Below are 72,089 nucleotides of genomic sequence, written 5' to 3'. Positions count from 1 at the left end.
TACTTAATAATTTTAAAAACATATAAATTTAAAAAATACATAATATAAAATAATTCTGTCTATTTTTAAAATTTTAATTAATTTATTATGATGTTTTACATTTATCATGTGAAACAAAAAATATGTGATTATATATACAAAAAATCCTTTAATTAATTGATAGTTATTTTTTATGATAATGGTAGTGTTCTTATGGTACCTATTAATTATTTTTTAAAATTCTCACAATATAAATATGCTTGTAAATATATGCTCTCACCCAAAACACTTGAAAACAATGAATATAATAAAACTTACAAGTGTTTGAACAACAAAAATTATGAAATAAAACTCATATAATTCTTTCCAAGTAGATGGATGTTTTCTTTTTGAACTCTTGTTGTAAAATATTTATAATCCTTCGTTGATTTCTAGTTGTTGGAGTGACAGTGAAAGTTAATCGAGTTAAATATTAGAGCCTGTTAAAACGATTTAAAGTTTGATCAATATCGATACTTAAGAGATAATATTAACACTATTAAATGAGTATCAATACTTATAAGTATAATATCGATACTATTCATATGAATTATGATATTAATATTGAAGTGTATTTTTGATTAATTTTTAGCTTGAGATAGCTTAAATTTATTTTATTTTTTATTCAAATTTATTTTGCTAATATATGAAGTGAAAGACTTATCGATTTTGAGTATAGAAACTCATTTTATTAATGTCTATATTTGAGAGTATTTGATTTAACTTGTTATATACAAAACTATTTTCTAATAGTATTATTTAATATTTTATTAGTTTATGAATAATCTATTATTTGATAAAAAGGTGAATTTTTAAATGTTCACCACTGCAATGAGTTTTTTTTTCCTAATACAAAGCATCAAATTATGCCATTAGTTTTCATTTATTTATATGTAGTCGATAAGAACTAGAAATGTTTCCACAAATGGCATCCTTTGAAGTCAATTAGGCCTAAAAAGTAAGAGAAAAGGTGGTTTAGAAATTTATGCATCAATTTTGATTGACTACACATTCAAGAATCTTCCATCTCTTCCTCCCTTTTTTATTCTCTTCTTTCATTATTTGTTAATCTCTTCTTTTCTTTTAGGTGGTGTTTGGATCGTTGGAATCTTTTAGAATTGGTGGAAATTCGAATCCAATTCCACCACTTTCTCATGTTTGGTTCAAGTTTTTCAAGGGAATTTGAATCTCTCATGGCTTCAAATTTCCATCAAATGAGGGAAAGTGAATTTAATCCAATAATAGATGGAATTCAATTCCCTTGTTGGAGGGAATTGAAGTTTGACCATACTACACTCATCAATCTTTTGGTAACTTATTCATATATTGAATAAAAGTATTTTTTTATCTTTTGGTAACTTATTCATATATTGAATAAAAGTATTTTTTTATTATTTCGGGTCGAGTTTCTAATTCATATATTTGGGTCGGGTCGGGTGAAACTTTATTTTGGTTGGGTCGGGTCGGTTTTTTTAAGTGTGATATTCGGGTCGGGTCGAGTTCATGTTTAGGGTGAAAATACCCGACCCGAAAATATATATAATTTTACCTTATATATTTAGGAATAATTACAATAATACCCCTCTATATATAATTTTTTTTCAATTAAGTCACTGTTTTTATTGAATAAAAATATTTTTTTATTATTTCAGGTCGGGTCGGATTTCTAATTTATATATTCGGGTCGGGTCGGGTGAAACTTTATTTTGTTCGGGTCGGGTCGGGTTTTTTAAGTGTGATATTCGGGTCGAGTTTTTTTAAGTGTGATATTCGGGTCGGGTTCGGGTTTAGGGTGAAAAAACCAGACCCGACCCGGAAAAAAAATATAATTTTACCTTATATATTTAGGAATAATTACAATAATATCCCTCTATATATAATTTTTTTTCAATTAAGTCAATGTTTTTATTGAATAAAAATAATTTTATTATTATTTCGTGTCGTATCGGGTCGGGTCGGGTTTCTAATTCATATATTAAATAAAAATAGTTTTTGGTATATTTTTTGGTAACTAATTAACATACTCCGATTGAAATGTATCGAAATATTGCTCTATCTTTTGGTAACTTATTAACATATGTTGATTGCGATGATTTTAACTTATGATGTTTATTAGCATGATTTTTATAATTTATTGAAATGAATAATCATTCAATAAAATAAAATTTTAATATTTTTTAATTTTTTATAATATATTACTATATGTAAGTTGTAAAACAAACTAAAATAAAGCAAAAAAGAAGAAGAAGGGCAATTCTGTCATTTTACATTATTGAAATCAAATTCATCTGACATGTATGCGAACCAAACATAATATGAAATTGGATTCCAATTCCATTTCCTGCCAACCAAACAAAATATGGAATTGGATTCTAATTCCTGACATATTCTAATTCCCTCAGAAACATTCCAGCGAACCAAACGCTACCTTAGTGTTGAATTAATTCTCGTGGAATTATCTAAATTAATAACTTTCATATAACCCATCAAATCACCTAAGCGGTGAAAGAGAATATTATTTTCTTTAGAGGCATTGAGATTAGAATTTAGAGGGTATAGTTTAAGGGTTTAAAAAAATTATGAACATATAAGGTATGTACAGGGACAGAGCCAAAACTTAATCCTAACAAAGGCCGAATCTTTTTAACGACTTCAATTTTTTTGTTACCTTTAAAAATTGACACTCTATTAAATTTGGGTCACTTCAGTAAATCTCTAATGATCTTACTAAATAGTTTACTTTTGTTGTAGAGCTGATGGTTCTATCGCAATATTTTATGCTGGAAGAATGAAGACTTTACATCTTATTATATTATATTATATATATATAAAGGTGGGTCTCGTTAAAATCCCCTTCTACCAACACATGGTTAGGGTCATATAAGGGGAAAAATAGTACCCATAAATCCATTATCCATAAAAATTCATATTGTTTGTTACATCTGTAGTGATAAAATTCAGATAAACCGAATCAAAGAAAAAACTGAATGATGTGAGAGGGCACACCTAGCTAAAACATGAACCACCATATTGGCCTCCCAACGAAAAAAACCACCCTACAACTAACAAATTGATTACATCTGCCACTAATAAAACGCAAAAACAAGCCTATAGTAGACTCATCTACTTCTACAACATTAAACTTATTCACAACCATAAAAGAGTCCAGCTCAAAAAGAACATGTTCTCAACCCTGTTCCAGGTCCAAGTTCACCGTCGCTCCAAGACTATGCAATTCAACCAACATCGGATCAAAACACCTAGGTGACGTGGTAGCAATACCCCCTCGAACCATTCCCTGTGCATCATGTACAACAACTCCCACAGTAACAGTTCTAGAAATTTGATCATACGCACCATCAATATTCACCTTAAAGACACATCTGGGCGGTGGCGTCCACTACTCCATGTTGGAGCTTCTCTTCGGAAGGTTGGTGAAGGCTTCGGTGGCAATAAAATCTTGGTGAAGAAGCTGAGTGTTTGTTATTAATAACCAAGACGACTGCATACGCCCATCATGGAACAAAACTTTTCTTGCATAGCTGACTCCAACCACAATAAAGGGGTTAAACATGGAGAATAACATATCTTCATGGGGATACTGCGGCTTGGAGAACTTCTATCGCAAAATAGCAATCCCGCATTACATGAATGATTGTTTCAATCTCAAATTAGAAAAATGGGCATAAACCCTCACCAAGGTGTGCATCTCTATCTTGAGAACCCACACGCAGGGGCCTAATTAGCCAAACTCCATGGAAATACTCTTACTTTCGGAAGTATCTTGAGTTTTGTCAGGAAATTCTAGAATTTAGAGACCATCTCAGAAGAATGCGTAGGCCGTTGAAGCCACCAATAAGCAGACCATATCGAATATATGTCGAATCATGATTACTCCAATATTATCTTAATTCTATAACATGATACAATAAGAATATGTAATATCCCCTCAGTATTATAGACTGTAAAAGTTGCCAAAACTTCTCTCTGTCCCATTGAGCTGTATTTCATTTCATGAAATGTAACACCCCGAATCCCGAGTCAAAAGTATTGGGCTAACCCAAGATGGGTCTTGGTTTAATTCCTTAGCTTGTAGAAAGCCTTGACCCAAATTAAAGAAGATTTGGGCTTAAGGTATGCCCAATAGAGATTAAAAAGGGTGTTTTTAGTTTGCAACCAAAATCAGGAGGGCTAAAAGAGCAATTGCACCATTGAGGATTTCGAAAGCTGAAAACCATTTATGAACAGTGATCTCACGTCTGCTTTCATTGCTTCCATCTTTTCTTCACCTTTGTCTTCTCTCCCAAACCCCATATGTCTTCTTCATCTTTTTCATAAACTCTCTATGTAAATGTGAGAGCTTTAGTTCCCTTCAGGCATTTTCTAGTAACATCAAGGTAAGAAACGAATTCAACACTCCTCGATCTTTCTTTTAAGCTATCAAACCATTCATTTCACTATAGTTCTCAAAACAGGTTTTAGAAGGGTTTAAGAAATTAGATGGTTCCAATCCATTTTTTAGATATTTATAGCCTTAGGAAGTGTTTTAAAACCCTCCTTAACCCAACAACATTTAGTAATCCTTGCAATTGGTTTTGTTTAGTGCAAGAGATTGAAGAAGGCTTCAAAGCTAGGGGAAGGAAAAACTTACTCTGGGCTGAGTCTTTGACGTTTCCAGCAGCTTAACATCAAAGGTAACTCACTTTTGTCTCAACTTGTAACACCCCCAACTCGTACCCGACCCGGATACGAGTCAGAGATACTACATTGACTTTAAAATACAACTCTTGACCAATAATATCAAAATATTTGAACTTATATTAAGAAAATACAATAATATACATATTGTAATATAAGTTTATCAAAATGTTCAGAGCATACACAACTTAACCCTTTAATTACATGCCAACTGCCATTTACATAACAAAATGACCTACTGATTAAGTTGCTTCTGATCTGGTGGTTGCAGGAGTAATGCTGTCAAGCTGCTTCACCTGTCTCGTCTATTTTCTCGGATCCTACGTGTGAAACACTCACACGCTAAGTCATCGACTTAGTGAGGCAATAATAATAACAAGGCAATGTAATGAAAATGTCATGATCATATGAGATGAGATGTAAACATGTACTTAATCAATGTAGTATACATCATCAATATCCATACCTGTAAGCGTATGACTGTAACATTCATGAATCTGTATTAATAAGTTTATTGGCCCATGATAGCATATTGAGAAACTAAGGTATCTGAGTAATGTGAGGTTGTGCACTATGCTGTCACCACAGCTCGTATAATTGCACCGAAGTGCCGCGTAGAATTGCACCGTAGTGCCATATAATGATGTCCATAAGGACCACATATAATTCCTTAAGAATCATATACATATACTAGGGATCAAGTATGTGTCTTTCCAAGACTTCACACATGTTCCACAGAATATATATATATCCCGAAGGACCGCGTAGAATTGCACCGTAGTGCCATATAATGATGTCCATAAGGACCACATAGAATTCCTTAAGAATCATATACATATACTAAGGATCAAGTATGTGTCTTTCAAGACCTCACACATGTTCCAAAGAATATACATATATCCCGAAGGACCGCGTAGACCCTATACCATTGGCATGCCAACTATACCTATAGTTCTCATCTACATAACATGGGCTTTTACATTTCACGTAGTCTATATCGCGTAGACATGTAATTTCTTACCTTTTCACATAGCTCATAACTTTTCCCACATATTCATGTCATATAATGCATTTTATATGAACTCATGTCATGTCTCATAATACAGAATATGCTCATGTATCAAGATATAAAATCTAGACTTATCACAAGTCTAGAATGGAGTATATTTCTATAATCATGCTATGCATATGCACTCACCTATACTTCTTTGCCTTTTCCTCGATCGATCCTACTTGTAGATTGTTCCCGAACTCGTGTAGGCTCGGTATCTACATAAACATAATTTTCAAGATGATCATCAGATGTCTATGTCTTGAAATTAAGCTTTAATAGCTTACTAATTTAAGAAATTAATAGCTTAGTCTTTCTTTCTTTCTTCTCTTTTTTTTTCTCATGGGGGAATCGGTTCCCCCCCTGGGGGTATCGATTCCCCTCTAGCATTCTGGAAATTTATATTCGTTGAGGGGGTATCGGTTCCCCTTGAATGGGTACCGATTCCCCTAGCACGAAAATCCTATTTTGAGCTCGAAAATCCTTTCCTTTCAGCTCAAATATACATATTTCACTCCTTTTAATACTCTTAGCTTTCATACACTTACTTAAACTAATTATTATCCATTCCATACCTCTAAAGCTAAAGAAACTAATCATCCATATAGAATTGAAGAATCTTACTCAAATTCCAACTTGTTCTAATTTCAATTCTATTACCTCATACTTCTTAATTAACTTATTGACAAGTCAAAAATCTTATTCAAACTTCAAAAACTCATCCATATCAAAATTTCATCTAAAAACTCATTTTCCAAATCTATCTCTAAAACACTTATCTTGTTGTTTTAATGTCATATAAGCTTTCCTTTAGCTTATATAACATCCAAACTTTCATTTCCAATCTTAAAAATCAAAGAAACTACCAAGGTTCAGATTCTTACCTTTACTTGCAAGCTCCACGTTTGGAGAAGGAAAAGAAGAAGATAAGAAAGAAGGAAGAAGAAATGAGAGAATTCTGGAAACCTAATGCCCCACGTGGGTTCTAATATAACCCCATAACATTTTTTTTATAATTTTTCCTACAAATGACCCTTTTGTCCTTACATACATTTCATATTTACTAACCATTATTTTATCTATTATTCTACTTTAATCACCAATTGTTGAAACTTTGCAAATTAATCACTAACTCGGCATGGAGGATGTTACACAACTATACCATGTGTAAGTCATTTATATGAAATGTAGTAGGTTGCATGAGCTTGAAGTACTCCCATGGCATATTTTATGTTTTAGAGTTATAAATATGTTTAAAGCCCTATTTATGCTCCTTTGCATCTACATAAAACATTAATAATGTTTGGGGACCTCGCTAAGGTCTTTGGGATAGAAGAATATGAGTTTTTACACCTATTTTATACTCTAGGCAGGTTGAGTTTCGATACTAGAGGGATAGTATCGAAACTTGTTCTTCTTCTTGGGCAAACTCGTGAGTTTCTGGGTAAGAGCTCTTGGGCTACTATCAATACTTTCAGTCTGATTTGGACAAAAAAACCTAGTTTTTAAGGGAATTAGACTCGAGGTACCCCAACACTTCATTATATCATTAAATAAGACTTCAAGCGAGAACAATAATTAACATCAGAATAGTAAAAACATAATATAGCTCTGTTTACATAAAACTAGCCTTATTTGATGCTCGGGAAATAATCAGGAGACCCGAGTTCCCTTTAGAAAAAATACGTCAGTCAGTGGATCCACGTCAGTGCCACGATACTTCAACAGCCGATTGGGCTCTAGATCCCCAAGACTCAACAAAGTAAGTCAGTGGGTGCACCTTTCCGATGTAGAATTTCGGATCTCACACAGGAGTACACGATGGTGCTTCGGTAGTTCTAGAGGGGTGCGTGAGCTCCGAGATGCATAATCCCTCAGCCGCACCATGATGCAAACCACAAATTAACAACCCAATAGTTGTATACTCAGACATGTGCCACTTTCTATTTCATTTAGTGAATGCATATAGTATAATACAATTTTTCGTGACGCACTGAGCTCATAAGCTCGACGTTCAGAATGTGTTTCTGTGCGCAAGCTCTTAGGGCATTTTGTGGGGAGCTATCATCATCAGATATTCCAATGCAGTAGGTCAGATTTCTAAAGACCTTTTAGAGTATGTCTTAAGTCATCTTTAGAGGAAATGTACTATTATGGACCCGTATTATGTTTTCAGTCATAACTCTTTTTGGAACTCAATATTTTGTATTATTTTTGTGGATATATTTTGGGAGCTCCCCATTATTTGTAAACCCACTTTATTACTATGTTTTATATTACATTATAAATGTCTAAATTTTAGAGGTTTACAAGCAGTTTTAAAAAAAAAATTGGGTCATTATTTCGGTAGTCCCATGTAACATTGTAATCCATAGATCTTCGGGTCTAACTGGACTAGGGTGTTACATGAAATCTTCACATGTCACCTCTAGGAGATTACTATCTGTATAGGTCGTTGTGAACATGTATAACTTTATGCCACCCCATTTATCCTTGAACAACTTTGTAGGGCTGTTACAACTAACATTCCAAAAGAAACAAGGTGATAGCTCCTGTATCACCTTATGAAGACCTTTCTATGCAAAGGAACTTTGAGTGTCAATTGTCGCGTTCAAAAGATACCAATCCGAATAATACTTAGCGCGGAAAACACGGGCAAACAAAGAGTGTGGAGCGTCAATCAACTGCCAGACCTGTTTTCCCAACATAACAATATTAAAAGAACGAATATCACGAAATCCCATACCTCTAACACGCTTTGGCCGGAATACATATTTCCAATCAACCATAGGCCAACCACGTGCCATCGTTTTCCCTAACCACCAAAATCTATGCATAATCCTTGTAATCTCATTCAGTAAATTAACCGGAAGAAGATAGCAGGACATCACATGCTGAGGTAGAGCTTATGCCACTGCCTTCAAGAAAACTTTGTGACCCCCATATGACAATAACCTCTTAGTCCAACCCATCACTCTTTCCTATACTTTATCGCGTATCTACCCAATCTTTTTCGTCTTGTTTTGCCCAATGTGTAACGGTAGTCCAAGATAATGCCCTAGCGTATCTACTGCCTGTATACCAAGAATGGTTGTCATCCTTTCCCGATGTGCAAACATGGCAGCCGGACGAAAATAAATAATAGATTTACTTAAATTAATTCGTTGCTGGAAGAGGTTGCATACAAAGCCAACATATCCTTGATATAATATTCCTCCACAGTGGAATTCTTAAGAAAAACCACGTTGTCATCAGCAAACAACAAATGGGATATCCTTGGACCATTTTGAGAGGCTTGAAGACCTTTAATAGCTCCCATAGCTCGAGCTTTATAAAAAAGAGTTAATAAGCCTTGCGTAACAAATAGAAATAAGAAAGACGAGAACAATTAGCCTTGCCGAAGGCCTCTGTTAGGCGCGAACTCCCTAGTCAAGCAACCATTCACACGAACAACAAACGAGATCGTAGTCACACATGACATAATTATATTTTAAGAAAGGCAAAATCTCTGCAAAAATTTTAACACCTCTGATCAGAGCTGACTAATAGAGGGAGTACCCTGAACTATTGCTCAGAGCTCCTATTTTTCTATCTTTATTATTGATCCCTAATTTTTTCAGTCTTTTTTTTTTGGATAAATCAGGATTTTATTATCCAATAGCAATGAAATTACAACCAATCACCAATCAAGACACAGTAGCATTACAAACATACAAAGAACAGAAGATTGGCTAGACTATGTTACAAGCATTACAAAGATGGAAGTTAGTGCAATCAAGTCTATTAATAGTTTTTCCTCTAAGCCTTATACTAACTATTTCAATGATTTCCTTAAGCAAGTTGTCAACTGTTCGGGATCTTCCTTAAAATAATCTGTGATTACGTTTTTGCCACAAAAAATAGATATAAGCATTCCATGAAAGCTTTAAAATAGTGGTGAGTAGGGACTTCCCTTTCCACTTAGAGCTGGCATGAGAAACCATTTCTTCCCAAGTCAGTGCAGTGTAGTTCATACCATTCAATTGAAGTACAGATTTCCAGAGGTCAATAGCCAAGGGGCATTGAGAAAACAAGTGATCCCTGTTTTCGTTGGATGCCCTGCAGTTCACGCAAATTCCAACAGTAGGTAATCCCATGCGCTGCAAGCGATCGCAAGTGGGTAACCTGTTCAAGATGGTCATCCAAGTAATCAAGCTGTGTTTTGGAACGTGCATAGGGTACCATACAAGGCGGTGCCAGTGCACTTTCGGGCCTTGCATTCGAATTTCCCCCCAGATTTCCTTTGTTAGCAGAATACCAGAAGAATAAAGAGGATAAGCAATATTTCTCAACTTGAGAATTCTTCTAATATTCCAGCTGATATTAGACCGATTCTCAAACTGCCAGAAATTTTGACAGTCTTATATATTAAGGTTTCTATTTTTTTTCAATCTCATTTTCTATCGTTATAATTCATGCCTCTTATTTTTTTTAACTTTACTTTCTATCTTTATAATTGAGACCTTTATTTTTTTTCAATCACACTTATTTTTCAATCTCGCTTTTTATCTTTATAATTGAGGCCTAAAATTTTTTAATTCCATGAAATTTCCAATTTCTCAATCTCTCTAATTAATTTGTTTATTTTTTTAATTGAATTTAATCATTTTTTAATCTTTTTTTTCAAATCTTATTCTTCAACTGATCAAATATTCTTTAACTTTTAGTTTTCTTCAATCTCAATCTAATGATAAAATAATACACATTTTTATTTATTGTTCAAAATCATGCTCCATATCATAACCACATTCCACCTTCTTAAATTTATTCTCTCGGTTGTATTTAAGGTGTTTTTATTAATAAAATAATAAAAATAATGTTTGACAAAATTTAATTATTATTATTTATTTATTAGTGTAATATTAAATTAATTGTTAAGAGTAATAGAATATATTTTTATTTTATAAAGATCTATTTTTGAATTTTCAGTTAGGACTCTGAAAATATTTGAGATGACTCTGATTCTTTTACTAAGGTAAAAGTTAACTTTATGACATGGGCAGGGGACGGGGGCCCTTTGGGCTCCAACGACGCTCTGTCTATAGGTGTGTATTATCAATAGTTAAGAAAAATTATAAACATATGTTACCTTATAATTACTCTGTACTATCCAAAATAATATCTTTGATACAATGTAAAGCTAGTGCAAGGCAAGTGATAATGCATGCATTTTGACATCAATTTCCTTTTATATATATCATAAATTTAAGACAAATTAGGGGCTGCAATGAAATTGCAGATCAACATCTTGTTGTGCAGCCTAAGCATAACTACCATAGAACCGAATATTTACCTGTCTCGTTTTGCTTTTATTTTTCAATTATATGTAGTGGAGTATCATCAAGCCCTTTGCCTTACAAGTGCGTCAATGATGATAATGAAAACCTTTAAAAAAAATGGTAAATTATTACATGGATCTAACACCCCTGGCGCATAAACTACTTTAATATAGCCAAGATATTATGAATCCGAAAGTGGCTTACAAAAGGGAAAAAAATAATTTCTCATCACAACTGTTGCCACTTAATCTACGTCATATAATGGGGGAAATGGATGCAATATTTTAAGTTTAGGAGTTGAATTTAAATTTATAAAATTTTAAAAGAAAAAAATAATTTTTTAATAAAAATTATATAAAAGAATTTAAAATATATAATAATTTTAAATTTTTAAGGAGGGTATTGCCTCCGCCCGCTGCAATGGTACATCCCTTAATATAAACAAGTTTCATTGTCAATTACCATGCTTTTCAGCTCTCACATAGATTCCGCTAATAATCATTAGAAAGAGAATAGAAAAGATTATCTATGGTACCAACTTGTGAAATTGTTTATACTAAAACATCATTTGCGAACAAGTATTATGAAGGCTAAATCACTTGTTAGTAGCTTAATTATCACTTTAATTACGTTTTGATCATTTATAGTTGAAAAATAAACAAAAATATTGACATGACATTATCAGCCTATGATTCCCCTGACAATGGATCTCTCAGTTGGATCAAGAAGGCTGAAAACTAGGCCCCGAAGGTGCATTGTGGCCTCTCTGTTCTGATAAGCAATTCTAGAGAAATAAATGAAATGGATCTAATCTAAGTTTGAGTATGATTCTGAAAACAATAGTAGTTAGGTGATTAAAACGGAACTAGAATGATAGTTAGATGATTAAAAATATATTTGATCCCATTATTATATGTCAAAACATTCATGAAAATTGAAGTCAAACAGGCATTAAGATTGCAGGGTACGGATATTATATAGGCCATTTTCTATCGCTTTTGGCAATGAAATGATGGGTTGGGCGTGCGATTTGCATATAAGGGGTGAAGTCACTTCAAATATCAAATTGAAATGTTAGTGTGGCACTCAATTTAGGTTCTTTTTATATAAATTAGGGAGAGATGGTCTTCCATTTCATTGAATATTCAAACACATTTGGATGGAGCCCCCCCAATTATTTTATTTGGAGGCCTGAATTATATACTTTCCATTTGCTTTTTATTATTCATTTGGTTAGAAACGGACGTATGATTTTATATTAGAGAATAAATTTAAATTTATAAAATTTTAAGGGACGAAAATAGATTTTCAATAAAAATACATAGAAAAAAATTAAATATATAACAATTTTAAATTTTCAAAAGAACGACCGTCTATATCCATCTCTGTCCCCTCCGCCTAAGCCCATCCCTGAATTCGACGCTTCTATTACTTATACTCATCATCACCATCACCATCACTATCACCACTATCATCATCATCAAACCTTGCCTTATGTTTTACGGAAAAAAGAAAGCTTGTTGAGGAGCCTATATCGCAAAAAGATATTGCACCTTGGTCTCCGTATCCACCCACTCACTTGATAAAAATATAAAATGATAAGATCAATAAAATTGGTAGAGGATAATAATGCAATTTAAATTTTGGGCAAATTAAACGTTTAATATTTAAACTATTACTTTTGTTCTGTTTCAATACTTAATTTTTTTTTAAAATTATATATAACGTTTAATTTATGTTTCGATTTGATACGTCGTCATTAAAAATTAACAGAGCTACTTATGTGAAACTTTTTTCCTAATGATGACAAGGTATTATCTTATTGTGATACGTCAATATCATCGTTAAGTTTTTAATAACGGAGTGCTAAATTAAACGTTAAGTATGATTTAAAAAAATAAAGTTTAGGTATCAAAATAAAACAAAAATGATAGCTAAGGTGTAAATTATGCGTATAATTTACCCTTGAATTTTTTATATAAGTTTTTTACAATATTTATCAAACATCAAAAGTGAAAGATGTAAATATTCTTTAAAAAAATTGATGTGAACAGTAGTCGTTAGTGTATAAAAAAGAAAATATTTAAAATTACAATCAAAGTTTGCAACCATAAACGTAACTAAATAATGATTATGGCATATTCCTATAACAATTAACTTAAGAAACTAGTCACTTAAGATCATATAAGTATCATGTGAGGAAAAGTTAAAAACTCATCCAAAAATTTCGAATAAAAGATAGATATGAACATATCTGATTGTATCGATAAACATATCATAACATATGATCAAACTATTGAAAGACCTTCAACAGTCGCAAATTAGAGTTGAGTTTCATGAAAAAACTATCTCCGAAGGTAAACTACACATCCAAATCCAATATGAGAGTCTAAAACAGAAAAATTAAATAAAATAATAAATAAACGTCATCTTAATCGGTCGAACCAATATCAAATCTAACTTTAAAAAATTAAATGAAAAAGAGTCAAACGATAAATAAAAAATACAAAGAAAAACATTATTGATACAGTGATTGTGGGGAATTCTTCCTCTCCACGAACGACTTTGAATCATTATCATCATATCCTTAATTAACGATTAAATGAACAATTAAATCATTTTGTATTCACCTCAAAATTATAAAAAATGAATAATTAAGAATAAATGCGATAGACTAAATTTAATTACGATGGAAGAGAAATCTAACCATCAATGTATCAATTAGAGGTGGCAAATGAGTCATTCAGATCGAGTAATTTCGGATCGGATAATTTCGGGTCTAAATTAAATTTGGTTTAATTTTTCGGTTCAGATCGAATCTGGTTTGAATCTAGTTTAGGTGTACGGTTAATCAGATTGGGTCGGGTATCGGGTTGGGTCAATTTTTTGGGTCGGGTGATTATTGGATCATTTGTTTTTCAGTTCAGATCAATATTAGATCGGTTGATTTTTGGATCGGGTCAATATCGAGTCAGGTCAATATAAGATCGATAGATTTTTGGGTCGGGTTAATACCAGATCAGTTAGATTTTGGGTCAAGTCAATATCGGATCAATTGATTTTCAGTTTAGGTTAACCTTTAGATCATGTCAATTTGGGTTGAATTAGTTTTGAGTCTAATCAAAATTAAATATATATAAAAATAATTGATATATACTTGTAAAACATGTCTTCTTATTTGTTAATTTTATCATTTAGGTTTAATTTCAATTTTCAATAGTTTAATATTTTGAATTAAACCATCATTTAGAGATGATAAATCGATAATTTGACACAAATACAATCCTATAATACATGTTAGAATTTGTTATCAAAATTTTATATTGATATAGTATGAAAAGTTTATAATGAGAATTATTTGATAAAGAGATAATTTTTTATTATTTTTTTATTTTCAATTATAAATTTAATATTTTTATTAACTTTTTTTAAAATAATACATAACTTTATTTGTTAAATTTTAGTCATAACATAAGTAAGTTTTATATTATTTTTAGTATACATCTAATATTATTTCTTTTGTTTTAGTTGTTTTCTATTATTTTTATTATAAATCTAAAATTTTTATAACAATTAAGATAAATAAACTTTATTTATTACTGTTTTCAATCTTACAATTAAATTTCTACTTTTATATTCCTCTTAAACTTTCTATTATTTTATTATAAATCTAATATCTTTAATAAATTATCAATTTTATTTTCAAATTAAAATTTGGTTTGGGTTTCTTTCGGTTCAAGTTGCTTTTGGTTCGGGTTAATTTCAGTTTCGATTCGGGTTAATTTTGGTTTTGGTTGATTTCAGTTTTACTAAATTTTGGATCGAGTATCGAATTAAATTTGATTATCATGTTCAGGTTAATATCGGGTATTGGGTCGGATAAAGTGGTTCGAATAAACGAGATCGGGTCAAGTTTGCCAGGTCTAGTATCAATTAATTACTCATATGTTATAAAATAAAGGAAATTTAACTAGAAATATAATAAATAAAGGGAAGAAGAGATGAATATAGAAGGATTGAGTTACTGTTGTATTTCTCATGTACTTTGATAACTCTGTAAAAAGACTACTTTTAAGGCCTTTTTGACTTAAGTTATTGTTTGTTTAAGGGTACATATAAGTCATTTTAGATGTATGTAGCTGCATGTAATTGCATTTGTGGTGGTTGTGCTATTTTATTTTATTAAGGTGTTATATGAGGAGGAAGGTGCAGTTTTTTTAGTGATGTGCAGGAAATAACAAACAAAATAGGCGAGTTGTGAAGTAATGCCGCGGCATCACACGTTGCTGAAGCAGATTGAAATGCCTTGGCATTTCTGGCGCATAAAACGACAAAAATATACAGCTGTACGTGGATAGCTGGCTCTGCACGTGAAATGATAGTTGTAACAGCTTGCTAGGGGACCACTGACACCTGGAGGATAAGGTTCACATGCAAGGTGTGATTCTAGGGGTATGAGGGGTATTTTTCACCCAACAACCTCATCATTACCCCTAGATATTTTTATTATTTAAGGACACCTCACAAGAGAGAGGGTGTGGAAGAAAGGAAACGCATACTGTAGCAGAAAAATCATATTTTTATTTTCCCATTTCCTTTCTTCTTCTTTGGGTTTTCCTCAATTGATAAAGCTTCAAGGAGTGGTGAGCTAGGCGCCGAGAGGAGCTAGCGAGCTAAGGTGGTTCGTGGTGGCCGAGGAGACCTCCGGTGGCGCGCGTCGAAGGCTCTTTCTCACTTCCCTTTGCTCCTATTTTATTTATTTTATTTGTGGGTTGTTGGAACGAATATTTTATGGATTTTTCTATGAATATTTCGAACCCCACCATGAACTAACTTATTTGGTGGTGGTTGGTTTAATGGATGTTTAAACTTTATTTTTAATGGTATGTTTAAGTTTATTTTGGTTCTTTATTTGCTTTGCTTATGAATGCTTCACCATCTAGGCTTGTAAGAGGCATGGAAATGTCCATTTCTTCGATAAAGGTTAGGTGTTCGGAAGAATCCTAAGCTAAAAATACTTGTAAGTATTCGGAAGAAACGCAAGACAAGATCCTCATAAGCAATGGGTTATAGTATTTTCAAGGGGCTTTGAACCGGCCTAGGAGTATTATAACCTAATCCCTTAGATCTCGGAAGAGACTAGGATAGGATTTCAACGACTAAAAAGGGTGTCTTTATCAATAGGGTAGGCTGTCCAACATCGTTGAGTGAGAGCAGATGCCTTGGCATCCTATTCTGTTAGGTTCCTGTGAGAATATTTTAGGAAAGCCCTGTCGACTAAGTAACGACCAGATAGCTTAAATCTGCCTAAGAGATAAGTTTAACATCCTTAGATCAATCCCTACCATTCATTCCATTGAAAGCTTGTCACGTGAGGATTATCTTCTTTTTATTTTATTTTCTATTTATTTACTATTTTTTTACCATTTTCCTTTGCCATGACATTTCTTTTTGTTACTCATACACATTTCATTTGCCTCGGCATAATCATTTGTGAATACCATTAGCTATACTTAATTAATTTAGAATAGTGCATAAATTTTACTCAATATCCTTCCAATCCCTGTGGAGACGATACTCACTCATCACTGTATTACTTTTACGATTGTGTATACTTGCACATTATTTGCGTTTAATTTTATAGAACTCGCAATACGCAACAAGTTTTTGGCGCCGTTGCCGGGGATTGGCAATTGATGATGTTGAGTTTAGTTGTTGCACCGTTTTATTTATTTTCTTTGTACATAATTACTTGTTTTTGTGTTTACCTTTTTCAGGTGTTACGTTGTCGCATGAGACGTAAAAGACCAAAAGAACCATTATTTCATATAGAACCTGAGGCTCATGTTGTTCAAAATCAAGTGAAGGATCCTGCAGTTCTAAATGCCACGACAATTCCAAATGCTAGGAATGCTGCTCGACCACAAACTATTAGAGATTACTTAGCTCCTACCTTGGATGACCTAAAACCTGCTATTATACCTCCCAAGATTCAGGCAACCCAATTCGAGCTTAAACCGGTTATGTTCGACATGTTGGACTTGATTGGAAAGTTTGGTGGTGCTCCTCATGAGGATGCAAGGCAACATGTTCGAGAATTTTTGGAGGTTTGTGACTCTTTTCGACAACAAGGTGTGCATGAAGATGTGCTGAAATTGAAGTTATTTCCATATTCTTTGAAAGATGATGCCAGGGCATGGCTCAAGGGATTACCTTCCGGCTCGATAAGGTCTTGGGCTGAATTGTGCAAAACAATTTTGCTACAGCATAATCCACCGAATATGAACAACCATCTTAGGAATGCCATAACATCTTTTCACCAAGCTGATGACGAGTCAATGCATGAGTGTTGGGACCTCTACAAAGAATTGCTTCGCAAATGTACCAACCATGGATTCCACGACTGAACTCAAGTCGTGATGTTCTACAATAGAGCCAATGCACCCACGAGGATGATGATAGATGCCTGGACAAATGGCACTTTGCTTGACAAATCACCGGACGAGGCTTTTGGCATTCTTGATCGAATTGCTAACCATTATTACCAATTTCCCTCTTCAAGGTTTGAAACTCGAAGAAAGGCATATGGGACATTCAAGTTGGAAGCTGAAGATTCAGTGTCGGCCCAACTCTCTACCATCACCAATATGTTGAAGAATTTGCAACATTCTAATGAGGTGAAAGAAGTGAAGGTTGATAGTTTGGCATGTCTGTTATGCCAAGGCAATCACCATGAATGTGAATGCCCGAACAATCAAAATTCCATCAACTATGTGGGAAGCTTCAATGGATGGAGTCAGCATCCCAATTTCTCATGGGAAAATCAAGGAGCTTTTAATGTCAGTCATCTCGCTCAGCAGCAGTATATGGATGAGCCCCCAGCCTTGAGAACGAATATGCCATGGCATAATAAGGGGACAACATCTTCTCTTAATACAAGTTCTCTAGAGGCCACTATGCAAGACTTTATGGCAACTACAAAGGCTCTATTACAAGATCACGATGCATTTATTAAGAGTCAAGAAGAATTATTACAAAACCAAGGGGCAATGTTGCAAAGTCATAATTTGTCTTTGAGAGCTTTGGAAATGCAAGTGGGTCATATTGCCACGGCATTACAAGAATACCAACCAGACAGATTGCCTAGTGATACTGAAGTCACTAAGGCTAAAGGCAGTGAGCAATTTAGTACATTCACCTTAGGGAGTGGCACCCAGATCTACAAAGATGCTAAGTTTGGGGGGGAAACACTTGAAGAACCTAGATATGAGATTGTGCATGAAGAATCTCATTTACAAGAGGACTTACATTCGCTGGAGAACAAAGCTGGAGGTTCAATAAGTAAACCCAATGATGACAGGCAAAATAATGCCATGGCAAAAGAAAAACCCCCACTAGCAGGAGTTAATGACCAAAGGGAATCTGCAGAATCATGTCACGACAATTTTGCATGCACTGGTGATTACTTGAAGCTTGATGAAGAAGACAAAGATGAGCATAAGGATATTTCAAAGGAGACGGGTCAGTCTAGCTTACTTATAGCTAGACCAGGTACAGAATCTGAACCTGAGGATTTCATTGAATTTACTCAACCCCAATTAGTTGCCCATTTTTCTAGGCTAGAAATTGTGAAAGAACTAAGGAATAAAATGGAGAAACAATTCCCTGATGAGAAATTATTATTTTCCACGGCATTGTCGTGGTACGCTGACATTGTCAATTTTCTCGTTAGTGGTGTTTTGCTTCCCTACTTGAATAGCCAGGGCAAGAACAGATTGATGCAGGATGATGACCCCTACTTCTTGAACGAATTTGCTGCCCAAGCAATTAAAAGATGTCACAGCAACGGGGAGAAAAAAGAGAGGACTATTGCAAAGGTCCTACAAATCGGGTTCTATCGACTTACACTGAAGGTGGCGCTGTTATATATATGGAGCATTTTAGTCTATACTGGTGCTCCAATCGAACGCGACAAAAATGCCATAGCAATTCATGATGTTTTGGAGTTTGCATCCCTTCAACTCTCTTTAATTTATGTTTTAGAAGTTTTGTTTTGTTTTGTTTTTCATGAGTGTTTGTTTGTTTTTCTTTGTTTTATTTCTTTATTTTTATTTTTAATATTAGTTCTTTTTAGGACGAATGGTGTTTTGGAGGAGGAATATGATGAAATCTCACGAGGGAACTTCACAAACCAATATGCCACGGCAAATCTAGATGTAATTGAGGCTCTAACAAGACTTAGTCGTGGCACCTGTTCACAAGGAGATGCTCCCACGTTTGGCTTATAATCTTCTCGTCATCATGGACGTGATCTTGCCATCATTTGAGGATGCCACGACATTTGCAAATATCACACAGCAAGACAGTACACCCAAGCCAGAGGATGCTAACCCAGGTAACATGGACTAGATGACATCTGAAGTCATCTGTTGGGCGTATGGAGACCTCAACATCTAAGAACACTGAAGGCCCTAACACACCAGCTGCTGAACCCAGTTCTGATCCTGACAAAAGCCCCACATCACTGAGGAAGTGCACCAGACGCAATACTACTAGCACTGCCAGCGCGACTCCACCACCATCTTAGGAAGACAATGTACCTTGCATGGAATTGCATCGCATCACATAGCATGTAGTCTAGTTTAACTTAGTTTTATTCAGCATTGAGGACAATGCTTCTCTCAAGTTTGGGGGAGGTAGTGTTCTTTGTAGAACATGTGCATGATAATATTAGCATAATGTTATGCCATGGCATCAGTAAATGGTAGGACAGTTAGATGGAAATGTTTTGATGATACCTGATGAAGATGAACTTTTTAGGCTAGAAATTGAATGTAAATGACTATTGAGAATGATAGAACCGACTCTAGGGCTTGATGCTTTGTGAATTATTATTACATGATTTGTATGTTCTCTATACTTAATGAACTTACGAAATTTTTATGAAAGAACTCTGGTTAGCCTTGGCATTAAAATATGGTATTATGCTTAAATGATAAATCAATTAAAAAAAACTCCCTTATCTCTGAATTTTGTTTAATCGTGAATAAATGCTTCGGCATAGCTGTAGAGGGACACTTCTCTTTGCCGTGGCATTGCCTGGAACTCTCTTTAATAAATGGCAGCCACGCGCATACGAGTGAATGAAAGTAGTCACGGGATGACTCTGTCTGACTAGCTTGGGGGTGGAAGGTATGCTCCCTTTCACCTAGAGTGTGGGATGGTAGGTATGATGAGCTGACTCCCTTCGTAGCAGTGTAAAAAAAAGTGAAAAAAATAAGAAAAAAATGTGTAGTAAGTGAAAAGGGAGTATAAATGTGCTTAATGAATGAGTTAATGCCGTGGCAAAACTAGGGAACTCAATTAGAAATTGCCTAAATTCGTTAAGTATAGATTAGATACAATAAATCACACACGCAACACCATAAAGAATCTTGACCTAGGGAAAAGTACTTGAATTCTTGATATGTCTAGCATGTAGAAGCCGATTTTTCTGAGGGTTGAAATTCAATTTTTGTCTTGTTGTCCTACTGTTGAAATTGCCATGACATTTTGATTGTGTTAATTGTTATCCATTGCTTAAGGACAAGCAATAACTCAAGTTTGGGGGGGTGATAACTCTGTAAAAAGACTACTTTTAAGGCCTTTTTGACTTAAGTTATTGTTTGTTTAAGGGTACATATAAGTCATTTTAGATGTATGTAGCTGCATGTAATTGCATTTGTGGTGGTTGTGCTATTTTATTTTATTAAGGTGCTATATGAGGAGGAAGGTGCAGTTTTTTTAGTGATGTGCAGGAAATAACAAACAAAATAGGCGAGTTGTGAAGTAATGCCGCGGCATCACACGTTGCTGAAGCAGATTGAAATGCCTTGGCATTTCTGGCGCAGAAAACGACAAAAATATACAGCTGTACATGGACAGCTGGCTCTGCACGTGAAATGATGGCTGTAACAGCCTGCTAGGGGACCACTGACACCTGGAGGATAAGGTTCACATGCAAGGTGTGATTCTAGGGGTATGAGGGGTATTTTTCACCCAACAATCACCCAACAACCTCATCATTACCCCTAGATATTTTTATTATTTAAGGACACCTCACAAGAGAGAGGGTGTGGAAGAAAGGAAACGCATACTGTAGCAGAAAAATCATATTTTTATTTTCCATTTTCCTTTCTTCTTCCTTGGGTTTTCCTCCATTGATAAAGCTTCAAGGAGTGGTGAGCTAGGCGCCGAGAGGAGCTAGCGAGCTAAGGTGGTTCGTGGTGGCCGAGGAGACCTCCGGTGGCGCGCGTCGAAGGCTCTTTCTCACTTCCCTTTGCTCCTATTTTATTTATTTTATTTGTGGGCTGTTGGAACGAATATTTTATGGATTTTTCTATGAATATTTCGAACCCCACCATGAACTAACTTATTTGGTGGTGGTTGGTTTAATGGATGTTTAAACTTTATTTTTAATGGTATGTTTAAGTTTATTTTGGTTCTTTATTTGCTTTGCTTATGAATGCTTCACCATCTAGGCTTGTAAGAGGCATGGAAATGTCCATTTCTTAGATGAAGGTTAGGTGTTCGGAAGAATCCTAAGCTAAAAATACTTGTAAGTATTCGGAAGAAACGCAAGACAAGATCCTCATAAGCAATGGGTTATAGTATTTTCAAGGGGCTTTGAACCGGCCTAGGAGTATTATAACCTAATCCCTTAGATCTCGGAAGAGACTAGGATAGGATTTCAACGACTAAAAAGGGTGTCTTTATCAATAGGGTAGGCTGTCCAACATCGTTGAGTGAGAGCAGATGCCTTGGCATCCTATTCTGTTAGGTTCCTGTGAGAATATTTTAGGAAAGCCCTGTCGAGTAAGTAACGACCAGATAGCTTAAATCTGCCTGAGAGATAAGTTTAACATCCTTAGATCAATCCCTACCATTCATTCCATTGAAAGCTTGTCACGTGAGGATTATCTTCTTTTTATTTTATTTTCTATTTATTTACTGTTTTTTTTACCATTTTCCTTTGCCATGACATTTCTTTTTGTTACTCATACACATTTCATTTGCCTCGGCATAATCATTTGTGAATATCATTAGCTATACTTAATTAATTTAGAATAGTGCATAAATTTTACTCAATATCCTTCCAATCCCTGTGGATACGATACTCACTCATCACTGTATTACTTTTGCGATTGTATATACTTGCACATTATTTACGTATAATTTTATAGTACTCGCAATACGCAACATACTTGACTCATATATTTTTATAGTATAGTTGTGGGGGTAAAGAATTATAATAAAGCTTATAAAATCAAAGATAAATACAAGACATAAATAAATAAAAATGATAAATAAGTAATAAGTAATAGTATAAATTATAGGAGAGTAATGATTTATCTCATTTTAATATTATGAATATCTATAATAATTTATATTATTAACAATTTTTTATGATAATAATCAAATTACGTGTATCGTTAAAAATTTCATTAAAAAAATCACTAAATACAAACTCAGAGAAAGAAAAGAATATATAATATAATATTATTGACTCGATAAAAAAAACTTTACAAAAAAATAGTCAAGCGAAAAAAAACCTTGGTTAAATAAAAAAGTGAGTACATCATATTTTTTTTAAACATCATTTAATATAGTCGAGTCATGTATTTTAATATTATATTTATACATTAAATTAAACCCATCAAGTGATTTGTATATTATTTTTAAAAAATAAGATAAATTATACGTTTAGTACCTAAATTATCAATTTTGGTATATTTAGTATATAAATTTTTGATTTTTTCAAAACTATATCTAAAGTTTACTTTTTAATTTTTTTAGCACATCTCCATTAAAATTTTAATTTTTGTATCATTTTAGTACTTTCGTTCAAAATTTGTTGGTAAGTTTTAAAGAAATTGAACGTTAGGTACTAAAACGAACTAAAATTTATAGTTTAGGTATTAAATATGTTAAGTACTAAAATGAAATGAAAATTAAATGTTCGGTATGTTTTTGAAAAAAATAAAAGTTTAAGTACTAAAATAGACCAAAGCTGATAGTTTAGGTACTAAATATTATACATTGATTTTTAAAGAAAGAAATGATTTGGTGAAAGGATTAATGAAATTATCACTTGAAAGAAGCAAATGCAATTGCTGGGATTAGCCAAATTATCACTTGAGAGAACCAAAAGAAATTTTAACCGAAGAAAATGAAGGGAATTGGATTAAAGGAAGCCTAATTAGAAACGATGAAAAATTGGGAAGAGATCGGGTTAGAAGAACCAAAAGAAATTGCTGGACTTGGGTTGAAAAGAGATGGGGTTTAGCAAGAGTTGGGCGTTAATCCCATTTTGGTATTTAACCCTCGAAATTAGCATAATCATTAGAATACGGTGAATGTATAAAACTACCTAATAAATACTTGTCCTAAATCCTACGGCTCTAGAAGGATTAAAATTTAAAGTAAGATAGCCCCCTTGCTAGTATTAAAGCAATTACTTTCTCATGAATCTGAAAACCCACCGAGTCACAAACATAACACTATATGCCCACATAAATGGTATATATCACTCACCAACTCCACCTCTCTTTAATCACTCTATACGTGCATTTTCGGTTGAGGAAATCATAAGATGCAATAGCGGATCTAAGTAGGTTTTATTTTACTAATGGTATACTCAAACGAAAAAAAATGTGCTTATATTCATCATTAAAAATATTTCTGAATCTGTTACTAATAAGATGAATATTTTTTCTTTCGATAAGAGAGTTAAATAATTGCATCATCGGATAAAAAAAAGTTCAACCAACAACACCCAAGTTGAAGATTTATCACTTCTTGGGAACCTATAATTTACCCTTTTTTTTAATTTCCTCAATGACCTTCCAACAATTTAATCGGAACAATAATGTACCCTTTTCCTTTGATTGTATTTCATTTTAGGAATCAAGGGGATTAGAGTAGTATGAGCCGAAAACAAGTATATCCCAAGTTTAAATGGAACATCTTTAGGATTTGAGAATTAAGATAACGTGTTAGCATACTAACTTCAAGTGCAATGCAATCCAAGCACACAAAATAAATACGATGTGACACAGAAGTTACAATACTAATGTAAAATATGACACAAAATTAAATGATCAATTATGTTATATATGTCATAGATGACATGAAATTAATACTTACAATCTATATAAAGAGATAATAGTCCCAACTTGTCTGGAGGTTGACCAAAGACCGTTTTAGCACCAATTCGGCTTATTCAAATCTCACTGAAACAACGTGGAACGCTGCTGATAGTCAGTGGAAGCTCGTCTGAAGCCTCCGTGTTCCCCAACGTATCCGGTTTTTCATTTGGATACTTTTGAAACTACTCTCCATGTTCTTCGGGATTGTATTAATGCTCCAAGGATCTGGGACATGACCCTACACCCTTATCTGGAGCGATCCTTTTAGACCTCTGATCTTTCGCAGTGGGTTATTCACAACAGTCGAGTCACCAAGTCCTTACATGATAATGGACCCACCTGGTCATAGTTGCTCCTCTCAACCCTTTGGCAGCTTTGGAAACCTAGAAATGAGCTGGTTTTCTCCAATATGATTCAATCGCCAATATCGATTCTCCAACGTAGCATCTTGTGGGATAAATGCATTGATAATACTGGACAAATCTCTTTTACAAGCAGGACGCCTCTCCTACATGAACAAACCTAGAATAATCCCCCCACAGGATGGTCCTGTTTAAACTCTGATGGTTGGGTTTCCCCCCGTTTCTGGAAGTAGCTCGATAGGAGGCGTAATCCGGGACTCTGATGGTGGTTGGATTGCTGGCTTCAACAAAAGAATTAGATCAAGCTCGCCCCTCCACGCTGAACTTTGACTTTTGAACTCGGAGATATACCCTGAGCAATACCAAGGGATATGCGGGGGCATGTCTGCCACAGTGAATTGGATTTCAAATTTGATTGTGGCCCAGACTTTTCTTACAATCACCGAAGCTGTAGGAACTGGTTTTACTTTCTTGATCCTCGCTGGCATAGCTTTGCTCACAGTCGTTTTCGTTACTATTTATGTGCCGGAGATCAAGGGATTGACATTCGTCGAAGTGGAACAAATTTGGAAAGAAAGGGCTCGTGGAAGCGGTAATAACACACAAAGCCTTCTTGAACAAGGAAACGAATCCTAAACCGACCTGGTTTGCATTTCCACGAAGCTGGTATCTTGTCCAGAAGGCATTTGAAGGTGTGTGCTTCATCTTTGTACACATAAATATTGAAAGGTAGGCATCTTAAAACATTTAGATTGTTTACTGCATTTTGTCTTGTATAGAAGTTGTATCATTGCCGAAGTCTTGAACTTTTGAGGAATGATACATGTTTATTATGGATATTATTTATTGATGATCTTTATGTCTTCGAGCTTTGTTGGAAGGAAAAATGGCAGCTTTAGAGTCATGAAAGATGCAAGCTGTAATAAACATTATAGATTGTTTTTTATTAAAGAAATGGAATGGTCTGTGCTTCCTTTGTTGAAGTAAGAACAAACGGTCTGGATAGAGATATCCTAAAATTCGACTTAGTGGAATCCCATATTTTGTATATCAGAAAAAGAAATGATCCGTCAGGTTCAGGATTGATTTCAGATAGTAGGTGTTAGAATGTAATTAGATATAATAATAATAATTAGTTAAGAGGTTGTTGATATTAGTTAAAAGTCTGTTGGTATTTGATGTTAATTTGGGTTATATAAACACTGTATTTTAAAGCATTAAAGATTACTCGAGTGTTGTAGTCATTTGTTAGGAGTTACTAATAATAAACTTGTCTTCCTCTCCTTTGTTATCAAAATCCCTAACTTTGTCATAGCCGGTCGCCTCTTCTCCTTCACACACTCCGGCCACCGGCCGTTCTTCCTTCCATGCCATCAATACCTGTATAGAAGCAGGCATCTTTCTGAAAGTTTGCATGCAGTTGAAACTCTCTCTAATTGGCACATACTTGCATAAGAGTGTTATATGGCTCAATGCCTTTCTTTCTCATTGTGACAATTATATCTTGTCTCAAAAGCCATCCCCTTCTTGCAAAAAGTGCATATTCCTGAGTCACATCTGCATAAATGCGTTTATATGCAAACTATAAATTTTAAAATTATAAACTTTTATTATCTAAAATTTCAAATTCCTTGTAAGATTGCAAGTTACCATAAAAGTTTTCATAAACTCTTTCTACACAAGTTCATACAAAATCAGCATAAATACACATGAAGCAAAACTTCAGGTTTCTGACTGACCAAAATATCTTCCTGAAACTGTCGCCAAAATGTTGAGCATGATAACTTCATCATCAACCTCAGACTTCCCAGCTCTCAAATTAGCACATTTCCGAAGCAGACTACGAAGGGAGGCGCAAGTGTCGGCGTCCAGAGGCGTGTCAATTGCTGCACATAAAGCAAATAGCCACACACAGTTGCTCCTCGACAATGAGCTCATGTTCTCAACCGAGCTTATCTGTTTCCTAAGCATCGAAACTCGAGCTACTGAGTCCATCTTTCGGATTGCAGACAAAGTTGGGAAGTCACCACAAGTATCACTGATACAGGTTTTAGGACATGGATTGTTCTGAGCCAGTGAAATCTCATCTGCAGATTTTGACAAAAAAACCTGGTCAGAGTGGACTTCACCAGTTGCATGGTTAAAATTCTCAACAGCACCCCCCTCCGGGAGCCGACACAGGTCGTCTGCTTGAACAGTTAACCTTGGTAGTTTACAAGAAACCTCGGCACTGGGATCCTCCATATGTGACAGAGTCTGAGATCAAAAGAAAAAAATATTATTTGTCTTACATGTTTCCAAATCTTAAAATATATCTAGAATTAAAAGAAACAAAAGCCTTTCTCCTATGCTTGTCCTGCTCCACCTTTGTCGAAATACCCATATCTGACATCCGTGTCGAACACATATTTGGACATAGGTGGCGATATGACCCTCCAAATATATGCAAAAACTTCTAAAAAAAATGAACTTGCCCATATTGGTCGTACCGCATAGGTCTGTGTTCAACTATAAAATTTGATTCCATGTAACATAGCAGTTCTCGTTAATGCTCAATGGTACTAGAAAATTCAGTTTTAAGCACTTTAAAAACAGGAAGGAAAAGATTGGAAATAGCATTATTCGGATTATAACATCTTTGGTTCACTTCATGTATTTATATATCCAATATTCCAACGTCAAAATTACATGTTTCACTTCAAGATTATTCAATCAGCAAACGGAGTCAAGAGATGACAGCTAAAATAAAACGAGAGGACACCCAAAATGTTGATGAACTTAAAACCTGAAGAGCTCTTCTTATTGTAAACAGAACACAATCAAATGGGACCGAAAGTACATACCATACGTAGCTCCAAAAAATCTGCAAGAAATGCTTCCTCCCACTGTTTCAGTGGCAGCAAATGTTCGGGACAGTCGGCAATTTCTGGAATCTGAGGCATATAAACACTTTGTTCCTTGTTTGATGTAAACTTGTGAGGCTTCGCAATCTTTATTTTGGGAATTTGAGCAGCTTCCCACCTAAGGGAAATTAAAGGACTATATTAGTTTGATATGATTAAAACATAGACGTGTTAATCTTGGAAAAACTCAATTTCGCAATAGATCTACCACATGCCACCATAAATAAAAAGGAAGCTGTAACGAAAAAATAGAGTTGCAGCTCCATAAAACACACCATAAGCAGAGAAATCACAACAAAATTTCAAACCATTCTAATGCGGGTCATAGCACCTTTTGCGTAAAACATACAAGTAATATATGGCAACAGGCCAAAATGATGCAGGAGCATAAATTAAATTAAATTATTTAAAATTTGCTTTTTTATGTTAGTATTTAAGTGCATGTTTTGGGTTCTTTTTTATTCTTATCATTTAATGAATTATGTGATTAAGATACAACTTGGTCAGAGTTATAGTATACCTAGTCTACTAGGGAGTAAATATGATTGTTAGTAAGAGTTTATTATAAATACTTTATTAGAGGGTTATCAGGATCGATTTTTATTAGGATCGATTGTTAGCCAGAAGGGGGGTCCTATCTGATGGAGGAGAGGCTGATAACCCCTTTCATAACGATGGACCGGAAAATTTTGCAGCAAAAGGTGTTCTGGAAGAGCAGTTGTTGCATGCCCTAGAAGTGACTGGTGGAGGAGTGAAGAAGAGGATGATTTCCATGGAAAGTTACAAGTTGAAGACTATTTGGATTAGGAAGCCAGGATAGAAAATTATTTTGAGTGGAAATCCATCATTGAACCTAGAAAAGTTCAATTTGTGAAACTGAATTTAAAAGGAGTTGCAATTAAATGGTTGGAGAGAGTCAGTCGAGGAACATAGATCACATCAAGGATAGTAAAAAAATTGTTGTTTGGAACAAATGAAAGGTACGATGTGGACACTAATTTCTTCGAACGGATTATGCTATGAAAATTTTACCTGCTCATAGAGAGTGGTAAGTCAATTGACCACTACATTGCAGAATTTAATAATTTATAATTTAGAACATGATCAACAGTATGCCTTACAAGTTGAGAATAGGGTTTTGCATTATGGTGAAACCTTTATCTAGTAGAGATGATGGCATTACCTATGGCAGTTACAAGACTCAAAATAAGATGATATTACAGAGTACCACTCCTACTCCAACAACTTATATTAAACTTAGACCTATGTTCAGGTTTCCCAAAGTTCTACTTTGAATTGTTGCAAGGCTACAGGGGAAGACAGCTTATTATACCAATTGAAACTCTATAAATAAGCATGTTCTTTCAATTCCTCAAAAAATAATAGTGATTTGTGAAAGCAGTTGCACTTTCTATGATATGGTTTGAACTGTGAAGCTACCCTACGAATAGGTGTGAAAACAGATAAACCATGGAAGAAAAAACAGTATTGCTGACATAGAAATTATATTAATAAATCAACTGACAATTTAAAGATAATGGTCGATTACCTGACACGCCTGAGATATTCTAGTCCGTCCTCGGGAGGACCAGAATCGAAGTCAGGTTCCCCTTCCACCATGAAAGCGGGCCTAAGAATGGTGGTGTAATCTTCGTCGCTGTCATCATCTTCAATACATTCTTCTTCTACACCAAAAACGGCATCTTCAACTTCAACATCATGAGAAGTAAAACCGAAAGGAAAAATATTTTCCATCTCATTGTCCTCCATGTACTCTAGTTCATTACCCACATTTTCAGAATAATTTTCCCCTGAAAGCGATCAAAAACTTTAAGGAATGCTTGCGCATATGAGAATATTAAAACGACAAAACATGAAAAATATGCACGTAACAGCAAACAGAAAAACATTATAAACAAGCAAGTAACAGAAAGCGGAAAACACAAAAAAAATGCAACACTTGCATTGCAAGGCATTCAAAAGTTGAATCATTAAAGAATATCATCGCTTTATCAGTTTCTAGTTACAAAGAATAGCATATCTATACTTCTAGCACACACATTTGAATCACAGCAGGACTCCTACATACAATAGCCTATAGGAACTAGACACGGGTATAATGCACCTAAGTATACACAAGAAAATCCTATTATTTGAATTGTTGCACATAAGGTCTTTTGCAGAATGCTTCAGGCAATTCTTCAATGTACAAAGATATTGAGACCATTCCTTGTTCCCCTTCCAGCAACCACACCTGTGACAACAGAAAATGAACCCATCAAGTTGACACCAAATGAGCTAGATTTTAGTCGATGGAAGAACAAACTGCTCAAAATGTCCAAGACATTCCATATCAATTAAAAGATATCAGTTTTTTTATATTAAAAAAAGAACTGATGAATAAGAGAAAAAGCTTTAGTTATTTAACTTTTGAAAGATAAAACTACAATTTTTTGTAGGAATGGTCTCCAGGAAGGAATAAAAAAGAAGTAAAGAAAATGAAATCAGAAAATTTAGAGGACCTGAAGCAAAAGTAAATTTTTCACTATCAAAACTGGCCGAAATTCCATTAAAGAAACATGCTTGCGGTAACCAAGACAACCAGAAAGCCACACCAGGTATTAGAAAATGCATCTAAATCTTAGTTTTCATAATACCAACAAAGTTTGACTTAGAGAAGAACAATATCCATTATTCATAACGGTCATGAAAATTCTTCTTTAGGTGAATGAATTTTAGAAACAGCTTGGAGAATAATCTACGACACTACATTAGAGAAGCAAAAAATCCCCATTTTTCAGTTGTCACAGGTATGATGCCAGATTGTAAAGTAAAAGCTATTTGGCAGATAAAGACAGGTATACCTCTAAATATAAACTAAAAACTAACAGGCCTGTTCTCACACCAAATTAGGTTCATTAAAAATTAATACTCTAGATAAAGACAATGTATCAAAATCTCACTCATTCATTGCTCGAAAGTTAAATACATAAATAACGAGCTCTTCTTTCGAGTTCCGACCACACCCTTGAGAATAAGCCTATACATCACAGCCACATTCTAAGATAATGCCATCTTAAAAGAAGAAGAGAACACAAAGCACTACCATGGAGCTTACCACTACATATCACACCATACAATTCAAAAGATTGATAAAGTTGTATCACCATAAGAACATGAGAACATCCATACCATGTATTAAGCTAATGCTTTAGACTAAGAAATTCAACACGATAGTAAATAGTGATAACAACAACCAAATGCATACTTAAATCATTAAACTACATATCTTAATAAAAGACAAAATAACATACTTATAATTGCAGGAGACCCTGTCTTCTTTGCAAAGTCATGACGTGTATCCGAGCTCGAACCTGAGCTGATTTTCTTCTGATGTTTCCACCTTCCCAAGTCCTCATACTCTCTGATCACATCTTTACCAAGACTTTTATATACATCCCTCCAAAAATTCCTCTGTTCCACACCATTAGCAAACCTCAAAGACTCTAACTCTTTTCTTGAGTACATTATCTTATTCTGATTTCCGCTTTCTGTCTTCCCATTTTGAACTTCAAATATTTCAGTTGACTCAACGTGTCTCACAGTTCCAGATTCCCCCAAAACCTTTTTTACATTCTTTCTCTTTCTTCTTGATCTTTTAGTTTTGGTACAATCAATTTCATGTTCCCCCTTCTTTTTCTCACCATTTCCAGTTCTGGAGAGAGGAAATGATCCAATCAAAGCCGTATCATCGATAACTTCAATCATTAAAGACCCTTTAACAGGCAAGTCAAGTCCTTTGGTACCTCCAAAGATGTTTTCAACTTCAAGCTCATCCAAAAGTCGTTTCTTTTCAGCTTCCAAGACAGTTTCAGATTCCAAATCTTTTCCTTTGATAACCCTTTTCTCCTCAAATCCCAAACAAGTCTCCAGATGTTCCTTGTTATCAGCTTCAATGGAATTGACTTGGCTACCAACTTCTTGAACTCCAAAGGAACCCTCTTTGGTTTCCACATCATATACCTTTTCTTTCTCGAAAAGCCCAGAAAGAGAGACTTTCTTTTGAGTGAAAGAATGGAGACCCATTTCTTGGTTGCCCTCAGAAAGAAGGGGGAAGCACTTGGCTTTCTTTGGACTGCTATGATCCATAGCTGTTTCTTCTTGGCGGTCAGGTGGGGTTGAATCCCGGCGGTCGGCGGTGGTCTCAGAGAGAGAGGAGGGAAGTTGAAGAAGAGTTTCTTCTTTTTGGTCAGTGTCAGCAGAGGTTCTGCGCTTGGAACCAACTTGTGAATCGGAATCCACGGCATAATCAGCCATTCTTGAGAAAGAGAGAATGAATAAACTGTTTGAGAAGAAGAGAGAAACGCCTGGGGTTCTTGGATGGGGTTCTGTGGGCATATATCGGATTATATATATAGGTCAGCTTCCTTGCTATATTTATTGAGTATATACCCCTTTCATCACTTAACTATATTTTCATTCTAATTTAGTTACTAAATTTAAATTTTTTTAATTTAATCATTAATTTTTTTAAATTTTTCATGTTTTGATTACTCTACAATAACGTGGATTATTTTATTATTACTTTTAATACGGCATGACATGTTTATTACTAATATTTAATATCATATAATTAACGTGAATTATATTAATATGAACGAACCAAATAATTTTAGTATTTAGATACATTCTTCGATATTTAAGTTAATGAAGATGTTAGAATTCTATAAATCATAAATATAAAAATATCATAAAAATTATATTTGTTTAAAAGATTATTAAAATAAATATTCAAACATTCTTATAGATAACATTCTCAAACTCAAAACCTTAAGGCATAATAATAATCCCTTAACTAAATTACTAAGTTCGCTTAATTTGTCCGTTTAAATACTAATTTAATAAAGTACAATGATTGAGCAAAAATATATGTCAGGTTTAATCATATTGGTATACTCTTTTCGTAAATACTTATAAACAATAAACCTATTTTTTCAGGGTAAATTACGTATATAATATTTAAACTACTAGTTTTGATATATTTTAGTATCTAAACTTTTAATTTTTCAAAATTAGACCTAACATTTAGTTTCTGTTTACTTTTAATACCCGATGTTAAAAACTTAACATGTCTAACACCTAAACTACCAATTTTAATCTGTTTTAGTGCCTAAATTTTATTTTATTTTATTCAAAATTTAATATTAAATTTTGAACGGGATACTAAAATAAAACAAAAACTAGACTTTTAAGTGTAGTTTTGGAGAAAATTAAAAGTTTAAGTATTAAAACGGATCAAAACTGATAGTTTAGGTACTAAAGGTGTAATTTACCCTTTTTTACCGATTCATCAATCCTTGTGTAACAGCCAAACCAGATTGGACCAAAATTGAATAACGTCGACCAGATACTGTAGGTACTCGGTTTTTACTTCTTATTACAGCAAATAGCAAAAACCAACAGTGTCTTTTCTTACACTTATCAACATTTCTGTACAATAATACCACCTTTCATAGCATTGCTTCTAACAGAAGAGCAACTGGACTCACCAAACCTGACATCAAGTATGCACCTAAGCAGAAACTGAAGTTTGTTCTACAGACCCTTTTGGCTGATTTTGTTCCCAACATCTTATTTAATGCGCCAATATAAGCCTTGACACTCGAGACAACGATATCCATTCCTGCCCCGGTTCCACTGCCACGAAACATCGATTTTATGCACTCAATTTCAGATGTGGAAGTAGTGAAAATGCAGGATGGAAACAAGAGTGAAAGAAACCATACGTAAATGTTCGATGAATGGCTTCACCCGTCAAAGCGTGAGTTGAAACGCGACTATTCTCGGCACGGATTAGAACACGAGTGGTGGCGATTGCATCGGTGCCTACTGTAGCAGCATTCATGGAATACTCGAGAAGTGTAATTGGTTCCTGCAAAATGAAGTATTGGACACAAACCTTAGCAAAAAATGTAGAGACAGTATTCAAACACGAAGTGCAGAACTATTAACTGCTGTCACCAATTCGAATCCCTCCTTATATATTATGAACACAGGATACCGTTGCATACATGTCATCCCTTACTAGTGGCTGTATGAACCAATTAAACTAAAAGCTTCGGGTTCAGAAAATATTTTCCACACAAGGGAGAGGGATATGGTACAAAGAGAAGAACAGAAGATATTCAATTTGGAAGAATTCTAAATCAAAGCTATTAAAATATTTTAAAGAAGATTTATGGTCTTTATTTCATTTCTACGTTGTAACGATATTAGAAAATGTCAACGTGCTTGATTCGTGGTTCAAAACCTTTATAGACGGTACAACATATAAGATCATCTGTGTTTCCAGACTTATCCAAGTTATTTGCTTAATTCAAGGTCATTGGAGTACTTAAATCAATTAGTATTCAAGTTTATCTTTGTCACTTCAGAGTTTCCAGAGTAACTCTTTCGTTTTAACAATTCAAATATGTACAATACTTCCATTCAGTTCAACTTTGTCATTTCGAGAAATTCATACGTGTAAGGTACTTTCGGTAATTTAGTCTGTGGGTGTTCGTTCAGGAATTAGAAATTTTAAGTCTTTTACCATATTAAAAATCATGATCGATTAACATTATTATTTTCACTTTTCGAGAAAATACTTATCTTTTATATCATACCAGTATTTTCGTTGTTTCTTATCCAAGCATTTCCGACATTTAACCTTTAACGAGGTTAATCAGAATTTACACGTCCTGAGATTGATTGATTTACTGATTAAATCACTGAACTTAGATTTGTTTCCGATAGATCTGCCAAATTCTTTTACGAGTCGTCTGAGTCTTATACAATGTTCTGTCTTTATTCCAAATTCCGTTTGAGTCCAATGATAATTAAATACACCTCATGGACTAATTATTTCCATTCATGCATTTATCAATTATCAATGTGTTCCAGAAAATATACAAAAGGTAGTAGAGTGTTACCACGATTTCTGTGCTCCATCGATCGAACATTTAAACTCCATTCAATCACTCTCGAACTTGAATTTAACGTCCAATAATTCATCAGATACATATCAAACAAATTTACGTCAGAAATTGAACTAAATTGAGAAACCAACTTGAATCCGAAGATAATACACTGAAAAACGTCTTACTGAGTGCGAATTTGGCAAAACAAACTTTGGATTCGAACTCAGGATGTCAAAAAACATAAAATAGGATTTTTCAAAAAATTTGACTTTTTTGTCAATGTCAAAGTCAACAGTCAGATCGATCAAAGTCAACAATCAGACCGATCAACGGGTCGGGTCAAAGTCAATAGGTCATATTGGTTCGGTTTGACTTGATTCAGTTTGGGTTGGCTCAGTTCGATTCGGGTTGACTCAGTTCGGTTCGAGTTGACTTGGACTGGTTCGAGCCAATCCAACTGGTTCTAGAAGAAACCAGAGTGTGGAACGAGCCCCACGCGCACCACCGGCGCGTGCGGTGGCGACGGGGAATGGGGACAACAATCGAGCATTCCATGAGCAACCAATCATCAAATACAACCCAAAACAATCCAAAAATCAACCAAAATCCACGATAAAACAACTGGAAACATTCGAACTTACCCTTAACGTCGAATGATGAAATCAACAGCAATGAACGATAGCTTTGGTTGGGTAAGGAGCGGATGACGATGGGGAACTCAGTGGCGGCGGCGGTGAGGTGAACTGAAGACCGAGGTGGCCGAAATTTGTAAAAAAAAATAGCGGGTCACTGGCGATTTACCCTCGATTCAGGCCAAACGGTGGCTGATTCGGGTTGTGGGAGGTTGAGTCACCGAAGGATGCTGGTTCTGATGATGGCGGCGGGGCACGGCAACGACGGTCAGAACGGAGCGAATCACAGAGGGTTATAATATCTAAGGTTGGGAAATTGATGATTTTTGGGGTTGAATCATGGGATTTTGATATTTTATTTTTCACTTACCAGGAAAAATGGTAAAATTCAAGGTTAAGTCTCTTAATTTCCCATAAGGTCCAAAATCGAGTTGCAACTTTTACAAATTTATAATTTAGTCCTCAAAATTTCCCTTGTTAAGACTTTAATTCGATACTTTAAAACTAGCCCCTAAATTGGGGTGTGAATTACCCTTTTTATCTATTAATTTTACCATACATCCCAACTAGGTTGAGTTTTTTATTGTAATTCATTTTTGGTTACCTCTTTTGTAACAATCGAAAAATCAGTATAGAAATTTTCTAACGTTTGGTGATAAGAAAATTATTTTTTGACATATTATATTTTGAGAATCGATTAATTTTATTTATATTACGGGTTAAAGAAAAAATTGATTTTGGGATGAGTATTTAGTGACTGCAATGGAAAAATGAAAAAATTGGAAACTTTAGTAAAAAGGTTAAAGTTAAGTGTCAAAGTTAAAATAAGTGAAAAGCTAAATGGCTAAGGACTAATTGAACCATGATTATTTTCAAGAGGTTGAAAGATGGATGATTAAATGTATAATTTTATCATTTTAAAGTAAATTTTTTCTTATTTATGCTAAATCTTCCATCATTTTTTTTGTCGTTGACATCCTGATAAATCAAGATCGACTAGGATTGTACATCTAGTTTTGGTAAGTGAGTCTCCTAGCAAAGACTTTTTGCATAAACAAATACTCAAAATCTACTTAAACGATATGAAATTTTTCTTTATCCACTTAAATATTTGAATTTGATTTAAATATTCAATTACTAACTAAACTTTTTTGTCCAGTTGTGTATTTAAATTTGGTGGTTTTTTGCTCAAATTGATATTCGAACTTGGCTTTTTTATTCAAATTAGTTAAAATTCACAAGTACTTAAAAATATATCAAATTTAAATACCAATTTGAATCAAGAATTACAAAAAAAGCTTAGATATCAAAGTAAAATTTAAGTACTAAAATATATATTTACCCTAATAATAATAGTGCTTTGAATTTTGAGAGAGAGAAAATGTTCAACTAGTTTTTAGGTAAAATACATATTTAGTACTTAAACTATCAATTTTAATCTATTTTAGTAATTAAACAATCAATTTTGGTCCATTTTAGTATTTAAACTTTTATTTTTTTCAAAATCATAACTAAAGTTTAGTTTTTGTTATATTTTAGTACCCCGCTGTTAAAAAGGGATCAAAACTTATAGTTTAGATATTAAACGCATAATTTAACTTATCTTAAGGTGATTACAAAGTAGTATTTGTTCTAAGTACTCTCAACCATTTGACGATGAACGCTCGGTCACCTCTACTACAATTGTTTGAGCTCAAACTCGGGACCTCTAAGAATAACAATCATTCTTTTAACCACTGAGATAATCTAGTTCATACGACTAATTAGTTTAAGAGTAAATTACATCATTCTTCATTGAAATGTACTCTCTCTCCTATTTTCATCACCCAACTTTCAATTTTTCTATTTTGCTCATTATACTTTACAGATTGAATCATTTTGCTTACTCTACCGTTAACTTTTTAACGGCGCTATGACGTGACACAGGAATTAAAACGACGTTGTTTTGAAAAACTCAAATATATTCTAAAATGACGTCGTTTTGGTGAGTAAAATATGAGAAAGAGAGAGAGTAAAGTTTTAATGAGTCATTGTGTAATATACCCTTTTCCATTCTCTTCTCTATTTTCTCTCCGCCGACAACCGAGTCATTTTTATTTCGACCACCATTGATTGTCGTAAAATGGTGGACGTTCGTTCCCAAAATGGGATGAGTCGGTTCGTCTCGACCATCTAAGTCTGAATTTGGTGGTTGTTTCACAAAAAATATTCCAAAACCCGTGAATTTGGACCGACACATTTCGGTTTCTTCACTTTCAATCTTAAATCCGTGGACTTCGGGACAACTTTTGGCAAAATGGAGGTTAGATTCGAACTCACGACGTTGAGGCAAAGCATCCCATCCCATTTTGGGACAAAACGACACCTTCTATGGCAGTCGACGGTGGCATCCGACCATCTTCTATTTTTATTTTATTTTTTTAATTATTTTATATTAAATAATGAAAAGATACCAAGTCATCAGCCGTTAGAGAGAAAACTAAGGTGTAAGCAAAATGATTCAATTTGTAAAGTTCAGTGAGGAAAATAGAAAAAATTAAAAGTTGAGTGAGGAAAATAGGAGAGAGAGTAATTCACCCTTAATTTAATTATTATAAGGAAGTTCCATTGTGATTGGGTAATAGTTGTCAAAATAAAAGACCTTTCATTTTCAAACTGAAAAAATAGTGTGACTTAAAATGATTAAATATAATAATTTAAGGATTAGTTTGGCCAAAAAATAATTTAGGCACTTAAAACAAAAATAGCTTATAATTTGAGTACTTGTTTCTACCTTAAGCCTCAAACTTTTATTGAAAGATTAAAGGTTAGATTTAATTAAAATGAAAAACAAAAACCAAATGGATGAAAATATAAATATCAACTACTAAATTGATCATTATAAATAAATTAATAATATCATTTTTAAAATATTATGTTAACATAAATACATAGAATAGTATTGTTTTGAGTGTTTTATAATTTGAAGTGAAAAATTAAAAAAAAAACGTAGTATCGAATTTTAGATGATAGTACATTTTTTCAATAAACAATTCACTTTACTTTGACTATAAAAATAGATTATATTGACTAAGTCAATTTACGTAAATTAAACATAAAAAATTAAAAAAAAAAATCATAACATGAAGTGTGTTAAGAATGAACCTACACTTGGCATGCTAGAAAGTTGAGTAAAGTTATAGTACATTCGTGTATAATAATATGGTTCTGTTGGTGCATATGATATGATTTGTACTTAGAGTGCATCCTATGATGATGACTGACACCGTGAAGTGTCTAGTGCTCACATTATATATGACTCGCGACATTGCATTATCTTACATATACATTGGGCTATGAAAGTAAATATGAAAGTTATGACAAGTATCTGAAAGGAAAAAATATGGAAATGAAATAAAAGATATGAATTATGGACAAATATAAAAAATATGAAATAATGATTTTGATAAAATCATGAGATGATGATTTTCAGGTTTCTAAAGAGAAAATCGGCTTGAATAGCTCGATTTAAAAGTTTCCATATTTTTATTAAATTGCAGTGTTATGATTTAAAGTATTTATGATATTTTATGTTTTATCTCACTTTAACTGTGTTATTGCCTCACTAAGTTTTATTTGGCGTGATGATTTTCATGCATAGGTTTGGATAGAGAAAATAAGGTAAAGTGAGGAGCCTCTCAAGCATATTTTCAGAAAATCGTATATATTACCAATATCATTAAGACATCTTAACTTTGACTTGTTAGTGACATATATATTATAAATGTTTTGATTGCTCTGATAGAATTTCTTTAACAGTAATGGTTGATTTATTTTAATTTAAGTAGTAATTTGACAGTTTCATATGTGTTGGGAAACAACATCGAACTGTCTAATTGCTACCTAAAACCGGATTAAAACTTTGATGATAATATTATAAATTTAAGTTTTCACGCAAATTATTAAATGTGTTTTAATTGATAATTTGAAATTTTAAAATGAAACAAAATTTTACGAGTTTTCAAATATGAAACATATAAAAAGTTAGTGTGACATGTTTAACTCGTATTTCGAGACATATACGAGTTATGGGTGGTACAACACTGACTAAACATTTATGTTCCAGAAACATGTCTATCTGATGTTAAGAGAATGGAACCTATTGATGGGCTAAATAGAATCAGCAAGGTACCTCTCTTACTGTCATTTTGTTGTTCAGAGGACTTATTTAGTGCTTTTTGATATTATCTATCGAGGATCTGGGACCCTGTTCAAAGCTAAATTCCATATACCCTTGATTTCCATGCAAATCAGACTTGTAAATATTGTAAGATTTCTTTTCGTTCTGTTTATTTTGTTCCATATTACAGGATCGGTGGAAGCTGCTATGTAGCATCTGTGGTGTATCTTATGGAGCTTGTATTCAAGTAAGTTTACAGTAACACATTGTCGTTTAATGTTTTCTCTGTTGTAGTTTCTTGTTGAAACTTATCCTACAAAGGCTGTTTCTTCTCTCTGTAGATGAAGATGATGAAGATCAATGTATCCGTCTACTTTCCTTTTGCAAGAAGCATAAGCAACCATCTAATGATCGAGTAGAAGCGTCCGATGAAGGAGTTAGCAGAATAGTACGCCAATGTTCTGATTAAACTCCACCTCTTAATCCATCTGGTTGTGCTCGGACCGGTATGCTATTGCTTGTTTCATTATCTTCATTAGTTGTACTTTTGATATTCTCGTTACCCTGCAATTTGTTCCCTTTGATGTCTCTTGCTTTCAGCATGTTAGGTGTTTTTCTTAAGTTTCGGTGGACTATTTTTGTCTCAATCAATTTTAGTCATTGGTTTTAAATATCGCTTTTGACATTTATAGTTTTATTATTTCAAAATGTGTACATATAAATTTGGCTCATGACTTGTTTATATGATAGCTCTAGGGGTGGCTAAATAACTTTCTCCTTTTTTAAAGCCACTTGGCACTATGTCTTGGATCTACAAAAAATGAAGCCGTGTAACTGGATAAGCTAGCTAGCAGTTTTTAGATTGCTTATAGATATGTCTGAAGCAGGTTGGTGAGTAAATTGCCTTTCCGGTTCATGTATGATTGAGATGTTTTTGGCTTATCCACAATCGCATCAATGTATTGGCCAACTCTTCTTGATTGCATAATTCCTTGCATATAGGAGTTTTAGTCCTATGAAGTTTACTATCCTTCTCTCAAAAGACTAAAATAAATGACAAATAACATTCAATAAAAGGTTATCATATCAATCCTATCTCGAGAAGCAATTTTGGCTTCAGGGTATTGCTATATTTTCGGTTGTCTAGTTTGTTGAAACTGTTGGATCAAAACTGGACACTAAGCCAAATTTTTATTTGATGCAGAGTCTTACAGCCATTTTGGAAGAAGAGGCCGAAAAGAACCTGAAGCCCTTGCTGCTGCATCCCTGAAGCTTTTGTTTGTAGAAAATCAGCCCTACATGGTTGGTGGCTTCTGCCAACATGCAATATCAGGCACTACAGTGCCTAACAATAGTGTCAATTGTATCAAATTCTCTTTTAGTCTTAACAAGCTTAAAGGCGCCCAGCTCGATGCTCCTAACAACATTCTCTCTGTGGCTGAGAAGTATGATTACATGAGGCAGACCATTCGAAAGAGACTGGCATTTAGTAAGTGATTACTATTTTTTCCTTTCTTTTTTTGTGTGCATGTGTGTGAGGGAGTGGACTTGGAACTTCCTCGGTATTAAGGAAGCAGGTCTGACTAAACTCTGTTGTTATTTATTGTGTTCTGACAAATTGCTGATAGTAATAGGAAAATGGTGGTAAACATTCTTTATATCCTAGAATTATTATCTGTGAGGTTAAAGCAAGAAACTTGTGGTCAATGCAAGATTGGATTGAATGATTTCTTCATGGACCTTTTCTCATGGGACCTATTGCATTGCAGGTCCAGATATGGATTTACTTAATTTGGGCTAAAGGTATTGCCCAGGTTGGACAAATTTTGAATTCCATGTAAGATATTGTGTAAGGAAGATATAAGTAAGAAGGTTTGGCAGGGGATAGAGGTTCTTCCATTGAATTGAAATAGAATATCATCCTTTTTTTTTGTTACAAAGGAGGCTGCAACTTGCGAGTAAAACAATGGATTGTAGACACTATTCAACCCCAAACCTACTGGGTGCCACCTTTGAAAGATCATTCCAACGCTTTTGAGTATGTGTTTACAAGTGTAGTGTTTTATTATGCTTAATCACATAACCACTGCAATCTATAGCTAGTAGTTTTCCCCTTTGAAGAGTCTTCTGGAAGTTTAAAATAGCAACTTGTTCCTTTTTGTTGTTTTGCATTTGCTTTTTTACTAGTTTTTCTTTCTGGTTAAATGGAATTGCATTTGACTCTAGGGAAATCTGGAATTCATGGGTTTGGAATCTTTGCAAAGCATCCACATAGGGCAGGAGAATGGTAAACTAATGTGCTCTTATACATTGTAGCATTCGCTGTATATTTTTCTTGAGTACATGAAAGGTAACTTTTATCATATATAGGTGATTGAATATACAGGCGAACTTGTCAGACCTTCTATTGCTGATAGGAGGGAACATTTCATTTACAACTCATTAGTGGTATGTTCTATATATTTCATACATTTGCATGTTTGGATTATTCTCCTATGGGCAATCTTAGAGAGCTCACGGGCAAATTTTGAAAGTTGCTAAATACTTTCTCTCAGGGTGCTGGGACTTATTTGTTTCGAATTGATAATGAAAGAGTGATTGATGCCACTAGGGCAGGAAGCATAGCACATCTAATCAATCACTCATGTGAAGTAAGTGCTTTTCACCCTTGCTTTTGGTATTTTGCTTTATGCCCTTTTGGTTCCAATCATTTGTCCACATAAGATGTTTGTATCAGAATTCTTGCCATTCATTTTTATGTTAGTTCCATTTTTACCCTTCCATGGGTCTTTGTGAGTATGTGAAATGGTACAGGATGAAAATGTTTCAACCATAACTTTTGTAATTTAAATTGCTTCATACCGTTCCGCCTCAGTTGTTTGGCTACATCTTATATCTGTGTAGTTCTCATTCGTTCTTATTCTTGTTATGCATGTTTAACTCCATTCCGGTTTTTCATTCACAGAGTCATTAGGAGTCCATTAAATGGTGTACTTGTAAGGTTGTAATGAATGAAAATGTTCTCTTTAGATGTTTAATGAAGATTGCTGTTTGCATCTTGGACATGGAATAGATTTGATATTATCTGAAGGGAAATAGAGCCGAAGACAATGGGATGGGGGGTGGGTTAGAAAAATTCCATTGATGTAATTAAGTTCTTCTAGCATGAGACAGGAGTTGTTTCCTAACCTGCTAGAAATACTTGTACTAGAATGCTTATGCGACGTTGTAACACTATCAGTTTCTATTGAACAAAATGCATACAAAAGATGTTAACAAATGCTCTTTTGCCCTTTGTGCAGCCAAATTGCTATTCTAGAGTTATTAGTGTTCACGGTGATGAGCACATTATCATTTTTGCAAGGAGAGAGATTAAACGATGGGAGGAGTTGACATATGATCATAGGTTCTCCTCTAATCCTATGCATCAATTTATTCATTTATCTTCGACACTGACTTCTGTTTGTCTTGTAGGTTCTTTTCTATTGATGAGCGTTCGGCATGCTACTGTGGTTTTCCAAGATGCCGGGTGTGGTTAATGATACCGAAGCTGAGGAACAAGTCTCAAAGCTATTAGTAAACCGCAGTGAATTAATACAATGGACAGGAGAATGAGATCTATTATACGCTTGAATTTCTTTTTGGCTTAGCGTATTTTGAATGAAGTATATGTGAGACGTTGGAAACTAAAAATAAACTATTTTGATGCAATAGATGTGTTATCCATGCATCTTCCAACATATACGGTAACAACCACATTACCAGAGAAAACAATTCCCCCACACTGTACATGAATTTTTTTTCAACACATTATTTAACCAGTTTTACCCATTAATCTGACAAAAAAATATTCATCATTCAACGAATTAATTATTATTTATTTATTTTTTATGATAATTAATTAATTTCTAACGTGAAAGCTGAAAACAGAGCCTCCCAAAAAATGCAGGCAGCGATGGCACTTTCTTCCTTGCTAACTCCGATAATACGGCGCCGTTCGTAAGTTGAATGCGGTGTAAAAGTAAAAACAAGTAGAGCACTTCAATTTTTTTAACTAAAAATAAAAAAACTGCAAACCCTAATTATTTAAATATCCATTCGTTTTCACTCTTTTTGTCAACCCCTAGCTGTCGCTCTTCGCAAACTAGTCTCTCTTCTTGTCCTTCGATTTTGATTACATTTTGTTTTCAATTTCATCATTTTCTCTCAATTCCAAACCCTAAACACTTTTCTCATCGAACTCAATTTGAGTAGTTAAGGTTTAGATTCTTCTTTTTTCAAAATTTTGAATTGAAAAGGATGGATCTTGCAAGTCTCGCCATTGTTCTTCAAACTGCTCTTAGTTCTAATCATTCCGACCGCAAAGCTGCTGAGCAAAGTCTTAATCAGGTTTCTTTTATTTCAATTGTCATTAATTGGTTTTGATAATTCGATATTAGATCAAAACGTTGATTCGTTTATTTATTTTTTTTGGATTTCGTTTGGTCAGCTTCAGTATACGCCGCAGCATCTAGTGAGAGTATTGCAGATCATCGTTGATAATAACCGCGATATCGCTGTTCGTCAATTTGCTTCTATTCACTTTAAGAACTTCATTGCTAAGAATTGGGCTCCTCTTGATCCAAGTATTGCAAATTTTATTAACTTGTATCTTTTTATCTTTTTTCTTATTCTGATATTTGTGTTTATGGATTTGAATGTATGGTTTTGTTTTCTTTTAAATAAACCTAGATGAGCAACAGAAAATTTCTCCGAGCGATAAGGATTTGGTTCGTGATAATATTCATGTGTATGTGGTTCAAGTTCCTCCTTTGTTGAGGTACAATGATTTGCTGCCCCCTTTTTTCATTGTTGGTTGATAATCGTTTACTGTTTCATTGGTCATGCATGCAGATTATGTGTTGAAGTTGTAAGATTCATCATATTGGATTTATTGCAGGGTGCAATTAGGTGAGTGTCTCAAGACCATCATCAATGCTGACTATCCTGAGCATTGGCCACGTCTTCTCGACTGGGTGAAGCATAACCTACAAGATCAGCAGGTTTATGGGACTTTGTTTGTTTTAAGGATTCTTGCTAGAAAATATGAGTAAGTCTACACCGTATTTTTCTTTTCTTTCGCTGTATGGTTTCGTTATAGTCTTTTTGATATCTTAATTTTTTTTAACTTAAGGCAGCTTTTTCTGTTTAAAAGTGGTACATTGTTTTAACACTAAAAACAATTAATTGTTTCTCTTAAATTTGTGCATTGTCATGTTGTTTCTATTAAAAAAATCAATACTAATTCCATCATTTTCTTTATTCTAGGTTCAAGTCGGAAGATGAGAGAACTCCTGTTCACCACATTGTTGAAGAGACATTTCCTCTTCTTCTCAATATATTTAATAAGCTTGTGCTGATTGACAAGCCATCCCTGGAAGTAGCAGATCTTATCAAGCTTATATGCAAAATTTTCTGGTCATCCATCTATGTAAGTTTGTATTTTGCTAGTTTTATAGTGCATCTTCATTGTTTTTATTACCTGATCTTTTAATGGGGGTGCAAAAGGGAGCTTCCTATTTTCCATTTCCCGTTTTTTATATTACTTTAATTTTTTGGCATACTTATGTAATGAATTTGTTTTTATTTGAGATTGTGCCTATTACTGTTTGTAAAAAGTGTTATTCATGCAGATTTGATGATCTTATATTGTGCTATTGTTATGAACTCTTGATCTCTCCTTATGTTATTACCAATAAAATAATAGGCAGTTTTTCTTTTTAGTTCAGATGTGCAAAGTTTTTCAATATATTACTAGCATAGTAGCATTTTAATTAATCCATATTAGTGAATTCTTATTAATTTTTGAGCTGCAGGAAAAATTGCTTGCCAAATATTTTGAGAATATTTGTATTATTTTTTCTGCTGCAATTTGTTCCTTGTGAGTTGGCTTTATTAGGTTTGTTTGATTCAGTTGCCATCTTTGGGCTGTTGTCTCTAATTTTCAGTTGGAGATTCCAAAGCAGTTACTTGATCCGAATGTGTTCAATGCTTGGATGATGCTTTTCTTAAATGTTCTGGAGAGGCCTGTACCTGTGGAAGGCCAACCTGTAGATCCTGAGCTCAGGAAATCATGGGGGTGGTGGAAGGTGAAAAAATGGACAGTTCATATTTTAAATAGGCTATACACTCGGTATGTTTTAAAAACTGAAACATGGTTTGGAGTAATTCTGGTTGGCCTTGTTATTAGGCATTTTGTGATTTTGGTGGCTATTTGTTAGGTTTGGAGATTTAAAGCTTAGGAATCCGGAAAACAGGGCTTTCGCCCAAATGTTTCAGAAGAATTATGCAGGGAAAATTTTGGAATGCCACTTAAACTTATTGGGCGTTATTCGTGTTGGGGGCTATCTCCCTGACAGAGTTATCAACCTTATTCTTCAATATTTAAGCAGCAGGTTTGCACTATCATTTTTCCTAATTCGTGTCATTGACTGCTGCTTTTGATGTTCTTTAGGCAGTATACGATGTCCTTTTGTTATTTTTCTCAAGCTGGCTATTATTTCCAAGTAGCTGGGCCATCCAATTTTTAGGCTAAAGATAGTTAGCATTTAACTGAAATGATAGTATTGCGATAAATCTTTTCTTCCCAGTGTTACCTTTTACTTTCTTTCTGTGTCCGGGAGACAGAGAGCAATATACTGATCTTCTTGATGGATTATGATTGCCTAAGCAGTTCTGGCAATATTAAAACATGATTTTTGTTTTTGCAGCAGTGTTAATTAGAGTCATTTCTTCCTTTCATACCCAATTCTACTTCTCTTCCATATATTAATAAATTATGAAGTTTTGGTCATTTCTTGATAAAAAATCTTGATTTGATAATAACTTTATGGTACATTTATACATTACCGTACTCATACTTTGTGGTGGCATTTGTTTATTTGTAGCCTTAGTAAATGTGTCAGGATTCAAGACTATATAGATGATATTGCAGATTTCGCTGATGCCATATCCTCTTGTTCTATGTTTCTGCATTGCAAGTTGTTTTGAAGTTTTCAGAAATGCTAATAATGGATTTTGACCCAAAAAAACTATTTGTGCAGCATTTCGAAAAATAGCATGTATACATTGTTGCAGCCACAGCTTGATGTCCTCATTTTTGAAATAGTTTTTCCTCTCATGTGCTTCAACGACAATGATCAAAAGCTTTGGGAGGATGATCCACATGAGTATGTGAGGAAGGGCTATGGTGAGCTACTAAACTTGCTGTATGTGTTACAAAACCTGTGCTGGTCACACGGATTCATACATTATATTTTTGTACTGCAGATATAATTGAAGATTTATATAGTCCTAGGACTGCTTCCATGGACTTTGTCAGCGAGTTAGTCAGAAAACGTGGAAAAGAGAATCTTCAAAAGTTCATTCAATTCATTGTGGAGATTTTCAAAAGGTATCCTTTTACATTTTAGACCAAATAGACTGGGAATATTGGTTTTCTTTGATGTTAGTTTTATTTTTTTGTTTTGGTATATTCACTGTACTCTTTGTTCCAGGTATGATGCAACTCCAGTAGAATATAAGCCTTATCGACAGAAAGATGGTGCTCTTCTTGCTGTCGGAGCACTTTGTGATAAGCTGAAACAAACCGAGCCTTACAAATCTGAATTGGAGCATATGTTGATGCAACATGTTTTCCCTGAGTTCCGAAGTCCTGTAGGACATCTTAGAGCCAAGGTTTGTTTTGCTATTTTTCAGTTTTGAAGGCATCTTATTCAAGGACTCCAAGAGATATTTGTATGTGAGAATTTTCTCAGTTATGTTCTTTTATGGTGTGGATATTAGGCTGCATGGGTAGCTGGGCAGTATGCCCATGTAAACTTCTCTGACCAGAATAATTTCCGCCAAGCACTGCATTGTATTGTTTTTGCGTTGCGTGATCCAGAGCTTCCTGTTCGTGTTGATTCAGTTTTTGCATTAAGATCATTTGTAGAAGCATGCAGAGGTATATAACTTATTTTTTTCTCTCTATTTGTTTTTTACAAGTTGGGACTGGATTGAGCTAGCTTGGGCCAAATCTGAATTTGTAGTTTCTTTGCTGATTACTTCTTATGTTTCTATCTATCCACACCTCCTTTTTACGTTGTTCTGAGTTTTGATGGCTTAACAGACAAGAAAGTGTTTCATATGCAGATTTAAATGAGATTCGTCCTATTCTCCCTCAGCTACTTGATGGTAAGCGGTATTTGGATCTTGGTTTTGTTTTATTAATAGCCCCTAATTATTGATGGTTGTCGCAAAATTAATTTGGCTCTTTGGAACACTGTTTTCTGTTATTTTCTCAACTTTGGTTTCATGTACATGATTCCAATCAACTTCACAACTTACATTGTCACTTTTCTTTATTCAAATTAGTCAATTCATATGCAATTTACTTTTCTTCAGAGATTTTCAAACTTATGAATGAAGTTGAGAACGAGGATCTCGTCTTTACTCTGGAGACTATTGTTGATAAGTTTGGGGAGGAGATGGCGCCTTATGCTCTTGGATTATGTCAGAATCTGGTAATGCATGTTGCCATCATTTTTTAAGTACTAACATCAAATTTTTATACTGAAACTATCATAATGTATCTGTTTCCAGGCAGCTGCATTCTGGAGGTGTATGAACACTGCTGAAGGTGATGACGAAGCTGATGATCCTGGTGCTCTGGCCGCAGTTGGTTGTTTACGTGCCATAAGTACAATACTTGAATCAGTTAGTAGGCTTCCACACCTTTTTGTTCAGGTGGAGCCAACTCTGCTTCCAATCATGCGAAGAATGTTGACCACTGATGGACAAGGTATGTGAACCATTCTTCATTTTTCTCTCCAGTACGTTGATGCTTTTTAGTTGTTTGGTTTTCTTAACAGTGATGCATACTTTGGAGAAACAAGAAACAAGTCAATTATAGAAGTTAAAATGTGAAATTTATGCCTTGGTTCAATGCGTTTTTCTTCTTAAGTTTGCACATAATAGGATATGCTAATAAACACATTAAGCATTTGTAAAATTAACCTTAAAAAAACTCTGTATGCAGGGTACTTTTTGGACGAGTTAATAGCTGCCATGCCCTATGAAAGCTTAGCATTGTTGTAAAGAGCTGTCAAACCAATATGTCACTATGATTGAGACTTGTTTAAAAGAACCTTGCATTTCTAAAATTTTGTGCTGAATGAAATCTAAAAGTGAAAATAAATTACTGTTTAGTTTTTCAGCTGTAAAATTTCAATCATGCAAAATTTGAATTGCAGAGGTTTTTGTGCTGTCAAATTTATGTTTCTTGTTCTTCTGCAGAGGTTTTTGAAGAAGTCTTGGAGATTGTTTCATATATGACCTTCTTTTCTCCGACTATATCATTGGATATGTGGAGCCTTTGGCCTCTGATGATTGAAGCATTAGCTGATTGGGCTATAGAATTCTTTCCTAGTATGATTCCATCTTCTTTTCTTCTTTTCTTCTCCTTTATTATTTCCATTTATGAATGTTTTAGAAAATTTTAACTAGTCCTAGCTTGAAAATTCTTTCATTTTGTTTTTAAGTGAGAATTTTCATGGTTAGCTTATCAATATGATAAGTTACGTAGTGATACATTATCAGAAAAAAAGTTGCACAGTGATACTTTTGCTCTTCGGAAACATGCCTAACAATACAGATCTGAAACTTGTGTTCTATTTGTTTCTAGTGTCCACGTTGTCAATTAAATTATAAAAAGATGTCTTAGAATAAATTGAAAATATTTTGTGTCTAATTTGTTGATGGAATTAATTATGTTTGTTAATTGCTTGATATTGAATATTTAGTTCATGCAAGTTCTATGACCTAGGGTAAACACTTTTGCACGAAACAGTCAGTGTTTCAAGTTTTGGTAAGTGGATCAATTTCGTGAACTACCATTTTTAAATTTGGGATGTATTGCCAAGGCAGCGTGGATGTTCAGATTTGTATAATGATAGAATGGAGACATTTCATTTCTGTTCATTTCTGTTTATTCTGTTTAGGGTTGTTTCTTTTTGGCTTTTTATCTCTGGAGGGAGATTAGACTTTGTATTACTTTGTAATGTTTTGAGGTTAATGAATTCCTAGGGCACTCTTTTCCTCCTTCCGCTGATTAAGGACTATTTTCAAGTTCCATTAATCATGAAGGGGGTTTTTAGTGAGGCCTACTATTCCTATCAAAAAAAAGAAGGGGGTTTGGACTTTCTTTTTGGCTATCCAATTTAAATTTATCAATTCTACTTTTGAATTCTTCTGTAAATTTTTTTTTTTCGTTTCTAAGTTGTAACTGTTTTCATGCAGATATTTTGGTTCCTTTGGACAACTATATATCCAGGGGAACTGCTCATTTTCTTAATTGCAAGGAACCAGACTACCAGCAAAGTCTTTGGAATATGATTTCATCTGTGAGTTCTCTTTGTTAAAAGTTGCCTGTAGATAGACAACTCTCCTAGGTTAATGAAAATGAACTAGGGATTCTTCCATTTTTATGTTGTAATATTTCTTAATGTCAGACCCTTTGGTTTATAATGCCCATGCTATTTGCTTTCCTTTGGCAGATTATGTCAGATAAAAATTTAGAGGACAGTGACATTGAGCCAGCTCCAAAGCTGATAGAAGTAGTGTTCCAAAGCTGTAGAGGGCAGGTAGATCATTGGGTTGAACCATATCTGAGAATCACACTTGATCGATTGCGTCGAGCGGAGAAATCACGGTTGAAATGCCTTCTTGTACAAGTGGTAAGGTGCTGGACCTAGCTGTATTTTCTGCAAGATGATGTCATGCTTCGCATATTTATATCTTGTAAATATTACAAATTTGATGTTATTCACCAATACAAGGGTACTTAATACTACAAATTTATACGGCTCAGTAAGAAACAACTAGTTGATTAATTTATTGCCAATTTAATTTTGATATGTTTAATGTCTCAAATTTATTTGTTGCTGTCTGTTTCAAGTTTAAAGTAACGGTCTATGTTCTCTCAGAATGTTCTTGTTAGGGTCTAGATCGTCCTTTTATGTTAAAATTTGTTTTGAATTAAGTATTGCCAGCCATTGATTCTTCTGAGCAAAAACAAAAACAATACTATTGTTTTTCAAATTGCCTTGGTTTTCTTTCAAAACACTTGCTGCTCCTGGAAACATCATTTTATTTTCCTGTGTTTTTCTAACACAATGCTGGTTTTCTTTAACCCAGATTGCCAATGCAGTATATTACAATGCAACTTTGACTCTCAGCATATTGAACAAGTTTTGTGTTACATCGGAAGTGTTCAACCTCTGGTTCCAGTTGTTGCAGCAAGTTAAGAGGAGTGGTGTACGAGTTAATTTTAAACGGTATGTTGTTTTGTATTTACTGTGACCATCGTCCATCTCCCCTTGTACAAGCCTTAAGTGTAACATCGTTACTTTTATAATGAATTTTTTACGTTGGTATGATGACTGGCTGTGATTTCATAAGTTAACTGGGTTCTATAGGCCTGTACAAGCCTTAAGTCTAACATCGTTACTTTTATAATGAATTTTTTACGTTGGTACGATGACTGGCTGTGATTTCATAAGTTAACTGGGTTCTATAGGCCTGTACAAGCCTTAAGTCTAATATCTTTACTTTTATAATGAATTTTTTACGTTGGTATGATAACTGGCTGTGATTTCATAAGTTAACTGGGTTCTATAGGGAACATGATAAGAAAGTGTGCTGCCTGGGCCTTATTTCACTGCTTGCACTTCCCGGGGATCAGTTAGCTGGGGAGGCTCTTGGACGTGTGTTTAGGGCTACCCTTGATCTCCTTGTTGCATACAAGGATCAAGTTGCAGGTATCTCTCTCTCTCTCTCTCTCTCTTTTTCAGTAGGGGTTTGTGTGTGTGCATGCACTGTGTGGTTGTTATGTGTCTGAAACTGCAAACATCCTTGTTGTTTTGACATTTTCCCCCTATGTTTCGAGAGTTTTTGTTAATACCTGGATTTCTCTATTTATGCGAGTAGAAGCTGCAAAGGTAGAGGAGGCTGAGGATGATGATGGTATGGATGGTTTTGAGTCTGACGACGACGACGACGACGCTAATGGCTCTGACAAGGAAATGGGAGTTGATGAAGAGGATGGCGATGAAGCTGATAGCATCAGGCTTCAAAAATTTGCTGCCCAGGTACTCTTTATTTTGATCCTTAGGAAAAAGGGTTCCTGGACTTTATTTATCTAAGATCACCGTACTTGTTTTCTACAGGCCAAGGCTTTCGGTGCAATTGATGACGATGATGATGATGACTCTGATGATGATTTTAGCGATGATGAACAAGTACAGTCTCCTATTGATGAAGTAGACCCCTTTGTTTTCTTTGTCGATACTGTCAAAGGTAAAACATTTGTCCAGCCTAAAATTTTTTGAATGCAACTTCTACGTCCGTTGATTTTTAATGACATTGTCTGAAAAGAGGACCTTTTTCTTCCCTTCCTCAATTGTAAATCCAGTTTTGCAAGCATCAGATCCTATGAGATTCCAGAACCTTACGCAAACGCTGGATTTACATTATCAAGCTCTTGCAAACGGTGTTGCTCAGCATGCTGAACAGAGGAGAGCAGAGATTGAAAAGGAGAAAATGGAGAAGGCATCTGCTGCTACCCCTGTTCCATCATGAGTTAATGGTTTTGATGAAACTAAGTCATTTCATTTCCGGTCAATTCAAAGCATTCATTAGTTCATATGGTCTGAACCCAAAAGGTTGAGGTTCAAGTGCACATAGCGTCGAGTCTATCGAATGTGGGATTATTAGTGAACTCTCCGAGTTTGACATTCAGGTTTGTGATTTTGGTAATTGTGTCCGGCAAATTCTTTGGCAAAAAATGCCCGTCTCAACCCGTGTTGTTTCCGGGTACTCCTTTTCTATTTATTTCTTGTTCCTCCTCCTCATCTTCCTTTTCTATTAGCGTGTTCGGTCGCTCTACTAGTTGAGGTTTTCCCGGATTGGTTGTTTCAGGGAGGCCGATCTCCCCGGGAATGTCGGTTACATAGTCTATCAGATACCTTTTTTTTTACGATATTGGTGAAGCGTCCTTTGTGCTTTCCGTTGTTGGGTAAAGTGTTTCTTTTTGTTTTTGGGTAATGGAGATTTCTGGTTTCAGAGGGATCATATGAGGATTTGTAAGAAAGATATGACATTTATTCTTTTATATAATGTGGAAAAAAGAAATATATTTTTAATGTCTCCTGCCGGAATTTATCAAAATATACCCCAAATGTCATTGCTCTGAATTGAAAATTATTCGTGTATTACTATAGTTTTGTGTTGTCTTCCGGATAAAGTGAAATAAGACATGAGATTAGGAAGAAGGAAAGTGAAATTATGGTTGACCATGTTAGGCTTAACAATGTGTTGTCTTTAAAGTGTCCTACCTATTACCTAATTTATGTTTTGATTACTCGACTATTAATTTTTCTCAAAATCATACCTAATTGTGTTTTATTTTTCTTTAGGTCACATGTCGTTGAAACATTAACTGTGATGTTGATATTGCATTTTTTAAATTATTTTTTAATATTGACATGACATTGTCTTATGATGACACATTAGCATAATCGTTATTTTTTTAAAGGTGGGTGATCAAAACAGAATAAAAATGTAACGTTTGGTATGATTTAAAAAAATAGTTAGTTGACCAAAACATAAGCTAAATAATAGGTGGATGACTAAATAAATAATTTCCTTATTTTTGGGCATAGGTAAATGAGACGAGACAGATCGTGAGCTATTCGAGATCGACTCGATCAATGCTCGATAAATACTCGGATCGAATGGACTCGACTCGAGCTCGAGCTCGACTCGAGTTCTTAACGAGCTGAAACGAGCTACTCGATATTCGACTCGAAAAGCTCGTGAGCAGCTCGAAAATATAATATATTAAGATTTTATTTAAAAAAATAAATTAATAATAATAATAATATTTATGTATTGATTTTTTTTTAAATACAGTAAGATTTCATGTATTTAAGGTTCATGTTCGAGTTTGAGGCTTCAATCGAGTTAAGTTTAAGAATTTTTTTTTTCATTTCGAGCCTTTTCGAGCTGCTCACGAGCTTCAGTTCAGGATTTCGAGTTCGAGTCGAGCTTGAAAATTTTAAGCTTGCGAGTTTTCGAGTCGAGTCGAGCTCCATTTCAGAGTTTTCGAGTCGAGTCGAGCTCAGCAATACTCGAGATCGACTCGGCTCGTTTACACCCCTAGCATAGGGTGTGCCATGGCTAGGGGTGTAAACGAGCCGAGTCGAGCTCGAGTATTGCCGAGCTCGACTCGAACTCGAAAACTTTAAATGTAGGCTCGACTCGACTCGAAAACTCGCGAGCCTAAAATTTTCAAGCTCGACTCGAACTCGAAAGATAATATTAAAACTCGACTCGAACTCGAAAAGGTTCGAACTCAAAAAAAAATCAAGAGCTCGATTGAAGCTCGATTTTAAGCTCGATTCAAGCTCGATTCAAGCTCGAACTCGATTAAAGCTCGAACTCAAACTCGAATTTGATCCTACAAAAATCTTATATTACTTTTAAAATATATAAATAATTTTCCCTTTAATCAACCATTACCAATACATTATATATGAATGTATGAACTATAAAAAATCTAAAAAATAAAAAATACAATTACAAGAAATTTAGGATAATTAATATAAGTTTTGAAGTTTTTTTATAATAATTATTAGTATTATTATTACTCATGTTTATTTTATTAACATGTGGTGCAAATCGATGAGGAAGCCCGAGATAGTGCACCACCCAAGTGAACCCACCGAGGAAGACCCATGCTGGTCTGCCATCCACCGAAATCAATGTTATCGTCGCCTATGCTGGCCATGCTCGAATCCATGCCCTGCAGACACACAAAACAAGGGACAGAGCACCAAGCACAAAACAAGGGACAGAGCACCAAGCAAAAAACAAGGGACAAAAAACCAAACACCAAAACCAATACTAGGAATGACAATTAACAGCTTATGTAGCAGTTGATAAGAATTAAATTGTATCTATGGGACATGTAAAATAATATGTTTCTGAGAAGAAGAAGGGGAGTGAAAATTTTGAAATATACAACAAATGAACCACCAGATAGAATACAAAATATAAAACAATTTCAACCTTAGATTTTATTCAAAGATAATTAATCAAAATTTATATAACCTTACTTGTGACATTCACATATGTCCTAATCACTAACGTGAAAATCTAATGTATTGGTTCACCTTAATAGAGTTATGAAATTGAACAACCATATATTTCTTGACAAAACCATATTCAATTATCAGCGGAGTTTTCTGCAACCTAAATCAACATAACTAAATAAACCACTATAATAAGACAGTGTGGTATTTGTCCACTCACCTGAAATCAATCAAAGGTCGAATATAATTTTGACCAAACTTGTAGTAGTCAAATGGCTCCCACAAAGCTTTGTGGTAGGGTTGAAATACAAAAAGATCTTGAAAAGCTACCGTCATATTTCATGTAGAAGTTCATAAAAACTTATAATCGAAATGCATTATCTAAAAAAGGAAGTTCATAAAAGTTACAAACTGTATATTCATCTTGAAAGAGCATTTTAGAACAATTACCTCTACATCCAAAAGCACATGGTCAAGTGCAACAGCCATGTTCGACAACACAACTTCAGCAGCAGCGAGATCTCCACTTTGAAAAACCTAAATGTTGTCACATGCGAAAGATTTTCTCTTTTAAGTTTTTAGATATACAGGTAAAAGATACGCAAGAATGAAAAAAAAAGTTCACCAAGATTTTCGAAGGGCATAGATCGTGTACTGAGGAGAACATATCATATCTAGAGCATACATTAATGTGCAGTAAAGTTTGGGTTTCTTGCCTAGGCCAGCGAGGAAAGAGTGGTCTAGGCGTTAGGACTCTTCATCGGAGCCCGTGGGGACGGCGAAGGCCGCGGTGGCCGTGGTCTGGCATGGTTACGGAGTGGTGAAGCTGGGTATTTACGAGGGTATTATGGGTTTAAGTTTACGGTTTTGGGGATGTTTTTTATGAAGGTTGTCATCGAAATATGTTTAGGAGAAGTTTAAGCTCCACATCGGAGCACTAGGCGACTGAAGCCACAGAGGTTGTGGGTCTCTGTTAGGGTTGAGCGAGGAAAAATGATAGAAGTTGAAGTGTAGAACTCCGTTGAAGAAAGGCGAGAGGAGCGACAGCTGCGGGCCTGCGACACTGTTTTCTGGTTTGTATGAGAATGAGAGGGGGAGAGTTGGAGAAGGTTAGGGCGTGAGGCTTGAGCGGCTGAAATGAATATTTAGTTTAGGTTTGTTTTAATTTAGGTTCTAAACCCTAATTAATTTTGGGGTTAATTATCGTTTAGCCACCATAACCTTAGGGGTAAATTAGCTTTAGGCTCTCTAGATTTATGCGTTTTGTACAAAACAGTCCCTCAATTGTTTAAATTTTAGCTTAAATTAGTCCTCACATTTAGATTTTTCTTAATTTAGTCTCTGTTTAGGATTGTTTTCTTTAATTAGTTGTGTATATTTATTTTGCATGTTGATATGTTTATGTATAAGTATGTGAATAATTTATTTATGAGCCACATAACATCATTTTGCATAATTTGTATGTTACCTTCATGGCATAACTTAAACCCTAACACATAAACCCTAAACCCTAACACATAAACCCTAAACTCTAAACTTTAAACCTTAAATCCTATCACATAAACTCTAAATCCTAAACCCTAAACCTTATCACATAATTAGTTATGAGGTAAGTACAATATAGTATCTTGATATTAAATGCTCAAACCCTTGATATTTATGATATTTGAACCCAAAACCTCAAAATATAACAACAATTTAAAAAATTAGTTATTACAAATATTATCATTAGAAATATATTAAATATTTGTCATTAGATAAATAATTTTTTTATCAATTTAAAATAAATATAAGAATATTTATTCAAAAATAATTTTTAACCATTTTCAATTCAAGAATATTTATTCATCAATAATGTATTTTTAATATATTTTTAATAATGTAATTTTAAAAAATATAAAATTATAATATAATATTTTTTCGAGCTGCTCACGAGCTTTTCGAGTCGAATATCGAGTAGCTCGTTTCGGCTCGTTAAGAAATCGAGTCGAGTTCGAGCTCGAGTCGAGTCCATTCGATCCGAGTATTTATCGAGCCAAGATCGAGTCGATCTCGAGTAGCTCGCGATCTGTCTCGTCTCATTTACAGCCCTAGTCATGGCATATATACACCCATGTTGTTTGTTGTCACCTTCCATGGGCGTCTTCTACCAACACTACTTGTCCGGTTCCTATTTCTTAATAAATTTGATTTGAATTTATTGTAGATTTTTAGTATCTAAATTGAATTGCACATCTAGCTCAATTGGTAAAGCGTAAGGCTTTTAATATTGTGGTCGTGGGATCAAGTCCCACTGAGGGCAATTCATAGCGAAGGTCTTCCACGGAAGTTGCTTTCAACCTGACGTTGGGGGTAGCCTATTACCCTACCTCCCCCTTATCCCATTACATATGGGAATAGGGTCAGTTAATTTTTTAGTATCTAAATTATTAATTTTGATTCATTTTAATATTTAAACTTTAAATTTTTTTACCATATAGAGGTTAATTTTCAGTATCACTATTCGAAATTTTAACATTAAGTTTTGAAAAAAAAAAGTTTAGGTACTAAATGTGTTAAATTTTTAACAGTGAGATACTAAAATGAAACAGAAATTAAATTTAGGTGTGATCTTGAAAAAAAATTAAAAGTTTAGGTACTAAAATATATCAAAATTGATAGTTTAGATACTAAATACGTAGTTTACTTTTGAATTTAACTCAATTTTAGATACTAAATGTGTAGTCTACACTTGAATTTAACTCAATTGCCCGACCTTTGGATGCATGTGAACAGTTTTTATGGGAAGAAAAATAATTAGGATTGCACTGTAATAATTAAAATGAGAACCTTTCTTAATAGCAGCAGCTACATATTAATTTTAGAAACGGGCAGTTACAAAGAAAGAGCACAAAAAACGTGTTGTAAATATAACTACATATTATTATTATTTTTTAAGAAAAGTAGTTAGAAAGAAAACATGTTTGTTAGGAATGTAAAAATTAGTATATATAATTTTCTACTTGCATGGTATTGGATTACCCCCCTTCCAACAGCGCAATCGAGTTAATAGAGAATGAAGTTCATAGAAAACATGAGAATCTCATCCAAATATATTTTGGTAGCTGTTGTGGTGGTTTGTGTTTCGGCTTGGTTCCAGCTAAACTCAAACCCCATCACCTTGAATACCTTTCGATTGTTTAAATCGCCACTCAGGGCATCGAAGAATCCGATAAGCTTTTACAAACTCAGTCTCCAATGGCCCCGTGCTACATGTCATTACGCTCAGATGCGCTGCCCGAATCCTCTTCCTAGTTCCTAATCCTTACAATAACATGTTCACCATCCATGGTATATGGCCACAAGACGTCTACGATGAACCAATAGAGAGATATTCTCTATATCCAAATCGTACCCGTGTGACACCCACTTCCGCTCAAAATCTCCCGGTAAGTAAAAGATCACTTCATATTTTTTGAATTTATTTTTATTTAATTCCCCCCCCCCTTGATTTAAAAGAATTATTTAGGTCCAATGTACCCACTCTTAAATGTTCAATGGCCAAACTTGAATAGACCTAATAACTATGCTGCCAACTACCAATTTTGGGGGAAAGAATGGGAAAAGCATGGACAATGTTCTGATTACCCAGTCCACTCTTTTTATTACTTCAACTCTGCCGTGCAACTTAGGCATGCCTTCACTGCAGGTGATTTTCTTTATAATTTTTTTAGTAGTTCGTATTTTTCAATAGGATAAAGTACATAAATGGTACCTCGACTATAGAGTATTACTTTATTGAGTCCTCTGACCACTATTTTTTTTTAAAAGTAGTTATCCGATCATAAGATGTTACTTTTTTAAGCCTCCGACTATTAAAAGTTACAAAATGGTCACCCGACTATTTATTGAGTTCCAAACTCGTTCTTTTTCGTTAAAAAATTTGATGGTAATTCGAGCTTGATGTTAACATGCTAACTGGAATATGATAGTCGTTTGAGATTCTGAGTTCATATTATATCATATCCCAGTCAGCAGGTTAACGTCCAACTTAAACTGTCATCAATCTTTTAATGGAAAATGACGAGTTTGGAACACAATTAATAGTCGGGTGATCATTCTGTAACTTTTAATAGTCAATGGACTTAAAAAGCAACGCCTTATAATCGAGGGATTATTCTGTAAATTTTAATAGTCGGAGGACTCAATAAAGCAACACCCTATAGTCGGTGGACCATTTATGTACTTTACCCATTTCATGATAAATCTTAAACTACGAACCAATTGAAAATTTATATTTCTTTCTCTGTCCCCAATTTGTTTAATATTATTTTGATTCAGATTTTGGATTTCAAACTGGACAAAGGTACAATGTACATCAAGTTGTAACCAAAGTTTACAACTCCATAGGGTATTTGCCTGAGATTACTTGCAACAGGGGCAGAAACAACGCATCAAGACTACAATAAGTGGAGATTCGTTTCTGTTATAATAGGCCACAGCCGTCGCTACAGCTGATTCAGAACATTCGACACTGTCCTAACCCAACCGGTAAACGAGGAACCTTGTGTTATAATAACTCTACTCGTCTAGTTGTTCCCTAGTGCTCCTCGCTCGTCTAGTTGGTGTCCATACGACTACCATACTTTCAATTTTAGTAAAACAGACGATATAATTGATGCGGGTCTATGACTCGCCGTTAGTCAATAACAACCACATCAGCTACGCCGCATGTTTTTAACGATAAGTGACTACATTGAAACCACTTAAATAGTTATTTGGTCATATTGCTAAAATTAAAGGTATAGTGATCATATCGACATCAACCCCATAATTAAGTAGTCGTTCGAATATTTTACCCGTATCTTAATGATATTGTAAAATAGTTTGTCGGTGATATTTTCATTATTGGAGGATTAGTAAAATGATGTATGAAATAAGAAAAGTATACATTCAGTTTTAAATTATATAGTGTTCACATATATGCTCCAAGGCTTAGGCCATTATTAACGATATAAATATCATTAATGAAATGACAGAGACTGAGTTCAATAAATGGCAATTGATTCTTCAAAAGTTTATATGGGAATTACATAAAAAAATGAAAAAGAAAGTAAGAATGAAAAATAAACTTTGAAAATATCATCATCAAAATATAAAGAAGAATGTGTTTATCGATGGCGCTGTTGATATACGAACCAGCGACGCCAGAGGAGGAGTGATCAATTGGATTTAGCCGATACATTGGACGCTGCTCTGTCCTTCATGCCGAGCTTTGGGCGCTTTTTGATGGACTCACTTTGGCGTGGAATAAGGGATATCGAGGCGGAGATGGACAACAAAGAAGCAGTGGAAACTTTTAGCAGCTATCCACACATGCACGAGAGCCCGATCATCAAAAGAATCCGAATACTTGTAAACAAACAATGGAATGTCGAAGGGAAGCCAATGGCGTTGCAGATGGGTTGGCACACCTTGGACTAAACGAGAGCATGGACTAAATGGGACCACCAGAGGAGGTTAGGCGAGCTTTCTCATGACAGAGTAGACGAAGAATAAGAGTTCACTGCTATCGCAGGCTTTCAATTCTAACCTAAAAAAAAAAGAAGAAATTAGCCCACTCTATTCTCATATGTAATGGGATAAGGGGATATAGGGTAGTAGGCTGTCCCCAACACCATGTTGAGAGCAGCTTCCGTGGAAGACATCCGTTATGAATTGCCCTCAATAGAACTCGATCCCACGACCACAAGGTTAAAAGCCTTGTGCTCTACCAACTGAACTAGACGGACAATTCTAACCAAAATTAATTAATTTATCAGCAACCACAAAAACCCAACGATCTTTATAGGACAACACAACCGTCAACCATTCTTATTGATGTGGTAAGTTCACGTGTAATGTCATATCATCGAAAAATATATTTTTAATTTTTTTTAAATATATATTTATAAGTATATATGTAATTAATTATAATTATAGTTTACTATAAAAAATAATTTATTGAAGTGACATCACATATGTACTTATTATATCTATATGAAATATTAACAGTTAACTTATCAAAAAAAAATATTAACAGTTAATTAACTAACAATTTTCATCTAATTAAAAAACATTTCACTTCAAAATGAAACTTCTTAAAATGTTATTACGTTTAAAGATGTCAAATCGAAGTAAGATTCACTATATATATATATAATGTTTTGGCTGTAACTCCAAATAAAGAATTCAAAATGTATCAACTCATTTTAGGAAGACAAAAGTAAAGAGTAAAAAGGTGCAAAACAAATTTTATTTATTTATAAAAACCACTAATTTTATTAAAATAAATCTCGAATTACAATAAAAATTTACAATCATAATCATAATCGTAAAATAATCACATAATTAGATTTTCTTCTTAAAATTATTAACACAAAATAATCACATAATAATAGGGTAAAGTACATAAATGATCCCTCGACTATAAGGTACTGCTTTATGAAGTCTCTCGATTATTAAAAGTTATAAAATGATCCTCTTAAGTCCCTCGATAATTAAAAGTTATAAAATGATCACACAACTATTCATATGTCCCAAACACGTCCTTTTTTGTTAAAAAAATAATGATATTCTGAGTTGAAGGTTAACTAACTGACTGTGTTATGATAAAATATGATCCCAAAATCTCAAATGACTATCATATTCAAGTCATCATGTCAACATCCATCTTAGACAACCGCCGATTTTTTAACGGAAAAGGAAAAGTTTGGAACATAAAGAATAGTTGGATGGTCATTTTTAACTTTTAATATTCGAATGACTTAATAAAGCTTAATATCGTTTAAACATGTCTCAAGTTTGGATCTTTGTGTATGTAAAAAATCTTTGTTGGAAGACTCACCCACCAAAGCCAGGTGTGGAATGTGAGATGATTGAGATTAGTCAGGGCAAAAAAGGGTAAATTACACATTTAGTACCTAAACTATTAGTTTTTGTTTTTGTTTAATACCCACCATTAAAAACTTTAGTTTTTATTTCATTTTAGTACCTTGTTCAAAATTTTCAACGAAGGGTACTAAAAATGAAATGAAAACTAAACGTTATGTATGATTTTAAAAATTAAAAGTTTAGATATTAAAACAGATTAAAATTGATAGTCTAGGTACTAAACACGTAATTTACCCAAAAACCACCTTTAGTTACTATGATTATGGATATTCTAGCCCAATGGGCTTAAACTGTTCTACGTTAACTAGGAGGTCAATCGAGCAGCACATGGTCTAGCCCAATGGGCTCTGTCAAATCTCAATCTGATGTGAGCGTTTAATGATTGCATTAGATAAATAGTAATTGATGAGCGTTTAATGAATCCATTTTCTAAATAAAAAAAAAGACTATGGAGATTCTATAAAAAAATATATATATTTACTTTATAGAAGCTTGGACTTGGACCTGTTCAACTCGTACTGGGCCTAAACTAAAATCAGTTCATTTATTTATTTATGGGTTAAATAAAAAAATAAGTGCCCAAACTATAGCATTTTTCACGAATATGTGCTTAAAGTATTTCTTTATTCATTTTAGTACGTAAAGTTACAAACGTTATCATTTTATGTGCCCAAGCCGTCAACAGTGTTAATTTCTCCCGTTAAATGACATGTGTAAAAATCTGGTAATTTAAAAAAAAAATTAAAATTATATATATATATATATATATATATATATATATATATATATATTTTTTATAAAAAAAAATTTGAAATAACCCAAAAACTTTGAAAACATTCATTTCAACCCTTAAACCCACGTCGGTCATCGTCTTTTGTCGTCGATGAAGTTCCACTTGACCTCACCTCACCCCGACGATCAAAACCCCTATGAAATCGTGGTCGATCGACAATGAATCGACATTTTATACCCCACAAACCCTAGGATGAAAATCATGATCTCACACGATTTCGACGGTCAATCGACGGTAATTACGATATCGTATAACTAGGAAGATCACTGGGATTACGTCGCTGGCGGTGGTCATGGCCGAAAAGGACGGGATCGGTGGGTTAAGATTAGAATTTCAAGATTTTAGGGATTTTAAATTTTTTATAATTTAAGAGAAATTAGTCTTTTTATTATAAATATAATAATTTTTTTTTATAATAAAATAACTTTCAAAATCATCATCCTATGACATGTTAAGAGAATAAATTAACAGCATTGAAGGTTTGGATACATAAAATAATGATTTTTATAACATTAGATATCGAGATGAATCATAATATACTTTACGTATCTATTCTTGAAAAGTGATATAGTTTTTTATTTAAATTTAAACCAAATTATAAAACTCCCTTTGATTTTATGTAATGCTTTTCTCTGGAAATTTCTTACCCGAACCTCTCTCACTCTCTATACGTTACACGTTACCGGCGTCGCAGTCCCGTATTCTTTTTCTTTCCAATGGCGATCCTTTTCCTTCTTTCTTCTCTTCACTGAATTCTCCCTCGCTTCTTTAGTGTTTCCAGAGGCTCTTCTTGTTTTTCCTCGCTCGGCGGTGTACGCCTAACACTCTGGCAGCCTCGACGTCGACACTCTTCATTCCTCAGCCTTCACCACAAGGTATCTCTTTCACTATCTTGACTCTTGACGTTCCGCTGAATATTTGTTTTCTTTAAAATTGCAGCTTTTCCATTAATTTTTTGTTCATTTTTCATTTCTTCCGCTAGAGTTGAACAATCCAAAAGGTTATTTTTTTATTAATTTTAAATTATTTGCGTTGATTTAGAAATTTGTGCGTTGGAAACTTATTTTGAAGAATTTCAAATGGCAATGGCTTAATTTTTCTTCAATATCAAAATTCATGAGTTTTTTGCGCTAATAAAATTCATGATCTTAGTTTTATATGTGAAATCAATATGATAGATTATGTGTTGGTGTTTGTGGCTTTATTCATTTGTTTACCTTTGAAGAAAATTGTGATTTTGTTTAACAACTTTTGAGGAACCAAAAGTAACTTAAAAATAATATTAGAAAAAAGATTAGTGCCAAATGAAACCTTACTTCAGGGATGTCATATTTTGTTGGTTTGTCTAGATGAATATATTGTATTGGAAATTTGGAGAAAAAGTTGGTTTTTCCAACTGCCTTTGGAATTTCAATGATCAGGTATATAGGTTTTGATCCTAGATGGGGTCTGCTGAACAAGATGAGTATGCCGCTTTCAAAGAGAAGGTGAGGCGGACGGTTTTCTTGGATAACCTGTCACCACTTGTAACCGAGTCAGTCCTGAGAACTGCTCTTGATCAGTATGGAACTGTCAAGTGTGTTGAGTTCCTTCCGAACTAACTGGAGCCTCGGAACATGCCCAGATGTGCTTTGGTGGAGATGGAGAAAGAAAAGCAATCTGAAGTTGTCGTCTCGACGTTATCAGAACTGCCTTTCATGATGTCTGGAATGCCAAGGCCTGTGAGGGCACGTGCTTCTGTGCCCGAGATGTTTGGTGATCGCCCAAGAAAGCCTGGTCGAAATCTGCATGTCCATTGGTTGGACCCTTCTGATCCCAATTTTGAGGTAGAAACAAGCTTAAGCAGCTTGTGAAAAAGCATGCCACTGAAAATGAAGTGATGCTCAAGATAAATTCTAAATCTCGTGTAAAATCCATCTGCTTCTAGGCGTGTAAGATATTGTTATTTTACATTGAACTTGTTATTTGTTGCTTTGAAGCATCAACTGGAGAAGGAGGAGAAGCTTGCAAAGCAACAAGGAGAAACTTTGAAAGCAAATTACAAGAAGTATGAGATGTTAGATACCTTGATGGCTGATGGAACTGTTAGACGTTTGGCACGACGCTATAATGTGAGAATTTCAGATGATTCAGGCCCTTCTACCTTTCACTGACATGTGACAACTTTATGTTCTAACGGAAGCACCGAGGGTCTTTGCTTGGCATGTATTGGAACAGTTTAAATCCTGTGGATATCTTCTCTTTTCTTCTAATTGAGGTGCACTTAGATTTTGTTCATGTTATCTGATTGTCAAGATCTTTAAAATTTTCATACTAGAGAACCACAAAATCACAAAATATTTGCTTAATATATACCCTATCCAAGTAGCATCATCGTCGCCGTCAAACCAAAGCCATGATATTTAGACAAGTCCTCATTCTCGATTTGTGACTGCCAAGATTCTAGTCTGTATGTACTCTCTTTTATCCATTGAGGAAGACAAGCGGTGTAAAGCGCGTCATTCTCATCTTCCCCCCTCCGAAATAAATTAGGGAGAACAGATAGTTGTCGCCTAACCGTCGTGAACTTTATCATTTATGAGCATAGGTTATTGGTGCATTAAGAACGTCGTGGTTCTTTAAGTTCTATAGAACATTAGCAATTTAGCACTATGAATTAATGTGTGCATTGTATTTATTTGATCTTCCTTGACTAGCTGCTGTTGTATGTACAAATGTACTTTGGTGTCTTGGTCATCATGAATATTTTGTGAAGGCTGGTAATTTGATATCTATCTAGAAGGAGAAAGGCCTCGTTGAAAAACCAGTGTCCAATTTATATTGTTTTTTTTTTAAGTTCTCAAACTTTTTTTTTTGGTCAAATGGGTGTCTAACGTTTTATTTCCTAACAATTTTAAGGTTAATTTCTGGTGACTAATAAAAGCATGACACATGACAGGTTTTTTAAAATTTTCTTTCGATTTCTGTTATAACCTTTAACGTCAAAAATTGTTAGCTTAAGAGAATATTTTTGCCATTGAATTGATCATCTTGCATTGGATAACGTGAATACAATCCGATTCAAAAAATTGATCTTTTTGAATCGATTGGACTTGGAAAAATTCAATTTGAATTAACTTTGAGTTGCAATTTTATAAATTTGACATGAAAACTATTTAAATTTGAGTCGAGTTTGTTGATTCAATATGATATGTATATATTATGTATGAAAAAATATTAAGATATATATGTATTGTATATGGTTATAGAAAACATTTTAAATTGAAATTAAATAGTATCATAATATTATATATATTTATAATTAAATTTAAAGAGAAATTCGAATAACTTAAGTATCAGAAATGTTAAAAGTATGAGTGTTTAATATCAAATAGTTATAAATTATCTATAAACAAATTCTACCATATACTTACCTCATATTAATAATAAAAAATTCTCAGACTTTAGGTTCAAAATTTTCGTAATATTCATAATCTTATATTTTGTAGAAGAACAATTAAAATTGTAATTAACATAGCAGACCGAAATGTCTTTTCCCTACAATTCCATAATTAAGTAATTATGGAATATTTTGTCTGTTTTAATTGAATTTCACCATAAAATAAAATAAAGGCAAACTACACAAATAGTCTCGATTATAGAATGTTGTTTTGTTGTGTCCTAATTATTAAAAGTTACAAAGTGATTCTCTGACTATAGGTCATTATTTTATTAAGTCATTTGATTATTAAAAGTTATAAGATGTCACCAAATTATTTATATGTTACAAACTCATATTTCTGTTAAAAATTTATGACATCCTAATTTAGATTTTAACATATTGATTGATATATAATAAAATTTTATCTCAAGATCTCAAACCAATATCATATACTTATACTAATACTAATAGATATGTTAATATTCACTCACAATCCAATGTTTTTCTCATATCTTTTATCTTCCATCAACAAATCCAATATTTATGACCCTTAAAGTTCGCTCACAATCCAACAAAAAATCAAACAAAAACATGACCTCTACTTCTCTAAGAACCCTCCACCACCGCCGCCGCCACAAACATCCTTTCCACCACCACCTCTCTTCATTCTTCCACCACTACATCCTCTTTTAACACCCTCCAACACCACCTCTCGGCCCCAAACTTCCGCCAAGCCGACGAAGAGACACGTCGTCTGCTCATACTCCTAGCCAGCGAAGAGAAACGCGGCTACGTCTGCTTCTCCGAAGTACAATTCATACCGGAAACTGATCTCAAAGTAATCGATCAAGCATGGAGAAAACACAGCAACAACAAGTTCGGGTACAGCGTGCAGAAGAACATCTGGAAGAAAGTTGACAAGGACTTCACCAAGTTGTTCTTAAAACTGGGGTGGATGAAAAAGCTCGACACAGAGATCGAACAATACAACTACAGGGCTTTCCCCAACGAGTTCATATGGGAACTCGATGACCAAACACCGGAAGGTCATCTGCCATTGACGAACGCTTTGAGAGGAACTGAGTTGTTTAACTGTATTCTTAGACATCCAGCTTTTGAGGGTCAACAGGAACAAGAGACTGGAACTGGTGAAAATGGAGGTGTTAGAGATGGAACAAAGACATTCGGCGACAAGTTTTTCAAGCCAAATTATTGCTTGTAATGTAGGGAAAAAACTTAAATTCTTGGGTACATAGTACTTAAACTATCAGTTTTAATCCGTGTTAGTACTTAGATTTTTATTTTTTTTCAAAAATCATACTAAATCTTCCGTCTTTGTTTTATTTTAGCACATCGCCATTAAAATCTTAATGGTGATTTGTAGGTGGCACCTTTATATGGGTAATTTTTAAACTTTTGTACCAAAATAAGAGTGAGAAAATAATTGAATGATGAATGATGAATGATGAATGATGTAATTTACCCATAAAAATGCAGTGTCATTAAATTTTTAATAGAGAGACATTAAAATGAAAAAAAACTAAACGTTAGGTATGGTTTTAAAAAAAAAATTAAGTACTAAAACAGATAAAAATGATAATTTAAGTACTAAATATATAATTTACCTTAAATTCTTCAATGTTAATGTAAAATGTATTGTGAAATTTATGCTGGGCTTTTATAGAATTAACCAATCGAGGTTTGTACTCGTCAAAAACTGGTTAAATACATTTATACTTTGAATGATATTTAGGGTAAATAATGAATTTAGTCATACAACTATCACTTTTCAACTAATTGTTATCTTTAAAGTCATTACTAACGTTACATTTTGGTCATCCGCTGTTAAAAAATTAATAGAACTGTTGATATGATATTTTTTATTTTTTCACTGATGACGTGACATTATCTTATGATAATACGTCAATATTACTGTTAATTTTCGAATGACAATGATTAAAATAAAACCGAAACATAATATTAGTAAAAATTTGAAAGAACAAATAATTAAGTGACCAAAAGAAATCAAATTAATATTTGTGTGACTATAATTTACCCTAATATTTATGCCATTTATTATCAAATGCATGCGAGGATAATGACAAATAAATGGCAGTCCCTTTTTATTGTTTTGCCTGATTTTTGCTTGCGACTTCTTTTGCTTGTTTGGAATTCATCACCATAAATGATCAAGAATTTATATATATATATATATATATATATAAAGATTTTATCACTTTTGTTTATATTGTATTCACTTTTCTTCAATAATTTTAAAAATTATAATATATGATAATTATTATTTTTTATTTAATTAAGATGTGGTCATTGAGGGTTAATTGTAATTAGAATTTTAACGAAGTGTTAGCGTGATACAAATGATTTATAAAATTAAAAGGGTAAACTACACAAATGATAATTAATATTTAAATAAGTTTTTGTTTTCCATACTAAAGTTTCAAAAGTAATAACCTGGTGACTAAAATATCAAATAGGACCTAGAACAATAATTTTTTTAGGGTAAACTACATAGGTGATCACTCAACTATGGTCAAAAATCATTTTGACCACCGATATTTCAATTTGATAAAACAGACCACCCAACTATTTGAATGATTCAATCAAACCACTATCGTTAACTTTTAATAATGGAGGTTACCGGGCAGTTAAATTTTTTGTATAATTGCATATTTGATACTCAATATTCATACATCATATCAATTTGATCATAATTTAATTCAATTAAAATAATATTGGAGGATATTTTTGTTTATTTAATATATTTATTTTTCCTCCAACACAGTGGCGACACTTGTCACCACCTTGATAAGAGCCTAAATTAAATAGTAATTTAGGCAGGAATTGGATTCGAACATGGGCAAATGGCTTTGACGGCACACAACTAAACCACCGAGCTAAAAAAACAACAATTTGAAGTTAAAAAACAATCCCTCTGTTTTTGTCTTATGGCAGCAATGGGCAGCAGATTTTATGGGATTATTTCTCTATTTTTTTAATTTTTTTGTATTTTCCTTTATTTTTTGATTTTTTATGTATTTTTGTAATATAATAATAATAATAATAATAATAATAATAATAATAAATGGTAATTTCACCTCCTAGCTAAGATATGATAAAATATGATCTCATAATCTCACACAACTATCAAATCTCAGTTAGCATGTTAAATTCTAACTCAGATAATTGTTAATTTTTTAACGAAAAAAGGCAAGTTTATAACATAATGAGTAGTTAAACGACAATTTTATAACTTTTAATAGTCGATGGACTAAACAAAATAACTCCATATAGTTAATGGACTATTTTTTTTAACTTTTTAATCAATAAACTCAATAAAACAATGTCCTATAGTCGATGAACTTTTGTGTATTTTACCTAAATTTTAATTTTTTTTTAACATTGTATTTAAAATATTTTATGTTATATAAAGTGAAGTTCAGATATTAATTTTGAATTAATAAGTCAAAATCAAATATTTGGTTGAACCAAAAATAAGTTTAAATATTAAATTAAACTTTAAAATTAAATTCAGTTTTCTAATTTAATTAAAAGATTTAAGTATCAAATTGTATTTTTTTATGAAAAGTGTGAAATTACACTTTAATACCAAACTCAAGTGTTAAAATATATATTTATCCTTGCAAAAAGTATTCAAGATTTAGTTTGAGAGTGTTGTATATATAATTATATATTAATAGTATAATTAATAGATTTAGAATAATTATGATTAAAATCGAACAAATTACTAATTAAATATATTCTAATCTAAAATAAAATAAATCCATAACCCATTCAACCGATACCTTAGTTGAGGTCCACGTGGAGCGGAGAAAATAATAAACTAGGCGTGCCACAACCGTTTGGTATGAGAACAAAGAGAAACATTTAAATAATCAATTTTATATTTTATAGTTTTTAAATAAAAAATAACTAAATAAAATATTAATTGTTCAAGTCAATAACATATAATTAATCGGGTGTCGTTGTCTCATAGTGACACATATATATTATTATAAATTTTAATAATGAGTGATCAAAATAAAAATAAAATATAAAATAAAATATAATTTTAAAATATAAAACAATCAAATAATCAAAATGATATTTAAAATACTAAACATGAAATTTATTTAAAGCTAAACCAATTGAAATATGGTTTTAAATTAAGAAAATAAAATATCTTAACATCTTTTAAAAAAATTAATTGGATAAAAAATTTGCAGTTTAAAGAGAACCGAACATTTTATTTTTTTAATAGTCTAGAGTAATTATAAGGTAGTACTTTTTAAAAAAATTAATTAATTGTCAACACATACATATTTTACAGATGTAACTATTCAAATTCAAAACCTCCCGAGAGAATAATATTCTCTTTTACCATTGAAACAAACAAATATTGGATAAATTACACATTAGTACCTAAACTATAATTTTTGATCTATTTTAGTATCTAAACTTTAAATTATTTCAAAATCATACCTAATGTTTAGTTTTTGTTTCATTTTAGTACCCATCATTAAAAACTTAGCGGAATTGTTACAACATGACACTTTTTATGGTAAATTACATCATTCATCACTCAACTACTTCTTACTCATATTTTGGTCATTAAAGTTTATTTTTTAATTTAATTACTTAACTTTCAAATTACTCCTAATTTAATCACCCTGACATTCAAATTTAATTTTTTATTTTAATTATATATTAATAAAATAATTAAAAAATCATGTCAGAAAACATTATTTATAAAATAAATTAGAGTGATTAAAACACGAACAATTTGAAAGTTGAGTAGTTAAAATGATTTTTTTTTTAAATTTTAATGACCAAAATAGGAGTGAGAAGATAGTTAATTGATGAATAATGTAATTTACCCATAAAAATGTCACGAGTAAAAGTTCCATTAAATTTTTAATGGTTAGAAAAATACTAAATGAAATAAAAATTAAAAGTTAGGTGTGATTTTGAAAATTTTAAAAGTTTAGATACTAAAATAGATTAAAATTAATAGTTTAAGTACTAAATACGTAGTTTACCCATAGATATTTAAACAACACTATTTTTTTTAAAAAAAAAACACATACACAATAATCGCAATCCAACGGTCACAAATCATCAGCCGGTCCCCCCTTTCTTTTACATTTTCTTTTCCTTTTTGTAGTGGGATCCGTTACCAAATGGGTCCAATTATTTATTTAATTCCAGAGCAACGCGTCTTTGAAGCCTTATAACATAATTATTTAATTTAATGCAAACCTTATTACAATTATTTTTTTTGGTACATCAATTATTTTAATTATTTAATGTCACCCCTAACCATCCTATTTTAAAGGCTCTCACTTCTCCTCCCAATTTGCACCAAATTTTCTTCCCACCACACAAAATTTGTTCCAATGCCAACCATTTTCTTTCGGATTTTCTTTATATACAATCTTGTTTTAGATTGTTTGGTCCCCAAGAAACTCAGATCCTTCCTCTCTGGTCCTCAGATTAATCCGACCCACGCTCCCGCTTTCGTCTCCGTCGGCGGTCAAGTCGGGGCACACACGTCTCTGACACCAACACCAGCGACCGCATTGGCATCCCCTCCGAAAAGAATGGACGCGACGGATTTGAAGAGGATTTTCCAAATGTTCGATAGGGACGGGGACGGGGCGATCACAAAGAAAGAGTTGAATGATTCGTTGGAGAATATGGGCATCTCTGTCTCTGATATCGACCTGACGCAAATGATCGAACAGTTCGATGTTGACGGCGATATGTGTATCGACGTCGATGAATTCAGCGCTTTGTATCAATCAATAATGGAAAATAAGGATGAAGAGAAAGATATGAAGGAGGCTTTCGACGTTTTCGATCAAAACGGGGACGGTTACATCTCTGTCAATGAATTGAGGTCCGTTTTGGATGCGCTTGGACTTAAGCAAGGGAAAGCGATGGAAGATTGCAAGAGGATGATAACGAAAGTAGATGCAGATGGGGATGGTAGGGTTGATTTCTTGGAGTTCAAGCAAATGATGAAAGCAGGCGGTTTCAATGCCCTGGCTTAACTCTCAAGTCAGGGATCTGTTTTTGGATTTGTCCGGCCTCGACTCGTTGCTGCATTGCATTGGTTCATCAGAGCGTATCGGTGCCAACGGGTTACTGCCACTTGTCACACGATGTCGTGGCTCAAAAATCGGGTCTATAACTTGAAGAAGAGAGGGGAAGCAATGGGAACAGTTTTTATCACCAAAGATTTGATGACAATATATTTTTCTTATTTCTTCAGGCTTGTAAAATTGGTGTTTTTGTTGTTTCTGGCTTTTCCCCATTCTCATTTAATTGTTTCATTTTCATTTGATTTGCTTGAATGATACTTGAACGAGGAAGAAGTGTTTTTTTTTTATCTTTTGTTTTAATAATATTTGTGTTATCTTCAACTCTAAGCAACATGAATTCAGCATGCTCTTCAAGAGAATCATCCGTAGTCGTCGTCGGAACGC

General features: G+C 33.7%; 4 protein-coding genes, 1 long non-coding RNA gene and 2 pseudogenes across 6 annotated transcripts; 5 read left to right on the top strand and 2 right to left on the bottom strand.

Annotated features, from left to right (window-relative positions):
- Nucleotides 1-26,273: 26,273 nt before the first annotated feature.
- On the bottom strand, nt 26,274-31,903 carry LOC120137827. Its single transcript, XM_039153480.1, has 5 exons — nt 31,481-31,903; nt 30,852-31,432; nt 29,087-29,348; nt 27,478-27,655; nt 26,274-26,890 (listed from the first exon to the last, which is right to left on the bottom strand). Exons 1-5 carry the CDS (start codon nt 31,852-31,854, stop codon nt 26,357-26,359), a joined length of 1,929 nt encoding a protein of 642 aa, XP_039009411.1. The 5' UTR covers nt 31,855-31,903; the 3' UTR covers nt 26,274-26,356.
- Nucleotides 31,904-33,148: 1,245 nt separating this feature from the next.
- Nucleotides 33,149-33,437, bottom strand: LOC120137828. The gene is made up of 2 exons (XR_005517456.1): nt 33,324-33,437; nt 33,149-33,234 (listed from the first exon to the last, which is right to left on the bottom strand). It is a non-coding gene; the product is annotated as an uncharacterized LOC120137828 (long non-coding RNA).
- A 5,786-nt stretch (nt 33,438-39,223) lies between these two features.
- On the top strand, nt 39,224-42,897 carry LOC120137820 (annotated as a pseudogene).
- Nucleotides 42,898-43,436: 539 nt separating this feature from the next.
- On the top strand, nt 43,437-52,507 carry LOC120137825 (importin beta-like SAD2). 2 transcript variants are annotated; one of them, XM_039153478.1, is made up of 22 exons: nt 43,437-43,676; nt 43,777-43,912; nt 44,019-44,106; nt 44,227-44,376; nt 44,595-44,757; nt 45,275-45,459; nt 45,548-45,721; nt 46,370-46,515; nt 46,596-46,719; nt 46,823-47,003; nt 47,112-47,271; nt 47,460-47,501; nt 47,712-47,830; nt 47,910-48,108; nt 48,603-48,734; nt 49,605-49,708; nt 49,862-50,041; nt 50,502-50,641; nt 50,985-51,124; nt 51,291-51,454; nt 51,533-51,662; nt 51,778-52,507. In XM_039153478.1, the coding sequence occupies exons 1-22, from the start codon at nt 43,587-43,589 to the stop codon at nt 51,942-51,944; spliced, it is 3,114 nt and encodes a 1,037-aa protein (XP_039009409.1). In that variant the 5' UTR covers nt 43,437-43,586; the 3' UTR covers nt 51,945-52,507. The 2 variants fall into 2 exon arrangements, with proteins under 2 accessions (XP_039009409.1, XP_039009410.1); XM_039153479.1 differs by having other exon boundaries at nt 43,439-43,676; nt 51,294-51,454.
- A 10,357-nt stretch (nt 52,508-62,864) lies between these two features.
- Nucleotides 62,865-64,452, top strand: LOC120137669 (annotated as a pseudogene).
- Nucleotides 64,453-65,093: 641 nt separating this feature from the next.
- LOC120137819 (tetrapyrrole-binding protein, chloroplastic-like) lies at nt 65,094-66,805 on the top strand. The gene is made up of 2 exons (XM_039153473.1): nt 65,094-65,100; nt 66,195-66,805. Exons 1-2 carry the CDS (start codon nt 65,094-65,096, stop codon nt 66,803-66,805), a joined length of 618 nt encoding a protein of 205 aa, XP_039009404.1.
- Nucleotides 66,806-70,982: 4,177 nt separating this feature from the next.
- Nucleotides 70,983-71,866, top strand: LOC120137735 (calmodulin-like protein 3). The gene has a single exon (XM_039153424.1). The coding sequence runs from the start codon at nt 70,998-71,000 to the stop codon at nt 71,652-71,654; it is 657 nt and encodes a 218-aa protein (XP_039009355.1). The 5' UTR covers nt 70,983-70,997; the 3' UTR covers nt 71,655-71,866.
- The last annotated feature ends 223 nt before the right edge of the window (nt 71,867-72,089 follow it).

This window comes from Hibiscus syriacus, unplaced genomic scaffold, assembly GCF_006381635.1.
Source record: "Hibiscus syriacus cultivar Baekdansim isolate YM2019G1 unplaced genomic scaffold, ASM638163v2 tig00110676_pilon, whole genome shotgun sequence".
NCBI classification, from domain to species: Eukaryota; Viridiplantae; Streptophyta; class Magnoliopsida; order Malvales; family Malvaceae; genus Hibiscus; species Hibiscus syriacus.
Note: the sequence above shows the minus strand (reverse complement) of the source record. Positions and strands in the feature narration are given on the sequence as shown.

Excerpts from the sequence above, each read along its gene's own strand:
- LOC120137827 (XM_039153480.1), bottom strand. The coding sequence starts at position 31,854 with ATGGCTGATTATGCCGTGGATTCCGATTCACAAGTTGGTTCCAAGCGC. Across the intron at positions 31,433-31,480 it reads AATTCCATTGAAGCTGATAA|CAAAGGAAAAGATTTGGAAT; the intron begins CAAGGAACATCT and ends GAAAAGGGTTAT. Across the intron at positions 29,349-30,851 it reads AGGGTCTCCTGCAATTATAA|GGGAAAATTATTCTGAAAAT; the intron begins GTATGTTATTTT and ends GATCGCTTTCAG.
- LOC120137825 (XM_039153478.1), top strand. The coding sequence starts at position 43,587 with ATGGATCTTGCAAGTCTCGCCATTGTTCTTCAAACTGCTCTTAGTTCT. Across the intron at positions 43,677-43,776 it reads CTGAGCAAAGTCTTAATCAG|CTTCAGTATACGCCGCAGCA; the intron begins GTTTCTTTTATT and ends TCGTTTGGTCAG. Across the intron at positions 44,758-45,274 it reads TTTTCTGGTCATCCATCTAT|TTGGAGATTCCAAAGCAGTT; the intron begins GTAAGTTTGTAT and ends TCTAATTTTCAG.
- LOC120137735 (XM_039153424.1), top strand. The coding sequence starts at position 70,998 with ATGCCAACCATTTTCTTTCGGATTTTCTTTATATACAATCTTGTTTTA.